At 32.7% G+C, this 72,089-nt stretch overlaps 1 protein-coding gene and 1 long non-coding RNA gene across 9 annotated transcripts; one reads left to right on the forward strand and one right to left on the reverse strand.

Annotated features, from left to right (window-relative positions):
• The first annotated feature begins 17,366 nt into the window (after positions 1-17,366).
• On the forward strand, positions 17,367-45,488 carry LOC127705984 (putative uncharacterized protein DDB_G0287265). Of its 8 annotated transcripts, XM_052210375.1 has the most exons (4): positions 17,367-17,458; positions 26,631-26,691; positions 28,395-28,542; positions 44,445-45,488. In XM_052210375.1, exon 4 carries the CDS (start codon positions 44,467-44,469, stop codon positions 45,412-45,414), a length of 948 nt encoding a protein of 315 aa, XP_052066335.1. In that variant the 5' UTR covers positions 17,367-17,458; positions 26,631-26,691; positions 28,395-28,542; positions 44,445-44,466; the 3' UTR covers positions 45,415-45,488. The 8 variants fall into 8 exon arrangements, with proteins under 8 accessions (XP_052066335.1, XP_052066333.1, XP_052066332.1 ...); XM_052210373.1 differs by lacking the exons at positions 17,367-17,458; positions 26,631-26,691; positions 28,395-28,542 and adding an exon at positions 37,018-37,118; XM_052210372.1 differs by lacking the exons at positions 17,367-17,458; positions 26,631-26,691; positions 28,395-28,542 and adding an exon at positions 37,591-38,044.
• Positions 45,489-46,122: 634 nt separating this feature from the next.
• On the reverse strand, positions 46,123-48,747 carry LOC127705989 (uncharacterized). Its single transcript, XR_007984140.1, has 2 exons — positions 48,702-48,747; positions 46,123-47,009 (listed from the first exon to the last, which is right to left on the reverse strand). It is a non-coding gene; the product is annotated as an uncharacterized LOC127705989 (long non-coding RNA).
• Between the last annotated feature and the right edge of the window lie 23,342 nt (positions 48,748-72,089).

Raw genomic sequence — 72,089 nt, forward strand, 5'->3', positions numbered from 1 at the left:
TCTCTGTTTTCCTATTTCTGGTGAGCTAATCTCTGGTTTTCTAATTTCTGGTGAACTAATCTCTGTTTTCCAATTTCTGGTGAGCTAATCTCTGGTTTTCCCATTTCTGGTGAGCTAATCTCTGTTTTCCAATTTCTGGGGAGCTAATCTCTGGTTTTCCAATTTCTGGTGAGCTAATAACATATGACAGTATTTTGAGGAACGTTTATGTTCAATTTTAAAAAGCTATCGTGACATAGCCTTTTTGTGCTGACGCGACTTAAGCAATCGTCAATCAACCAAAGCCTCAATGTAGACAATCTCATTGGCACTCATACCACATCTTCCTATATCTATAAAACCAGACTTTGTTGCATACAGTTACAAATTTTATTATTTAGACTGAAATATCAGCTTTTTCGTTTTTAAATATCACTAATTGTTTCGCGAGACTGTCATCAAATAATTAAACATAAAATCATTTACTTGAATTACGAGGCTGTTTTTTTTCTGCTTAGAACAGACATCTATACTGATTTTTTTTTCTGTCTCGCATCTGTATTTCTATAACATTGGCTTGCTTTTAATTCATAAAAGTTTAAATATTCATGAAAAAATATTAAGTTTTTAGAAACTTACCTTTTGCATAACTTGCAGATAGTAACATGCACAACAAAACCGGTGAGATAGACACTTTCTCCATTTAAAGTAACGTAAAAATAAACCAAATAGTTACGAAAGTTTTAAATAATTAGTCTTATTTTATTACCCCAATAAGCTGATGACTAAATAAAGAGCAAATTCTATAATTATGTTTGTTCAAATACGTTTGTGCAAATTCGTTATGACATTATTCCTGATTATGATTTATTATTAATCAATTCATATCATTTATTGTTCAAATACAGTTTAACATTCAATATCATTCCAAGAAGCCGGGGAAGGTGATACAGTTTGCCTTCGATTGCCAAAGCACTCCCACCTCGCCAATTTTAACGTCATGTGGACCTGTAATTTTTTTCTAATCGTTGGTTTTTTAATCCGTTTTCCTATAAACTTCACCTCTATATTCCATGGAAATTTAATCCCAAGGTTGAAGGTTGAAATTTAAAAAAAAATATACGAGAATCATTAAACAAGGCACCCCCATAGTGACCCTTATGACATGTGTAACATGATGATATGAGAGTTTAACTTATTGTATTTTTCGAAATATGTATTTGATTAAAGTTCTCTTATTTCTGTAATGGGTCATAATTGGACAAGATAATCACAGGATGGACATGACAATTATAGCGTAAAAAAACTTAGCTACCTGCATAGATAGATAAAGGTAGATAATACTGTTTGACATGAACATTGAACTGATATTATACTAGTATTTAAACTGAAGGGTGACATTGTAACTGTAAAAGCTCTGACTGCGTAATTCAAAATATAAATATTATTTACGGTATCAGTACCATGCGAATGCTGAAAAGACCAGAATGTAATCAACGACATTTAAATATTTCGGTAATATTCGGATATGTTCTAGAATGCACATACTTACAAGTACTAAGTACTGCCAAGTACATTCAAATATTAAGTCTCAACTGAAACCTGCTTTAAGTGATGTATCAGAATTTAATTCGTATATTCAGTATTCATAGAACAGATATGGCTACCTTACCTATATCTTCCTTTAGAAGCGTGCTCATGTTAACCCTGCCTTCCAAATTATTTCCTTGATAAATTTTATGAGCATTCTTTCAGTATCTGGACTATAAAGTTTATAAGGATCACTCTACTCTGGTTCAAAGTAACAAGCCTTTTAAAAGACTGTTATAAATTGATAGTATATAAATAATGGGACTAAAAAGCATAAAAAAATTAAGCGTCCGTGTCCTTGTTTTCGAGATATAAGCCATTGAAAATTTGCCGGGAAATGATTCTCTCTAGATTTTTCTTATATTTAACATTAGTACCTTTTTTTTTCTTTCAAAGACTATGAAAAAATAACAAGGAATTTATAAGATTTAAAAAAAATGGCTTTTTTAAGTAGGGGTTAGAGGGTAAAATATTTATAAGCATTACATGGATAAAACTAGAGGTTTCCGAATATCTGACAAAAAGTCAAAAACAAGAGTAGCGAAAATCCTTAAGAGTAGTGTATTTTACTTTTACTTTTACGACATATGGTCTAGATAGGCAAAGGTAGAGGTTTGTAACCACATAAAACTTGTTAAAGGCCATCACATCATCTGCCAATACCAAGTCAAGCTATCTAGACCATCTATAGTTAGTTATTATTCGTCTTTATTTGTAATATTTTCTTTCGTAGTAGTCGAATGTTGGTGCTTGCTATAGTCTGCTATACTGTCCAATGTTGATGCTTGCTATAGTCTGCTATACTGTCCAATGTTGATGCTTGCTATAGTCTGCTATATTGTCCAATGTTGATGCTTGCTATAGTCTGCTATACTGTCCAATGTTGATGCTTGCTATAGTCTGCTATACTGTCCAATGTTGATGCTTGCTATAGTCTGCTATACTGGTCAATGTTGATGATTGCTATAGTCAGCTATACTGTCCAATGTTGATGCTTGCTACAGTCTGCTATACTGTTCAATGTTGATGCTTGCTACAGTCTGATATACTGTCCAATGTTGATGCTTGCTATATTCTGCTATACTGTCCAATGTTGATGGTTGCTATAGTCTGCTATACTGTCCAATGTTGATGGTTGCTATAGTCTGCTATACTGTCCAATGTTGATGGTTGCTATAGTCTGCTATACTGTCCAATGTTGTTGGTTGCTATAGTCTGCTATACTGTCCAATGTTGTTGGTTGCTATAGTCTGCTATACTGTCCAATGTTGTTGGTTGCTATAGTCTGCTATACTGTCCAATGTTGTTGGTTGCTATAGTCTGCTATACTGTCCAATGTTGATGGTTGCTACAGTCTGCTATACTGTCCAATGTTGTTGGTTGCTACAGTCTGCTATACTGTCCAATGTTGTTGGTTGCTACAGTCTGTTATACTGTCCAATGTTGTTGGTTGCTATAGTCTGCTATACTGTCCAATGTTGTTGGTTGCTACAGTCTGCTATACTGTCCAATGTTGTTGATGGTTGCTACAGTCTGCTATACTGTCCAATGTTGATGGTTGCTACAGTCTGCTATACTGTCCAATGTTGATGGTTGCTACAGTCTGCTATACTGTCCAATGTTGATGGTTGCTACAGACTGCTATACTGTCCAATGTTGATGGTTGCTATAGTCTGCTATACTGTCCAATGTTGTTGGTTGCTATAGTCTGCTATACTGTCCAATGTTGTTGGTTGCTATAGTCTGCTATACTGTCCAATGTTGATGGTTGCTATAGTCTGCTATACTGTCCAATGTTGATGGTTGCTATAGTCTGCTATACTGTCCAATGTTGATGCTTGCTATAGTCTGCTATACTGTCCAATGTTGTTGGTTGATACAGTCTGCTATACTGTCCAATGTTGATGGTTGCTATAGTCTGCTATACTGTCCAATGTTGATAGTTGCTATAGTCTGCTATACTGTCCAATGTTGTTGGTTGCTATAGTCTGCTATACTGTCCAATGTTGTTGGTTGCTATAGTCTGCTATACTGTCCAATGTTGTTGGTTGCTATAGTCTGCTATACTGTCCAATGTTGATGGTTGCTACAGTCTGCTATACTGTCCAATGTTGTTGGTTGCTACAGTCTGCTATACTGTCCAATGTTGTTGGTTGCTACAGTCTGCTATACTGTCCAATGTTGTTGGTTGCTACAGTCTGCTATACTGTCCAATGTTGTTGGTTGCTACAGTCTGCTATACTGTCCAATGTTGATGGTTGCTATAGTCTGCTATACTGTCCAATGTTGATGGTTGCTACAGTCTGCTATACTGTCCAATGTTGATGGTTGCTACAGTCTGCTATACTGTCCAATGTTGTTGGTTGCTATAGTCTGCTATACTATCCAATGTTGTTGGTTGCTACAGTCTGCTATACTGTCCAATGTTGATGGTTGCTACGGTCTGCTATACTGTCCAATGTTGTTGGTTGCTACAGTCTGCTATACTGTCCAATGTTGTTGGTTGCTACAGTCTGCTTTACTGTCCAATGTTGTTGGTTGCTACAGTCTGCTATACTGTCCAATGTTGATGGTTGCTACAGTCTGCTATACTGTCCAATGTTGATGGTTGCTACAGTCTGCTATACTGTCCAATGTTGATGGTTGCTACAGACTGCTATACTGTCCAATGTTGATGCTTGCTATAGTTTGCTATACTGTCCAATGTTGATGCTTGCTACAGACTGCTATACTGTCAAATGTTGATGGTTGATACAGACTGCTATACTGTCCAATGTTGATGGTTGCTATAGTCTGCTATACTGTCCAATGATGATGGTTGCTATAGTCTGCTATACTGTCCAATGTTGATGCTTGCTATAGTCTGCTATACTGTCCAATGTTGATGGTTGCTATAGTCTGCTATACTGTCCAATGTTGATGGTTGCTACAGACTGCTATACTGTCCAATGTTGTTGGTTGCTATAGTCTGCTATACTGTCCAATGTTGATGGTTGCTATAGTCTGCTATACTGTCCAATGTTGTTGGTTGATATAGTCTGCTATACTGTCCAATGTTGATGGTTGCTACAGACGTTGTTGGTTGCTATAGTCTGCTATACTGTCCAATGTTGTTGGTTGCTACAGACTGCTATACTGTCCAATGTTGTTGATTGCTAAAGACTGCTATACTGTCCAATGTTGTTGGTTGCTACAGACTGCTATACTGTCAAATGTTGATGGTTGATACAGACTGCTATACTGTCCAATGTTGATGGTTGCTATAGTCTGCTATACTGTCCAATGATGATGGTTGCTATAGTCTGCTATACTGTCCAATGTTGTTGGTTGCTATAGTCTGCTATACTGTCCAATGTTGTTGGTTGCTATAGTCTGCTATTCTGTCCAATGTTGTTGGTTGCTATAGTCTGCTATACTGTCCAATGTTGATGGTTGCTATAGTCTGCTATACTGTCCAATGTTGATGGTTGCTATAGTCTGCTATACTGTCCAATGTTGATGGGATTTCTGTTATCCCTTTTATGCATTACATTTATAACAAATTAGTATATTTTATTCACAAATTAAATTTGACCCCCAAAGATTGCCGTAGATTCTGATAGTAGGTACATGTTTAAGTTTTTTATTTGGCTTTTCTGTACAAACCAAACGTTTTATTTTTGTTGAAAATATTTTGCTTTATAAACGCGTCAGATATCATATGCATCTGAAAAGTTTGTCCGGACAAATAAACCTACAAAAAAAGTACAACTATAATAAATCTATATGGACGTTAAAAGAGGGGATTCCCAGAAGCATAAGTCGACACATTGTGTTGACAAATGGTCTTATATCAAATATTTGATCACTGTTTAAAAAAACAATAGTCCTATTCGTGTTGATCAAGATTATTTAATCCAAATGCATGTTATATGGGTTATCTTGTTAACAGTATTAATTATGAATTAAAATTTAAATTATGGTATTGTTTATTACTGGTGTTAGTGAGCCAAAATATTTTGCATTGTGAAGTATGAATAATTTTATGACATTGCTAGTCTATAATTTTTGCCAAAATATTGTATGTTAAAATGCTTTTGATATCTTGTTGGTATTTAGGAGGTTTTATGCAATAGTAAGTATAAATCTTAATACACAATTATATAAATTATATGCTTTACTTAACAGGCTTCGTTAAATCTGAAATGAAAGTTCTCTTCTACATAAAATATGAAATTGACACCGTTTTAATATGGTGCGTTATAAGATTTTTTTCTGGAATTGCCTTCATCAGGAACGTCCAAACTCACACTTAAGTTTTATGTGTTTTTCTACAACATCAATAACCATTATAATTCAACCTAAAATTTTAAATATCAGAATGTTCTTATCAGGTTGAGAAACACATCTGCTACTTCAAAATATAAGATGTTAATCTTATTAAATGTATAGCTTGAAAACATATATTTTTATCTTAACTGGTACCTCAAAACATGAGATGTCTTATTAGCTTGTGAATATGAGATGTTTAAATCAAATAAATAACGCAAATAATGTTTCAAATATACTTGCAAAGATTAAATGAAGGATGCGACATACATACATTATTGTTACTGTGTGAGTTTTAATTGTTCGTTGTTTTATTGAATCATGTGCTTAATTACAAATATTGTTTTCTTATAGACATAATCTATAATTTAAGACGAGTTATTCCTCTTCCTTCCGAACTCGATCATAATGTTAAAAATATTGTAAATTACACAAAATGTAAAGAACACTATAAATAAATAAATTTTCCCCTTCTACAGGAGTGCTTAACTATCTTGACTAACCATAGGGGTCGGGCACGGTCGTCACTATTGACATGCTTATATTTTTTGTTCCTACTTATTTATATATGATGTTTTTTTTATTCTTACAAATCTCGATCATAAAGTTAGATGACGACGGATATGTTCGGATACAACAGATACAGTTAGGTCTGCCTCATATCTTGACTTACATCTAAATTGACAATGAGGGTCGGTGGAAAACAATACTTTACGAAAACAGAGATGAATTCAGCTTTCAAATTGTGAACTTTCCATTTCTATGTTGCAACATTTCAGCAGAGCCTTCATACGGAGTACTAAGTATATATCTCCCAGCTGATACGATATTACAGGGCTTGTATTTCCTATCATGATTTCCTTGATAGAGGATTTCTGCTCACAAGGAAGTTATTTAACCAAGAGATCCAAGTGAAGTTGAAATCATCCCTTCGTAAATTTTACGAACGCCATCACGAGTTGGTTGACCGTTATGGAATATCCGTTTCACAGATGATTGCGGACATGTTCCAAATGTCGTAACTACAATCCCGTCCCTTTTCCCCTGAATTTGACCTACCGAATTAGACTTATTACCGGATTTGTACTAACATGAGCAACACGACGGATGCCACATGTGGAGCAGGATCTGCTTACCTTTCCGGAGCACCTGAGATCACCCCCAGTTTTTGGTGGGGCTTATGTTGCTCAGTCTTTAGTTTTTTATGTTGTGTTTTGTGTACTGTTGTTTGTTTGTTGTTGTTGATCTTTTTCTTTTTAGTTAATTTTCTACTTGTGAGTTTGAATGTTCCTTTGGTATCTTTCGCCTCTCTTTTTCCAATTGTCGTAACCACAATTATGTCCTCTTTCCTCGAATGTACCCTACCGAATAAGAATTATCACTGGATTTGAATTTCCATGAGCAACACAACGGGTGCCACGTGTTGAAATGGATCTTTTTACCCTTCCGGAGCACCTGAGATCACCACACTTTTGGGTGGGGGGTTCGTGTTGCTCAGTCTTGAGTTTTCTTTGTTGTATTTTGTGTACTGTTTGTCTTTTCGTCGTTTTCGTTTGTTGCCATGGTATTGTCCGTTTGTTTTCTACTTTTGGTATCCCTTTGGTATCTTTCCCCCCCCCCCCCCCCCCCCCCCTTTTAGAAAGTGTGTTATTACATCTCTTTAAGAAAATTTGATATAACATAGACAGTTTTAAGTATAGGATATACAATGTATTGCAAGTTTCTCGCCATTCAAACTTTGAGATGACCTATGAGAAACTTCTAAATCATTGTTTTCCGATGATTCTGCTCTCTCATTAGAAAGTAGGAAAATAAAAAATGATCTGTTACTTGAATGAAGACATTTTACGCTTTTCCAAATTTCAAATACAACTAATTTTGTCCTGTAGATTCAGCCCCGTAAATAAAGAGATTGAATGTTCATTTTTTATGCATACCTAGTTTAGCTAGATTTTGAGTTATTGTTTATTGCTGGTGTTAGTGTTCCAAAAGATTTTTCATTGTAAAATATAAATTAAAGTCAAATCAAGCAACAAAATGACGATTACCAAATATTTTTTTTATGTTTAATACGCTTTTTAATATTCTTTAAATGATGATGAAGATGAATAGCTGCTTAACGTCCAGTGGGAAATTAATATGCATATTCAGGACGAGAACATGTTAATGTAATACGAATATTAACCCTGCTTTGTACTAGACCGACACGCTGAGCTGGATTTTTAACGTGCTAGTTCACAAGGTAAAATTCTTGTTAATTTCATGTCTCCATATTAATATTGTTTATGATGTTATTATTGTGTAATTTATTTTGTTCGATTATTTATTATTTGTATGTAATGGAGAAGACGTTCTAAGTTGCAAAACTTGTGTCTAATCTATTGTCAATGTTTTGGACAATAAAATGTGTTTAAACAAGGTAACAGTCCGCAGGACGACATGTCACCTTACCCGGACACATTATTATGACTCCGAGCCGACCAGTCTTTGCTCTTACTCCTTAATGCCGCGTTCTTAATGGAGAAGCAGCAAATACCAATGTTGATTAAAGTCTTTGGTTTGACCCGGTCGGGGTTCGAACCCACGACCTCCATCACTCGAGGCGAACACGCTACCACGAGGCCACCGAGGCGGTTACATTAAATGACATGTCAAGTACATGAAGGTGAACTTTTTAAGATGGGAAACACATTTCACATGACTTCCATACAGAATTTATTTCCTCGAAACAAATAATGAACTGCTTGGAGTTTGTAAGTTAGCTTAGTGTGGAAAATCAAACTCAATCACATTTTATGTAAAATTTTCATGTTACCTTTTATAGTTGCTTCTACAGTGATTACTGATTTGTTGCATACTTAAAATATTTCTTGCTTATCCTGAACATGCATGAAATATTTGCCACTGGAATTTAAGCAACAAACAAACAGAAAAAAACTATTTTTGACATATAGCTGCGAGTGCTTAATATTTTTATAATATATTTTTTTTTTCTCTTTTAGGTTTTCTTTCTTTCATATTTTTTATCAGATTTGCAAATCTGCATTAAGCAAGAGAAAAATAAAAACGTCCAATGGAAACCAAACAACCAAATGGAAGTGCTCCGAACGCCGAAAATGATATCATACCAGCCTCTGCTTTATTGACAGCTTCAAGAAGTGGAAATTTGAAAAATATTGAATATTTTTTACACCATAACTACGATGTTAATATTTGCGATAAAAACAACGAAACACCATTGTATATAGCGTGTAAATCAGGACACATCGAGATTGTCAAACTGCTTTTGAAGAGCAAGTGTAAAACAAACATCCTTAATAAGAACGATCAAACAGCTTTGCATGAAGCTGCGAGAAAGGGATTTACTGAAATAGTTCATCTATTATTGAAATATAAAATACATAAGTGTGACCTTGACATTCTGAACAAAAAAAGTGAAACGCCATTGTTTATGGCCTCTATCGAGGGCCATAGTGAAATTGTAAAATTACTGCTACAATACAAATGTGATCCTAATTTAGCTAACTGGAACAATGACACTCCTTTGCATGTAGCTGTAACGGAGGGTTACACGGAGGTCGTTGGACATTTATTGAAATACAAATGTAACCCAGATATCATTAACAACCAAAACGAAACACCTTTATACATAGCCTCATTTTTAGGATTTTCTGAAATAGTGAAGCTATTTCTAGAATTCAATGGTAATCCGACAGTACCTCATGCCAAATCTGCATTGAAGGCAGCGTCCACCGAGTGCCACCATGAAGTTGTTGAATTATTGAAAAACTATCGTCCCCCTTCTTGTAAATCGTTTGTCTGTAATATTCTATGAATGTATCGCAGAACTGAAATAAAATGTCTTATCATCACGTGTCCTTTTCGAAAACATAGAAGCAGTACACGTATGACCAATTTACCCGGATTTTGTTTCAATCAAAGGAGTAAAATTTTAAAGTTTGTTAATCCGGCCTAGATCAATTTGAATATTTAAGAAATCAGTATATTAACATACATAAAAAGTTGTTCTCTTTAATTTTGAATAAATCCATAAAACCAGTATTGATATTTGATTCAAGGCATTGCTATTGAATACAATTTGTATGCGATATTGCAAAATTAACATGCGTTATTGGCAAAATTTAGCATAGAAGGACGCCAATAACCAAAATGAATTCATGATTTGTGTCTGAAAAACAATGTATATAGTTTTGTTAAAATATTCTTATTCACTTTTTTGGTCTTTTGGAAAATGTTGTTTGTGCTGTATTTACACCCCTCTACCAAGAAATTTGTTTTCTATGCACATGTATAAAAATTGCGGTTTTTATCCAACTCAATCATAGGTTTGAACGTTGTTTTCAATTTAGACTTGTTTATATATATATATATAATTTAACAAAACGCATTTGACTAACAGGTCGAACAACAAATGTTCTTAAACCCTGCTGACTGCCATTGGCGATTGCCAAATAAACGGATCACCGATGTAATAAATGGATCTTATTTATAATTTTTATACTAAACAGAAAACAATAAACTTGCGGAAAAGATGGTATACCGCAAAAAGAAGGTGCAAAAGTTTTTGTACACCATATCCGGATTTCGACAATTAATGTCTCTTCAGTGATGTTAGGAATCGAAACGGTATTTGGAAAGCCATACAATTTACCTCAATTTGGGATAGACTCTTGAATTTTGAGGAGTCAAAATAGGATGAACGGATCATATAAACCCGAAGGCAAATATAATACAAGTCCAAACGAAAAATTATAAACAAGTCTAAATTGAAAACAACGTTCAAACCTATGATTGCGTTGGATAAAAACCGCAATTTTTATACGTGTGCATGCAAAACAAATTTCTTGTTAGAGGGGTCTAAATACAGCACAAACAACATTTTCAATTTAGACTTGTTTATAATTTTTCGTTTGGACTTGTATTATATTTGCCTTCGGGTTTATATGATCCGTTCATCCTATTTTGACTCCTCAAAATTCAAGAGTCTATCCCAAATTGAGGTAAATTGTATGGCTTTCCAAATACCGTTTCGATTCCTAACATCACTGAAGAGACATTAATTGTCGAAATCCGGATATGGTGTACAAAAACTTTTGCACCTTCTTTTTGCGGTATACCATCTTTTCCGCAAGTTTATTGTTTTCTGTTTAGTATAAAAATTATAAATAAGATCCATTTATTACATCGGTGATCCGTTTATTTGGCAATCGCCAATGGCAGTCAGCAGGGTTTAAGAACATTTGTTGTTCGACCTGTTAGTCAAATGCGTTTTGTTAAAATATACTTTTTCACTTTTTTGGTCTTTTGGAAAATGTTGTTTGTGCTGTATTTAGACCCCTCTAACAAGAAATTTGTTTTGCATGCACACGTATAAAAATTGCGGTTTTTATCCAACGCAATCATAGGTTTGAACGTTGTTTTCAATTTAGACTTGTTTATATATATATATATATATATATATAGAATTACTCTAAATATCAGCACAACAATGTTAAATCTGCAAATTTGCCGAAGCAAATTTTTGTTCTTCCCTCTAGTAGAATCTAGAGTTGTAACACAGTACATGATATATTAGGCATGAGGATGGAATTGATTGCAGATTAGCTAAATTATCTATCGCAAAGGATCGTAAGATAAAGTCACCGAAATAATTATGTCTAAACAAGTGACAACTCTACAACAGATCCATCCATTGGATCACCAGTGAAGGTGATACACGGCTGAAAACACATATTATATTCATAATTACTCTAAATATCAGCACAACAATGTTAAATCTGCAAATTTGCGTGAGCAAATTTTTTGTTCTTCCCTCGCCGGGATTCGAACTCATGCTACTGAGATATCGAGACAACACCGCCTGCACTGTATCCAGCGCTATATATATATAGATATATATGTATATCAGACGTCTAGATATTAGTCAACGATCTTTCTTACGAGGGCGCTGGATCGTTACGAGTAACCAGTTCATATCGCACATTTCTATTTTTATTTGAAGCATATCTATGCAGTCTCTGTTGTAAATAGCTATTTAACCTACGTCATTTTACAAGCGTTTTTGTATTCGGTTTTGATTGTTTTAATTTGTATAAATTTCAAGATTGTTATAGTTAAATCAGAATAGATTGATATGATTCATTTTACATCATAATCATACTGATGAAGGAAATCTGTTATCCGAAATATTTATAGGTAATTACATTTAATGTTTTCATTTTTTAATATTGGTGTTGTTTTGTACACTTTTTAGGCGTTTATATATATGATATATATACATATATATATATATATATATATATATATATATATATATATATATATATATAATGTACATGATATAAGGACCTGTTATATATGACAAAGTATAGATAATCCTGTCCTTTGGGTCTTTATGGATAGTTGTCTCATTGGTAATCATTCTGCATGTAAATGTAAAAAGATATGTGGTATGATTGCCAATGAGAAAAGTGAAACTCTCCACCAGAGACCAAATGAAGTAGAAGTTAACAAATATGGGTCACCGTACGGCCTTCGACAATGAGCAAAACCTATACCACATAGTTGGGTATTAAAGGCCCCGAAATGACAAATATTAAACAATTCAAATGAGAAACCGAACTGTATGTACATTTATGATTTATGTTTTGTCTGTGTGCTATAGAAACAGAATAGACTATTTTCATATTACCGACTTTTGACTCCGGATTATATAATTTTTCGACAGGTTACCTTTTCTGTGGTAAAACATCCTGGTACTCGGTCAAGTAAGAGCAACCAAAATAGATAAAATCAAGCATATAATCGATGTAATTTGAGGGGAAAGTTTACTGTTTTCCGATGATTTTGTTGTGTAAAGAAAATATGAAGCAGTTAATTTTCCTTAAAAATTGTACCGATTGAAAGCTTGATTTTACTTCTTTACGTTTCTATTACTTGACTTGCTACCAGGATGTCCTACCACAGTAGGTAACCTGTCGAAAAAAAAATAAACTTGAGAGTCAAAAGTCGGTAATATGAAAATAGTCTATTGAAACTACAGGTTTAATGCTGTTGTTGTTTATTTACTATCTATATAATTTTAAATAAGATTACAAATATTTTATGGACCTAGGTGTGAAAGAATTCTTTCATACGAGAATATTGTAGAAATAAATAAAACTTATAGTGATCGAAACATATGGTCTAACCTTAAACTTGAAGAAGACGTTTATGTTTAACATTGTTTGGCTGGTGTCAAACAAGTATGCCTTTCAAAAATATTTATAACAAATCGTGTTTTATCTTTACGAAAATTAAATTTACATAAGGATTTGACGATAAAATAAATTGATTACCTATCAGAATATGTATCTGATTTCAGTACTGATTAATCTTAAAGACACAATTTGTAATATATATTTCGATTACATATAATGATTATGGACGTCTTTTAAATACTTAAAGGTAATTTATTGTTTTAAACTATTTTATAGGGTGGTGTGGGATTTATTCATTTCAGTAAATGGTTTAGCTATACTTTTGAATTAAAATGATTCCAGAGAGAACAAAAATGGCAAGTCCAGTAAACGTAATGACTTGATGTTCTATGTGGATATTTTGAGTGCCGATGTCAGCCATTTTTGCATGGTCTTACTATAATATTATAAAATAACATATCTTAATAATAAACGACCAAACTTAGTACTGCAATCAAAGTACTGAAGTACTGAACATCGGATGACCACAAGTTCTTGAGGATGGTCAAAAGCACTTGTCTCAGAAAAAAACAACATATCTCTTTACCTGAAACTGAGGTTAATGTACAGAGATATATTTTTTTCTGAGACAAGTTCGTGCGTGGATGATGAATAAATGACAGGAAATTCAACTTCATCGTAATAACTATTATATTGTAGTGATACAAATCAGTATACACTGATTTGTTGTTATATATAATATTAAAATAACAGTTACATATATATATATATATGATTTGCATCCATTTGTATATAATTCTATTCTACTATTCTAATAATAGTGCAATGCAAGTGCATGGTGGACACTTTTCTATAAAAATTCGATTTTTCTAAGATTGGATACGAGTAGGCATTCATATTTTCCCGCAAAAACAATTACAAAGTTACCGGTCCTTGTCGGTATTGTCGCAAACCGTTCTTTGAGATATTCTTCCGCATGCTTTAACAAAATTTTTTCGGTACGTGTGCATAGATATTATCAATGATTTTTTACTTATATATATATGTATATCTAACTACAAAACATTTTCATATTATTAATTTATGTTGTAAACAAAAATATTTTTATCAGTATTCATTGAAGAGATGTATTTATATCAAACGATAAGGAATGTTTTTTTGCACTCGTTTATGTGCGCATATTTATCATGTTTATAGATCGGTTACAAACCCAAAACTAATTTACATAATGGAAATCTAGGCGATAGCAAAACATCGGAATGACCTCAAGGTCATCGCGATGTAAAAATGACAGTCCTTCTCGACTCTTCACTAGCGACAATCAATCGTTTGATAGCGGGTTAGATGACAGAGAAAGATATCATTCATTTAGCAAAGCTCGACTCGAAGACATCTCAGATTCTTGTACTTTTTTTTCGCTAATTGAAGGTGTGCAGCTAATTTTTGCCAGCACTTTATTGTCATCAGATGATGTTTTTAAAAGTAAACAATAACTTTCAGTCTATTTATAATCAATTGCATATTAGTAATAGTGTTTCAATGTAATTCTTTTATATTTATTTTGCAACATACATTTGGTTAGAATCACAAACATACAACAAAAAAGAGTTAGTGGACTTTGGTCAATTAGGTAGATTAAAAAAAAAACTGCTATCACTATATAAATCTGGTTTTGCTACTATCAAACCATACAGATTGATTGCATGATTGATGAACGCCAGATTCAGCTCACTTGGTTATATCGTGGCGACCAGTTTTTATTGAGGAAGCCGGAGTTTCTGCATGAAAGAAATTAAATAAAAGTCTTACGAGCGGCTTTTGGACTCAGCAGCCAAGTACCATACAGACATAAACGTAAAATCAACAAATAGATTACATGAATTAAACATAGTTTCTTTTTTTCGATCTGTTATTTAGAGAAAGGGGCACATACTGCATTTACGATAGGCTTTACATATAAGTGCTTATAATGATTGCTTATTTCGATACGATTTCCCAGTTGCTTTGGAATTGACTTCTCGATTTCTACCGAAAATCTCTGAGTATTATAAAAATCTACATGGGAACATCAAACACCCTCAGCATGGTTACAATAAGATCATTCCAAGTTTCCCACTTTTCCTTGAAAACCGGGAAAGCCTTGAATTGTATTTTACGTCAGTGAAACTTCTGGAAAACCTTTGAATTTCTAACGTTTGGTACCGTGTTTAAAGTTCGAGATATTTCCCTTCTGCAATTCCTATATTCCTAACAATGTCTTAAAACTTAATAGTTACTTGCGTGCATGATTTATTTATCTAATAAAAATAAATGAAAGTCCTTGAAAACAATCCTGCCCAAACCCTGGAATTTTTTGTTAGAACAAAACGAGATTCCTGTTATTCTGGAGTAAACCAGGATCATTTGCAACATCGGAAGAATGGAATGTGCACGTAAAATAACTGAAGAAAAAATGTAAAATCCTGAACTTTAGGGAGCTACCATTTGATTTTTAAGGGGGGGGGGGGGGCTAGGATGAAATTTGAAAAAATAGGCAGGACAGGAGTTTTGAGTAAAAAGAAAGCAGGATGAGACACTTGCAAAAAAATAAGTCAGGATGAAAATTTAGGTAAAAAAAGTCAGGATAAACTTTAAAAAAAAAGTCAAGACCGAATAGAGTGAAAAATAAAAAGGCAGGACAGACCTAGCCCCCATAAAAATCAAATGGTAGCCCCCTTATTCCAATAAACAGTCACATTCAGAGGCTTAAACTCGTAATATGATTAATCATGTGATCAATACACAGAACAAGATATTGGTAAAACTTTACATATATATTATCAAAGCCATTACAGCGTGGGCATGACTATCCATTGGCATTTAAAGCACAACTTTGGTAAAACTTAAATTTACTCAACACACTTCTATAATTATATAAGACGTATATAAGTGTTATAGCTTGCTTGAAAGGATGTCTATATATGCACCAGGGGTGGTGTTCTCGAAAATATCCTAAGATTCGTCCTAAGTCATAGATAAGACCAATTTTAGGATGGACTTAGGATCATCTTAGGACACTCTAAAGTTGTGTCTCGAAGCTATCTCAGACGCATCTTATGTTAGGACGTCCTAAACATATCATATGTGCGAAATTTTAAATAGTTAAAGTAATTGTTTGATAAAACATTTATTAAAGACGAAACCAATAATTAATAAAATTGTTTACGAAATTTTAAAATTATATGTATTTAATTAAATGCATGATTTCAAATGTAATTATAAAATAATATCAAAAAGGATTGTGATTTAAACTGGAAAACAATTGGTTTTGAAATGAAAATATTGAATTCGTAGTGTCATCGTATCGTAAAACACGAACTTCAAAGTTTAAAATCATGCACAAATTCTTTAAACAAGTTAATAACCGATGGTGCGTTTCATTTCATGTTCATCTTCACATAAAAAAATTGAGAAAAAGCATGCACAAAGTTAGGATGAAGATATGATGATCTTAAGACACCTAATTAGGTGTCCTAAAGTTAGGACGAAAAATGTGATATATCCTAAGTTAAGAGAGCTTCGAGAACACGACTTAGGACAAAGACTTGTCATAAGATGGTCTTTGGACACGCCCTAATCCTAAGATAGCTTCGAGAACACTACCCCAGCTCGCAAACCATACTGATGTAAAATATTTAAATGGATACGCTCTAATACTTCCATTTTTCAATCTATTCAAGATGTCTACCTTTATCCAATAAGGGCACACGGTATGCTAGAAAAAAGTAAAAAATCGTTATCTAGTCTCTTTTTTTTTCATCAGTTCACGACAGTAAACTTCGAGCATTAGTTCACACACACACAAAGAAAAAGAGAGAGAGAGATGAAAAATATATATGCAGAGATTGACAGGCTATTTGCGTTGTACAGACGAAATGTTATAAAAGATTGTACTGATAAAAAAAGTTACTTGATATAGGCCAAAGGGTTTGTCGATTGTCATTTTAATTCCAACGAATCTTCTGTTAGATTGAATTTTATCTCTTTTTGGGCTATATATTTGATCCCAAACGGGTTATTATAACCCATTTGAGTAACTAGTCCCAACCTGTTTAACTTGCGTTATTCTATCATCTATACCTATTAGTGCATTTTGTTAATCTTTTATTATGCAAGAGTTCGATGCAGGAGACATACTTGTTTTTGCTTGTGTCATCAATATGTTCGATATACGCAATCTAAGAAGATTATTATCTAAAGTCATGATTTATACGGTATTAAGAATCAATATACATCAAAAGATGAAACTAACAAAAAGGCAACATTTCCTTAAAGACAAACGATACTGGAAGCCATTGATTTTCATGATGTAAAATTCGAAGGTAAATTGCTGTTCATAGATTAAATCGATACGTACCAGAAACTTTCACAGTTTTCTTAAGATGTCTGTAATTTATAGAACATTCAACTGAATTCATTGTATTTGTCTGATAATTTGCATTTGAATTTCATTGAAATTGAATGAAATAAGAAATAAAATGTTGATGTTATACTACTATATATGTAGAAAAACGATTGTAGACTCCAGAATTCAATCTGCAATTTATTCATAAACTTTAAACTGACACAGCATGAACACATGTGTAGGAAAAACTATTTGAACTCTTAACATTTAATTTACATTTAGATTTTTTTGAGTTTTCACTACACATTAACATATCAAACTGTTGATTGTGAAAATTTGCATATCCGTTTAATATTACCGATACATTCATTGTTAAAACATTTGTAATATTTGAAATAGTTTTTAATAGATGATAACTGTTCAGCTGATGTCTATTTGGCATCTTATTTACAATTTCTATTGGGGTGACCATTTCATTTGGTGGTGAGAGGATTTAAGAAATGAATACTAGTATCCTGGCCTCGTAAGACCTTAAACTCAATAATTTTGCCTAATGTAGTAACGTTTAAATTTCAGATAACATGATCTATGTGAAATTGGTAAATTATTAAGTCAGAAAATTCACTACCACAAATAACTTAACTAGAATTCCGTCATAGATACAAATATTTGGTTTTGAAGTTTGGTTGCACCTGTAAAATTCTTATCAAAAGCGTGATAAAACATCCTCATTTTTACGGGAATCTTGTTTATAATGCTCGCGAATTTAGATACGATCCATGTAAACTTTTTATTCACGAATAAACTTAATATTCTTAAAGGCTATCAATTCAACACCGTAGTAAGATCTTTGAATACTGTTTATTTTTCTGTATTTTCATCGATTTTGTTTGTGATAAATTAGAAAATGAATAAATGTGGATAGCTAGACATTTATGAAAACTTAAAGTTCTACGTCCTGTCGATATAATGTTTTATATTTTAGCAATGCACAAGGTCCCTCCTTTTTCTAGACTGTTTATGGCATCTCTGCACTAAATCCGTTAGATGTAAACGGATTGATACTATAATTTGGGAGAACAAGATTGATTTGATAGTATAATTAGTTGTTATTGGCTTTCGGTAACTGCGAGTACTCTTAATAAATACTTCGTGTCTTTTGTATTTTTATGTTTGTTAATTTATGTGTATCGTACATCTGATGAGTCAAGCAATTTCCGACTGTTTTTACAGTTTGTTCTTATCGTGTGCTGTTGCACGACTATCTCGGTTTGGGGAGAGTTGAGCGCTGCAAACATGTCTAAACCTGTCATATTGTGTGTGTGCCTATCGCGAGTCATGAGACTGTTATTCAGTGGTTGTCGTTGGTTGTTATCTGTCGAATTTGTTATAAATAAGGCCGTTTGTTTTTTTGTTTGAATTGTTTCACCTTTTGTCATTCGGGGCCTTTTGTTGGTGACTGTACGGTTTGGGTGTTGCTCATTGTTGAAGGCCATACTGTGACCTATAGATGGTAAAATCCACATCATTTGGACTCTGTCATATAACAGTATCATTGGCAATCATACAAATCCCTTTTTACAGCGGATGACCTTGAGTCATTCCGGTGTTATGTTGCCGCAGACATTGCCTGACGTGACTTGCGTTTTTGACTGATAACCGAACGTATTTCGTGTAATTACGCGGATATTATCGAGTGCAAAATAACATTCCTTATCGCTTGTTATATATTAATTTCATCAATAAATAATCATGAAAATAATTTTTAAGAACAAAGATAAATGATATGAAAATGTTTTGTCGTGAGAAATATATATATCAATAACAAATCATGAATACCGAAAATTTGTGTTAACGCATGCGGAAGAATATCTCGAGAACGTTTTGCAACAAAAGCGGGAAAATATGAGTGAGTACTCAAATCCAATCTATTAGAAAAACGAATTATTCCAGAAGAGTGTCCACCATGCACTTGCACTGCACTATCATTAGAATAGTAGAATAGAATGATATACAAATGGATTACAATTTGTCTGTAGAGTTATTAAGATTATCTGCTATATATATAACTGCTATAAAAATATTAATATAATATATAACAACAAACCAGAGTATACTGATAACAAATGATTATATCACTACAATATAATAGTTATTACGGTGAGTTTGAATTCCCTGTCATTTATTCATCATCCACACAGGAACTTGTCTCAGAAAAAAATATATCTATGTACCTTAACTCAACTTCAGGTATAGAGATATGATTTTTTTCTGAGGCAAGTGCTTGTGATCCACCAGAACTTGCGGTCATCCGATGTTCAGTACTTCAGTACTTTGATTTTTTATAATGCCCACAAACATTGACAAAATGAAAGACATAATTGTGTACAAAATTGAAAGTAGATTTACGCGCCCGCAACAGGTAAAAATGAGTATAGCGTCAGCAAAATATACCCCCTCCCCCAAAAATCATATGGTTATTTTGGAAAAGCAAATTTTTATTTGATGTTTGTACATATTTAAGGGAGCTGCAATTTGATTTTTATGGGGAGGGGGTCTAGGATGAAAAATGTTGTCCTGCATTTTTTGTAATCTCTGTCCTGTCTTTTTATTTTTCACTCTATTCGGTCCTGCCGTTTTTTTATTAGTTTATCCTGACTTTTTTTACATAAATTGTCATTCTGCCTTTTTTTTTTGCAATGTTGCTCATCCTGCCTTTTTTTTTACTCAAAACTCCTGTCCTGCCTTGTTTTTTCAAATTTCATCCTAGCCACCCCCCACCATAAAAATCAAATGGTAGCTCCCTAAGTTTACTAACTAAAGGTAATTTTGTGTTTCAGTTTCATATCGTGTTCGTATTTGAGGTACTATTTATATAAATGTTCTTATAAACTCTTTCAGAAATTTTCAAAGCAAAAATGTTAAAAACAAATTCTATCAGCCTTTGTTGTCATGTCATTTTGATAACTGTCCCATACTGAGCAAATTTTATGCATCAAAGCTTGCTCGAGGTGTATGCGTTGTTCCGGATGTAAGCTGTTTTTCAGGAGTCATTAAGCGCAAACATTAACAAGAAAAATACAATGTTTCAATTGAAAAATAACAAAATCGATGCACGGATTAAGTGTGTTAGAAAGAATGATGATGTTCGTCGGTTATGGATTGACTTCATTAGGACGACATAAAATGCAAATTTCGATTTAAGTTACAAGACACGCAGAATGTATAAAAGACATAAGTTGCAGGAAAAACTTTTGATTGATCTTTCTAATATAATGACTGTGAAACCATTCCAACTTCTATTGTATATATCAACAGGAAAAGTGTAAAATAAATCCCATTGAATTCCATTACTTTCTGTTTTCAATTGATACAATATACATGCACTATATAACTGTTTTATATCCATCAGCGACGTCAAATCCTTTCAATATATTAAAGGATTTTTTTGTCTCCAAAGCTTTTAATTTAAAGCTATTCGAACTTTCACTTTATGCTGATCAGGGTTTGTGTGTAAAGCAAAATAATGTCCTATGAAATATTGTCCCCAAAGACAATATTTCATGACTTTAAAATAAAATTGAGAATGGAAATGGAGAATGTGTCAAAGAGACAACAACCCGACCATAGAGCAGACAACAGCCGAAGGCCACTAATGGGTCTTCAATGCAGCGAGAAACTCCCGCACCCGGAGGCGTCCTTCAGCTGTATCCTGAAATTTTGTCCCTATCTATGAAAAAAGGGAATCGATGTTATAATTAAATTGTTTTCTTTGATTGATAATAACAAACAATCCTGCTTAATCAATTTATGCAGCAATTTATGGTTATATACACATACTTTTCATGAAAAACTTTTTTAAAAAATCCAGAAACTTTCACAATTTCTTGGCAGAAGAATCCTCAGGGAAGACATAATTAAATTAAGATATTCTTGGACAGTATTTCACAGTGAAATATTGCCATGGACAGAATTTCACAGTGAAATATTGTCATGGACAGAATTTCACAGAGAAATATTGTCATGGACAGTATTTTATAGTGAAATATTGTCCAGAAGGAGGAGACAAAATTTCATGCACAAGGACACTTTTCCATAATGAATAATTGTCCTGGACAGTATTTCATTATGAAATAGTGTACACGTACTCTATTTTATATGAAATTTTTTCTGAAGGACAATATTTCATGGGGGACTTTATTTTATGTTATATGTGTACCTTCTGGTATTGTGAATTTATAGAGAAAACAATTCTCTCTGGATATTTAATGAAATATGCATATTTTGAGATATGAATGTAATTCATTTATAAGACTTGAAATCTAAATGAAGAAACCTAGGTAATTATTACGACTGTATTTATAGTTACAGAATATATTTTATTTGATATCTCACTTAGCCAAGTACGGATTTACAGTAAAATTACCAAGTTTGTTTTGTTCAAAATGATTACGATGGCACCACATTTTCCTTGTATTACAGTCTGAAAGTGCATTATAAGAGCTACCATCTCATATTTTATTTTGAAATTTTATCGTTTAGTTCTCTTTCTATTAACACATATGTGATTCATCTATACAAAATCTTAAACCTAAAAGCTCCGTGACCCAAACTTTTTATTTTTATATTTTGACAAGAGCATGATGTACACTACAATTTGGCAAATCATTACAATATCCTATACTTATTTGTATTAAGAACCCCCTTCCCCACATTATCGGTGCTTCAAACTAAAATCTTTTATTATTTTACCGGTTTTGTAAAGTCATGTTTTAACTTAACTTTATTGCATTTCTTTTCATTCTTAAAGTGATGCTGATGCCACAGTTCTCGGTCAAAAAACTTAACTCAATACTCGGAGTACAAATTTTGAGCTCAAAACACCAAATTCCGTATTTTAATTGGTCGATTTCTTAGTTTGAGTTCGATAATCGTGCTCGAAATCATTATAACCACAAGGCCTAAGGTAGACTAAGTCCCTGTTAGATTTCAGATTTTCAACTTTACGAGACAGAGGCATGTTTTTCTATTATTGACCTCCGTTTGCTGATGTTCTTCTTTCCTGGCTTATTGCTTTGTTGAGTTGTAACAGTTGTCTCATTGGTGTATAATACACATATTTCACTATTATGTTCTCCGGGTCTGTGTCCCGACAATCTTTTTTCTTCTTTTCACTTTTTCTTTTGTCGATGCTTCATTTATTTTACAAAATTACTTTCTTATTTTTCCATTGCCTCTCATATACACTATACCTTCACCTAAAATGTTGTATTTTGCATTTCGCTGAACCTAGGTATATAAGCAGCAGTTACTAGGATTTTATTTTTTTATTGAAGTGTTCTCATAATTATGACGGGTGCTCCTAATAACAGGAAGCTGATACGAAGAAAAGATTATTATTTCTTTAGATCTGTTGTAGTTATTTTCGATGATCATTAACATCACTAAGGAAACCATTAACAACAATTAGATGTTGAGTAAAGAGTCTAATTACAGACAATTACAATTTATTTTTCTCATCAGGTTACAAAATAAATTTTCATTTCCCGTCAAAACTGTAATTAATGACAATTTTTTTCATATTTTCTGACTTCAAAAAAAGATAATCGATGAACAACAAATAATTGAAGTACCTTGATGTATGAAATGATTGTTATATTATGTAGAAATGACAATTTCTAGGGTGTCTTATTTTATCGAGATGCGCGTTTTTGTTAATGTACTTTACGTCTTTTGTTGTTTTTTTGGGTTTATTTTTTGTTTGTTATTTGTTTGTTTTATTTGTCATCATTTCTTACATATCTGTCCCTTTTTCGAAATGGTAAATTACTGTTTTAGAAATTTATTATGATATCATTAAAAGCCGTCATGATGTCTAAATATTTCAACTGACAATGAAAATAAATTGCCAGATTAGCTGTGGCGTTCCATAAGAACACATCTCCGTTTTTGAGGTGATATTCGCCATTTATGATCATGATGCGTTTGTATCGTTATCGTTTTAGTTGTTCATGAGCTAATTATCATGGTTGCGTTGAACCACAGGCTTTAAATTTTTGAACTCATTCCTTCGAAAGTTTTTTTTTTTATTATTTTGTTAACCGTTATAGAATATTTGTGTCACAGATGACCACGTATATGTTTCCCTTGTCCTAGCTACAATCCCATGCGTCCTCTTTTACTCCATAATGACATTATGGAATCCAACTTATCAATGCATTGTAACTTGCCATGAGTAACACGACAAGTTCGTTTAGTTGAGTACAAAATCTAGGAACTGCTTACCCTTTTGAAACACATCAGTGCTTTAGGTTTTTGTGGGGATCTTGTTGTTTAAACTTAAGTTTTCTGTATAAATAAGAAGATGTGATATGAGTGCCAATGAGACAACTCTCCATCCAAGTCACAATGTATAAAAAGTTAACAATTATAGGTCAAAGTACGGCCTTCAATACGGAGCCTTGGCTCATACCGAACAGCAAGCTAGAAAGGGCCCTAAAATGACTAGTGTAAAACAATTCAAACAGGAAAACCAACGGTCTAATCCATATAAAAAAGAGAAACATCTATGAACCACACCAACAAACGACAACCACTGAACAACAGGCTCCTGACTTAGGACAGGTGCAAACAAATGTAGCGGGTTTAAACGTGTCTTGTTTTGTTGACTTGTTTGTCTTTATGTAGTTTTCCTTTTAGGTCATACTATTGTATGTTATTTTCTTCATTTTTTTATGCTGCTTTTCCCCTTATTCTATTTAGGGAAAGTTTGCGATTTGAAATGGTTATTCTGGCGGTGATTGGTAGTGTTACTAGTAATTGTAAGATTTTATCGTTTTTGTCGGTGATTAGTTATTTCTACGCGTGTGTTATCACGGGACAATATAGTGGTTATCGTTGGATATCGAAGGACACCCCCTTGCACCGTTGCATGGGGAGGGGTAGGGTGTCGTGGGTTGTTAGCTTTTCTGGTAATATGTTACAACTTTCCAGCGACTTTCGAGATGAGACTGCCTTAGACACGCTGATTCTTGATGGTTTGGCTATTTATTAATGTTTGATGTACGTTCAAACCATATCTTTCCTTTTCATACGGTTATTCTTTATTTCTTCAAATTCTTCAAATAGAAATGTTGTAGTATTAAAGGCAACACAATATAAATATTTCACAAAAAAATTAATTATTTCATCGTGAATATAAAGAAACATAGTGTGCATATATGTTTTGTACGTCGTTCACTTTAATATTAATAGAGAATATTATATGGCTTTTTCAATATCACAATATCGAGCAGAGCTCTTGGGATTATATTGATGTCTCGGATTGATACCGTGTGTGTGATATTGAAAAAGCCATATCATATACACTTTATTATATAACTCAAGTAGATTTTTTTTTCACGTGACATGACGTAATATAGATTAGGGGTTTGATAAAGCCTTTGCAACTGTGACTGATATCGATGACGTGACGTCATATAGATAAGGAGTGTGGTAAAGGCTATGCAACCGAGACTGATATCGATATCATCACGGATGGCTGATACAGTACGATTGCCATTGGTTGTATTACACATACAACTTTCATGCATTTACTACTAACTATACAATAAATTAGATTATTATACCTCAGTATGTTTTTTCTATATAAAAAAGAATGAAATAGTTCTGCTATTTCATTCCACAGACTATTTGCCAGTCAATAGTTTCAAAGACTATTACCCTGGTCAATAGTTTTATGAACATATTTCCAGTACTTTTTCATACTAATTTTTCATTGGACAACAATGACGTCATTGACTATTCTGCATGAATTTGTCCGCTTGGCAACGTTTAACTCTGAAATATCGTAATTTCAAATTAATAAATTACTTACCAGAAGCAGTAAAAAAACAAGAAGAAAATCTACGTGACATATTTTAGGAACTAAAACATAACAAATGTATGGTACGGGTCTGTCGTCGTCTTCATAATCTGGGATAGCTTTGGTGTACGGTAATATATTTTAGCTAGCGATTATTCTATGCACGGGATTTTTACACAAGGATTCCTGGTCTTGATTACAGTAAATCAAATATTTACAAATACCACACGGGCAAAAAAAAAAAAAACCCTGATAGTTCATCTTGTGCATGTTTATGTGACTATTTGTTTTTTTTTCCAAGTAATGTATGCAGTCTTTTTAGAAATTTGTTTTGTTCGGTATAATAAAACACTTATTGACTGGTTATAAGTGTAATAGCAAGTTTGTTGTCCCTTTGATACTAACTATTGCCCTCGGCTTCGCATCGAGCAATAGTTTGTATCTCAGGGACAACAAACTTGCTATTACCCTCATAACCATGCAGTCAATAGGCGTATACTATTATCGTGTGTTTTATTTTTGTATAACCAAAATATATTCATACATTCGTATGTAACCCGAGCCCTGCTGCAGATGATAACGTTTTTAATCGGAGGATTACACAAAACAACTGGTATCCGAGAACACTGTTCCGTTATACTTATTATTTAAAGAAAGAACAGCGCTATCAATCGAAAGCAGGCTTTCTAAAAGAAAAACCTCACCAGAGGCACCAGGCTTATAATTGTGCACGCCAGACAAGCGTTTCGTCTACAAAAGACTCATCAGTGACACTTGCATCAAAATAATTAAAGAACATACAAAGTACGAAGTTGGAGAGCATTGAGCGTTGAGCATTTAACAGTACTTTATACATACACAACGTACATGTATATCAGTTCCGCAGTAGTCTTTTGAAACTAATACTTTCGAAATCATTTATAAAACAGTTAAACTATAATAATTATATGATTTAATTCTATAGGAAAGTATCTGAAATATGTCACACGAGTCATCAAAATGTCTTATTAAAACAATATCCTTGAACCACTCCTGTTTCAATAATTTATGATATCGATAAAACTTATACTATGATGTATGAACAATTATGCATTGTGTACCGTAATGTATTTTTTTATTCTTTTGTCGTCTTGCAGTTGTCATAATTTTGTTTTTAACAACATCTACAGAAGTTATTGATTTTGATTTTCTAATTGTAGTATACTGTAGAACAACTCGGTTCTATATAATGAAATATAGTTCTCAGTTGGCTAAAATATTAAAAGTAAACTATTCTCATTTTCAGTGAAAAAAATAAATGCATATAAGGTGTCAATTTGGAATTGTTTTCTGTATATCCCAACCAGGTAAGAGACTTGTATTGCTAGATTTATTTAGACATTGTTTTCCATAAAGATGAAACTTTTCTTCCATGAATTAATCAAACATCTATTTCAGAACAGAAGATCTCAAAGGGGCATTAGCTACGAGGTATAAAAAAATAAAATATGATTTTTTTTGTTCAATCATGGATGAAAGTGAAATAGTGAAATAATAATTCGCTTTTAGCAGCCAATTTGGTTCAATTTTATCAAAATATTAAGCTAAGCAACATCGCTGATGAATTATTCACTTGCAAGTGAATAATTCGACCTCAATGAATCCGTAATCATATGACCTTCAATTTAACCCCTTAGCTGGACATGGGTTACGCATGTATTCTGCTATTAAAAAGGAAAACAGTGTCAACATGAAAAGTGAAACAAGGATGAACCATTTGGTTGACTGATTCGATCCACAAAAAAATCATTCTTATACAGGTAAAAAAGATGATAAACATACTTTGAAACCTACAATATGAAATCAAACAGACCTGGAAAAATCCAATAGCACGTGGTCGCTATCTATTTATATTTATATTTATGTTTATATCGGGATATATGACCGCCGGCAGTCTTATTTTATTCTTTTGTAATTTGGGTATACGTTTTAGTATGCTATAAATCAAATATGAGAATTTGAGTTAAATCGGTGAACTTGAATTTGACAGTTAATGCCCCTCTAACCACTAAGTCAGAGAAAAACAAACAACATTACTACATAGCCAAATGAAAAAAAACGATGAACGTTAAAGACAAGCAACAGTTCACGAAACACTAAACATTAAACTTTTTTTTTCATGTTGTTCGCATAAAAGTTGCTATTTCTCCAGGATTATCAATGTGTAATCCAAATTGTGCTCACGACACGTATTACTAAATAAAATTTTAATCAGGTCAACTGGAGACCAAATACTTTAATGTTTGAGGCATAAAACCAAAATGACATTTTTCTTATTCAAATCAGGCGATGAGTTGCCTCTTAAGAATTGATACACATATAATTCAGAAAGTCGTGTCATGTGCATTGAAATCTGCAGTCCAAAATAAATATAGATCTGTTTCGTGCTTCCGTACCTTCCTTATATGTCCATGCTTACATTGAATTTAACACATTTTTTGTTAACAATCGCTAAAGTCCAGACAGTTTAGATTTAGCACGGTTGAAGTCAGAATATTTTCAAATAGAAATATAAAATATTTCCAAAACATGAAGTGATTTACTATTCTCTAACCCAGGAACAGATTACCTTAGCAGTATTTGGTAAACCTTTCGGAATTTTTGGTCCTTAAAGTTTTTAATTTTCATACTTTATTAGGCCCTTTTTAACTTTTTGATTCGAGCGTCACTGATGAGACTGACGAAACGCGCGACTGGTGTACACAATTCTAATCCTGGTATCGATAATAGCAGAAAACAGCTATACTATTTGTTTTGGTCCCATTAATAGCGAGATCTAAATAAAAATAATGTAGCCATATAGCTTTTGCACCAATTCCCGTGCGCAGTACTTTTTTCTAAAATATCATTCATTTATACCAAAAGCTGACTATTTCATGATCGAATGTATCTTATTTTTAAAATCGATATAAGATTTTATGACAGGTGCGACATGTTCTATTTATTGATTCAACATTCAAACGGAAATCATTTCACAAACATTACTAATGACCGCCTTTAATTCCAACAGGTCACCAGATCGCAGGAAACAATATTGTCATTACACAAATAATACATCTTAATTGAATCTATGATCGGATAAAGTTACACCAATCAATAGGCGATGAAGAGGATAATTATTTCTATATAAATCTGGATACATGGAGATTTAGAATCAGGTATTGAATTTGTATTTATTATTTGACTTTTAAATTAATTGCTACTTAACCAGTAAATTGAAGCGTTTAATTTACAACGACATTTAACATTTCAAAGATTGAAGTATAATGACACATATTTAAGGTATTTCATTTGTGTTTGTACTTTAATTGTATGCTTTTGTAGTTCACAGTTATGCAGTTTTATTCTCTTGTATGTTCTCAGTCTTAATTTTATCGCTTTCGGTCAGTTTATTAATTGAAATTGGAATGAATTCACTTCATTATAATATGCCATATATTCACAACTTCAATAATTAATCATAGGCGGATCCAGGATTTTTCGAAAAGGGGGACGTAATTCCTAATAATTGAAGATATATAGCGTCAAGCAAAGCGAGGCGACAAATGTGTTGGATGATTTTCTATTAATTATTTGTATATATATATATTGTGAAAAACATGATATTGTTAAAAATTTTTGGCGATTAAATGGGGGCGTAGAGGGCCTGGATCCGCCATTGGTAATGTCTTGTCAAGTTTTATATCTTAAATGTATCTTGATGTGACCATGTGTGACCCGTGGTTGTCGATTTGTTTGCAAAAACTGCTTCTATATTTTACAGTGAAGTCGGAGGGCAGTTTATGATAGTTATTGTTAAATTTCATTGTTAGATATGCTTCATAATTTGCAAGTATTATCCCACATTTGTGTTCTTTAATGTACAGATGAAGCGTGGTCGACATTTAGCAAAGAATTCCACTCAAATATGCGCAAGGGGTGCGTCATGTTCTTCTACTGTTCTACACCAAGTATGTCTACTGTTCTACGTGTACACCAAGTACATTGTATGTCTACTGTTCTACATGTTCACCAAGTAAGTCTACTGTTGTACATGTACACCAAGTATGTCTACTGTTGTACATGTACACCAAGTATGTCTACTGTTTTACATGTACACAAAGTATGTCTATTGTTCTACATGTACACTAAGTATGTCTACTGTTTTACATGTACATCAAGTATGTCTACTGCTATAGATGTACACCAAGTATGTCTACTGTTCTACATGTACACCAATTATTCTACTGTCTTACACCAAGTATGTTACATGCTCAGATGGATCGATATTGTTAAACGGAGCATCCAACAGATCTGACACATCTGATTAGTCCTTGTCATAGTATGATTTCAGTTGTAAATATTAAGACAGCTTTTAAAACTTAAGACATTCACTTGGACATAGGATGATTATAGAATATGTGTTTTCTTGAAACACAAAAAATAAACTAAATTAATTTGTAATCAGACCTGTTGAATAATATATTTCAAAATGCATATCACATCTTTCATCTATTTTTTCTTCATGCACCAAATATTTATACTAGTATTCCGTTTATCAGTTTAAATATTTTTTTCAAGAAATGTTCAGTTGCAAGAATAACCAATCTTTCAGTCGCAAATTGCAAAAAACAAACCTGTAGATGTTGAATCAATGTCTCCTTGGCGTTTAGCAGCAATGTCCTTTTATTCGCCTTAAAAGACGAGAACTTAAGTTCAAGGGGGACATTAAGTGCGGGTATTTTTTGCTTCGTGGTGGTGCAGGTATTTTATTTTTATTTGCTTCTTCTTGTTTTAAGAACATGTAATATTTAGTAATGCTTAATCAATATTCAATCAAATTTAAATGAAATAAACTAGTATGTACAACTAGAGACAGAAGATACCATATATCTAAAAGAAACTGACAATGCCATGGCAAAACAATAAAAATTCGACGAAAAGACAAATACTTCCACAAAATAAACAGAAAACTAAAGACTGAGTACCTGTAACCCCACCACAAACCGGGCGTGACCTCAGGTGAGCAAATCCTGCTCCACATGTGGCACCCGTCATGTTGAATTGACTTTCCTTTACCACATATCGTGTGAATGATACCTTACTGTTGTTGCTAATGAATATACGACAGAAATATGTACTCGTGTGTAAATATTATTCAGACAGGGAGTTTCTAGTTTTTCTTCCAAAACACTCAGTTCTGATAGTGTGTCCGCTGCATTGCGTTCCTATGAAAATTCTTAAGAGATTTCGAGCTTACTGTGTATAAAGCGATATAATGTGTGAGCAACTCTAAGACGGAAAACATTAAAAGACACAGATACTGAAAAACTTTGGAGCGTGTATACCAACTCACTGACATTAAATATATATATATATACAATGGTTTGCATAATAACCGTATAAGAACCATGTCAGCGCCCATGACACGACCCACTTCTTGCGTTTTAAGAAAGGTGGAGGGGGGTATAAAATCGAAACGGAAACGCTATAACAACTATTAAGTTATAACTTAATATTGTTGGGATTTTTTGTCTTGACTTTGATGACAGAATAGTCTCTGTTATACTTATTCACACTTGTTCTGGGGTAGGGGCGAATTAGATTTAGCTTAGCACTTTAATTCTAGACATTTTTCCTTTGTTGAAGACCGATTTTGACCATTATAAATTATATCCTTTGATTTTTTTTCTGTCGTTGAGCTGCTGTCACATTGGTATATTGTCCACGTCTCCATTAAATCATATGCTTTGTCTGGAATAGTATTAACCAGGTCCTGTGTGCTATAGACCAATTTGAAAAACGTTTGGATAGATTCAAAATACTGTTTTTATCATCAATATCGTACAGAAAATCATCATGATAATGTCATTTAATCTATAGTGTTAACTAACACCGTCGGGAAATACATTTTATCTAGTTCAAACGATGACATTAATTATTCTTTTATTATTGAAATGAAAAATCAAACTACTTTAGTCAGAATATAAACTACTAGTATTATTCTTAATAACATCAATACATGTCACTTTGATTGTCCTCGCCTACGATGTTTACTATGCTCGTGTACACATTTAATATCTTTGTTATTTTAGGTTAACGATGTTATTCTTATATTGCACCACAGTTTCATCATCGTCCAAGGAAAGATAAAGGTTTAGCTTTCCAAAACATGTTTAACCCCACCATATTCTTTGCTGTCCTGTCCCAAGCAAGGACCATTTAGTCAAGCGGTTGTCTTTGGTTACCGTCCGTCATATGCTTAAATCGGATTGTTAGTTTTCTATTTGGATTAGTTCACACTTTGTTTTCCCATGCAGGACACTTTAAAGCTTACAATACGGTAGGGATTTTGCAAATTGCTTAAAGGATGCCTGAATCTCATCATAACGATCCATGTCTTTTGGTCTTTTAAATTAGTCGACATGTGTGTCGTTGGCAACCATTATACCACATCTCCTTATTTTTGAATATGTTATTCGCATATGTACACAAACAGTAAACCTGAAGTAAAACACCCGTGCACAAAACATTTTTTTAATTATGGAATACTTTTTGAGAAACTGGTGTAACGCCACATTTCATTCATGGACAATTTGAAATATTAAAGTTAACAATCAGGATTACTGCTTAACATTAAAAAATAACTCTAATGTTATATTTATAGGCTTGGTTCATTTGTCAACGTCATGAAAATAAGTTGGTAGATCTATAGATTCAATGTCTTGACGTTGCAAGTATGAATTTGTACGTCCTTGCAGCATACTCTTTTAATTCAACATATTGATACTTGTCATACTAGTAACATCTCATTTCTTTCTTCACTCACATGAAACACGTGACAAATTTTATGAAAAAAAATCGATTGGTCTTTAGATTGGTCTTTAAAAAGACCAAACAATGTATCGTCGCATGTGTGCAAGGGAGGTCAATATCTTTTATTATACTAGTAATTAGAATATAACAGATTTTAGAGAAATAAGTTTCTAAAACTATGCTACAATGCTGAGAACTTATTTGATATGAGCAAGGATAATTGAATAGAAATCTGGAAATAAATAACGCAGGGACAATCCATTTAAAAACTAGTACAGAAAGTTATCTGAAAGAACAGGATAAATGGCTTTCCTGTTTATCGTATTTTTACATGTATTATATTTATTCAAAATTATACTGCTGATGTGAAATGCCAGTTAGAATGTTGACACTCTGTGTACAGGGAGTACCACGCTCTTTGTGCGTAAAAGAACCCCTGCAACAACTCTTTGAGGGGTTCGTATGTGTTCTTTTTGCAAGACCAAATGTCTGCACCTATCCAACATTCCCAAATTTGTTATGCTATATCTGGTTCTATGGTGGTCTGCTGAGCATAGCACAACTTTAAGCGGATGTTGATATTTCATGCCTTGATATAATCAACGTTATTTCTTTCTTTAATCCAAATTGATGCAAAGGAATAAGATACGTTTGCTATGTTACAGACTAATCCCTCGTACTCCGAAACCCGAATCCATATAAATAACTTAAAGTAAACAGCATGTGACAAAACAAAAGTCATATTATCTTTAATTGTGTTGCACGTAATGAACAAGAAAAAACAATGGAGAATTTCAGATTCCACATTAAAAAGATGAATAAGTTTAACAAAAATACAGAACACGATAAAGGCAATTTCAAAAAGGGGAAGTCCATGAAAATTGACCAAATCACACGCTATCAAGCAACGGAACAAATGAAAAACAACTGCCATATTCCTGACTTGGTACAGGCATTTTCCGAAGAAAATGCTAGGTTAAACCTGGTTTTATAGCTAGTTAAACCTCCGACTTGTATGACAGTTGTTTATAGCTCCGTTTTATGGAAAAAATTGGGTGAGCAACCCAAACAGACATAATAGGTTAACGTGACAATAACTGAGATCCAGCAGTCAATTCTTATCATTAAAATTGTCATTTATCTTTTTTTAAATTAGGAGTACTCGTTTCAAATAATGATAACGCGCAGGACAGATGAATAAGTTTTAAATAAAATTTCAATAGGGTTTACAAGGGGATCACATGCATTTGTAGTTAAAAACTATTTATTCATTCCTGGGCGGACGACGATTTTTTTTTCAGTTTTCTAAGAAGTAAACCTCCGTGTCTGGTTTATTTTTTCAACTTAAACTTTGACAGATGCGACATTGTAGAGCAGTAAATTTCAAATATTTGTTTTAAATATGAAAACTCATTGAAAATTCTGTCAAGTTCTTCCCTAATCAAACCTAGCCGCCCCCTCCCCCATAAAAATCAAATGGTAGCTCCCTAATAAAAAAAAGAGACTCGGGAACACCGGACAATCTAGGACAAACATAAGCAGTTAACTGGGGTCGTGACAAAAAAAGCTAAGGCATATTTTGTGAACTTTAATTTATAAATTACAATCTTCTTAGAAGTTAATCATAGAATAACAGATTACAGTACACACCAATGGAACAGCAACCTAACGGCACAAAAGTAAAAGACATATATCTGGTTTTATTCATATTAACAAGGACTGTATCGACAGCCTTTAATGATACATGTATAAATAAAATCGTCAATACCATTTAGAAAATGATTACTAATTCAATAGTTCTTTTATGTTAACGTATGCCTTCGGGATGTGCATTTTAATCTAGTGCAAGCCATGACGTTTATTTAAATATTATGGTTTGATGAACTGAGAAATAAAATATCTTTAGGTGGAATATTAATAATTTACTCAATAACATCAATATCAATCAGAGTGTATTCTACCAACATGCAGATATGGTTTAGTACATGTACATCGAAACGTAAAAACGTAATTGCTACGGATTCTTAAACCAATAACGTAATCAAAACTAGAGGCTCTAAAGAGCCTGTGTCGCTCACCTTGATATATGTGCATATCAAACAAAGGACACTCTCCAACATTGTAGACGAGAATAGACTTCATGACAAAAAACTCTATTTTGTTGATCTTGTATTACTGATCTTTTAGTCTGTTTAGTTTCTCTCTATCTTCTTTAGTTTTTGCTCAAAACACAAAAGAGGGTAAAAAAAATCCTCATTTAAGGGCAATCACTCCTATGAAGAGTGACAGTCAACTAACTATATCGGCAAAATTTGACTTTTTAATAGATCTTGCCTTGCTGATAATTTTTGTAAATTAAAGTGTTTATTTATCTATTATAATTTAATTCATATAAGGCATAAAGGAAAAAAAAAATGTTTCTCTGTAAATATCATAGTTTTCATGATAATAAGCAAAAATGAAAAAAATGGTAAAATTTGTCATTTATGGGCAATAACTCCTATAAGAATTTGTCTAACAGTTTTGACGTATATGGACAATTGGTAGAGCTCATTAATCTGAAAATTTTTGCTCCTTTCAGATTTTCTCTATTTATAACGGGTCAAAAAATAATAGAAAAAAATTTGCATTTTACCCCTATGTTCTATTTTTAGCCATGTCGGCCATGTTGGTTGGTAGGCGGGGACATCGGACACATTTTTTAAACTAGATACCCTAATGATGATTATGGCCAAGTTTGGTTAAATTTGTATCAGTAGTTTTAGAGAAGATTTTTGTAAAAGATTACAAAAATTTACAATAAATTGTTAAAAAATGACTTTAAGGGCAATGACTCCTTAAGGGGTCAATTGACAATTTTGGTCATGTTGACTTATTTGTAGATCTTACTTTGCTGTACATTATTGCTGTTACAGTTTATCTCTATCTATAATAATATTGAAGATAATAACCAAAACCTGCAAAATTTTCTTAAAATTACCAATTCATGGGCATGGCGGCCATCTTGGTTGGCGGGCTGGGTCATCGGACACATATTTTAAACAAGATACCCCACTGATGATTGTGGCCAAGTTTGGTTAAATTTGGTACAGTAGTTTCAGAGGAGAAGATTTTTGTAAAAGTTAACGACAACGGACGACGACGGATGACGGACGACGACGGACGACGGACGACGTACGCCGGACGCCAATTGATGAGAAAAGCTCACTTGGCCTTTTAGGCCAGGTGAGCTAAAAAGAGGCACAGAATGCTTATGTCCCCCTTTTTAATCGGGAAAGATAACACTTTGGCAAAAAATAGTCAAAATAATTTCCTACGCGCAGGCTACGTTCGGTGCTATTTTTAACACTACGTACAACTTTCCTCGAAACCTTGATCCGCCCTTGTCAACCATTATCGCTTAATATTGAAACTCTTCAACCTTCCAGCATTTTCATGCTGGTTTTTTGCAATATGATCTGGAAAACCAAGCATTATTCAACAAAACAAAACTGCTATAAAGTGCAGATATTTTCCTACTCAATTGTTGTTTAGAGTTTTTAAAATACGTAAAATCAAAAGAGAACTGGACGGGTGTTTTCACTCTTTCTTACTATAGATTTAACATTTGTAAAAATTTGTTGAAGAATTTTGCTTCCGTGTAGTCCTGCTTCCGTGTAATGTTCAAGTGTTTTTCAAGTATGGAGAGAAGACGGAACAAGGAAAACACATATTAATTTATTTCCACCAAACAAATTCTACAGGTTAAAAAAAAACAATCAAAATTGTTTAGTTTCTATTGTCTTAAAGCAATTGAATATTGTAGGCGACACGTTTCCTTGTCTTCCTGTATCCAGGATACTAGGAATTCAAAGTTAGTTTAAATTCTGCTTATAAAAAAGCAAACAATAATATCTGCGTGACATAGTTCTACCGCCAATATAATATATAAACATGACCTTTCTACTGAAAATTTATTTATTCATGTTTAAGCTTATGAAACAAAAACCGTTTTTGCTGCTATGCAATCTCTCAGTGAGTTTTTCAATTATATCTGACAAAATCAGTTTTTGTTAAGGTCAATGACCTATATCTTGCAGACATTTCCACAAAGAAAAATGCTATCAAATCCTTCAAAAACATGGATTATATAATACCTTTGCTTATTTTTTTTTATATTGTAGGTTATTGTTTCATGACAAATAAACCATGTATTACACGTTAGGATTTCCTTACTTACTATCCTAAACAAACATCATGTCGATACCAATGGCCAGCTTCTACTTACTCTACGGAATATCGTCGAAAAATATACAGCGAATTTCAATATGGTAAAAGCAATATTTAAATCCATTTCGTGTTAATTATTGCCATTTTATTTTATTTGAAGTGGTCTCATGTACGTGTATGCCATATACTGTATTTTAATAAAACAAATTGCCAATGACTTTTCATACATATCTAGCATGTGTCTAGATATCTAGTAAGCACAACTTGAAACCATGTTCTCTCTCTTTCCGTGCAGGTTTACTTTTATAAATTTTGACTTGGATGGAGAGTTGTCTCATTGGCACTCATACCACATCTTCTTATATCTAGAAACTATTTTGTGCAATGTATACTATTACATGCATAATTAGACATTTAAAACTAGAAGTTATGTTTAATTAATTTGAAATATTAACTTTCTATACTAAGACTATAATTTCACTGTTGTTTATGTGTCCAATACCTGACATACGAGTATTAAAAATAGAACAAATGCTCTGTTAAATAACAATGTTAATAAGGATATCTAAAACGAACTCGAGTTCGTTCGATTGCAATTGGTTTCAATTACAATTCGTTTTATAAAGCTAGATTATAATGCTGCAAACATGCACAAGCATTTTGAACCCGAATTATAGATTTGACTTTCAATACACTTGTTGTAATTGGAGTATTGTGAATTTCAATTCATGTAAGTTGACCTATCATAAATAACTTGAAAGGAAATATGCCAAAACAGTAGGCCAGGGATCATAGTTGATCAACGTTTATGATAGAGAATTAAATGATTTAAGAGTTTAACATAACTGTTCTTGAACTAATAAAGCCATGCTCCTCCCCGGCAAAAAATACTGCACCATTTTGTGTATTTATGCATATTGGATGGCGCCTTTTATTTGCAAGTAGTGGGAAGTTCTGGGTTATATCTAAATCGAACGGTCATATTTGTAAATCTTTGCAGTTACTATACTTTTGATCTATCTGTTGACGTTTATCCTTTTTGCATTTGGGTTACTAAGGAAATTCACTAACATTAATTTTGTTATTTAGTGTTTTTGAACTCAATAAGACATGTTAAAAATAGAAAAAATAATTTCTTAGGTTTTATTAGAATTATACCATCAGCTATTTTCATACTTGCATATGAATAACACCCCCGGGAAATACTTAGATAAAACGTAGTAAGCTGCTTTTGAGTCGCCACGCTGCGTCTAAGTGGAGACTTAATTTATTTTCCTTAAAAGTTAATATCTTGTCAACGAGATCAATTTGTTCATTTTAACATGACAATATAAAAACACTAACTATTTTCCATTTTGTAATTCAAATCTATCGAAGCAAGTTAAATACCTACTTTTTTACATTATCATTTAAAATTAGTATATAAGAATTAAGGTCATTTTACCGAGTCATTCATTGTGTATTGCAAGGAGGATTATCGACAGACTTCAATTATTTATATTTATAAAGACACGAGCGCAGTTGACAACGGTATATTTAACCGTGTCATATTGTTATACGACTGTGTAAAAGTGAAAGGACTTACATTCATGGTTAAAAGGTTTAAAATGTAATTCTTTATGGACAGGTTTAAAATTACAGCTTGAAATTATACTAGTTGGTAAGAATGTTATTTACATAATTATTTTCTACAAACTGATTATATAAGTGGTTTAATCTTTGGAACAAAATGGATTTAGATTTTTTTGTCTGCTTTTATAAATTTCCTTTCATCAATAAAACATTTACGAATGACATTGCATGCAATAACCATCATTGTAAGATTGTGTGTCATTCAAAGTAGTGTTATTCGCCAAATTTCATTTTTGATATAGCTTTTGCCGTTCATTTTATTTAAATGTCAAATTGATTTTCGTGTTTTGATGAAAGATACCAGAGGAAGATACCTTTTTTTAATTAAGTATACAAATATAATTTCTGATTTGGTATGTTTGTTTGTTTGCTTAGTTTTATTTTCTTTCAAATATCATGCATCTTCTCCGTGTATCTTTGATTACAACACGAATAACTATTTTGAAATTTTTGATAGCAAACACGGAATTAAAGTGTATGTTAAAAATTGAATAAAAAAAAAAAGAAAAAAGAAAAGGCGAAAAGAATCCCTAATGTTGAATTTTAAAACTTTTGTTTTCAATTTTATTATGTCTAGGTCATTTCTGTTATTAAAAGTCTTGCGTCAATCAAAATTGTCAAAACTTTCCAACTAGTTAGGAAGAAGGTCATACATACAAATAAAAGCACAACTGAATGTGGCATTGGGCTTGATGCTATTTTCATCTGTTACATTAGAATCGTTCTTTTTCAATTGTTTTATCTTGAAATCGACAGTGCCGGATTCGGGTGGGGCCGAAGAGCTGGCATCCCTTCTTCTTTTTTTATTGATTTTTTTTGACATAAAATCGTCAAACAGAAATCTCCTTTCTACGATCTGAGATATTTTTACCATTACAGACAATTCCGCACTCTCTTTCCTAAAGTTCAATTCACCTTAATGATCTTATTACCAATCTTTTGATTTTCAAAAGATTTCCTTTAATGTATTAGTTTTTATCCAACACCATCAAAGACTTATTAGGAAGCGGACGCAAATAACACCACAAGTTTGGCCTTACAAAAATCTAAATAATCAAAAGGCATATTGTTTTGGAAGTACATGTATACGTAATAAATGAAGCAAATTAGGCAAAAATTAAAAGTGTTATCAGATAGTTTTTCAACGAAACAAAAACGTCAGATATAGCTATACAAAAAATACAAAAGATTAGCAGACTTACATATTAACACCATAGAACAACAGATGTGTACTGTTGCGCAAGTTGAACTTAAACAATCCCTAGTGAATATATTCACATTTCGCTTTTAAAAATAATTATTTTCTTTCAAATTATTTCCATTCATATTTTAGTCTGGCTCCAAACGTGACTCGTTGGCCTTTAAGGTGTGCATAATCAAGAATCAGCTGGCACTCGCTTGTTAATAACCTTTAAAATGAAAATATGTGGTATGTTAAAAGTTATGATTTTAGTTAGACAACTATCTACTTAAACAAATGGAAAATAATGTGAATATCTACATTATGCACACGCACACATATACAGGCACCCTATTGTCTTTAGCAATGAGCAAAAACCTCTGCAAGCAGGGGGCGGATCCAGCCATTTTTAAAAGGGGGGTTCCTAACCCAGGATAAAAGGGGGGGAGGTTCCAACTATATGTCCCCATTCAAATGCATTGATCGTCCAAAAAAAGGGGGCTCAAACTCCCGGATATATTGTATAGTTGTGCAAATAAATGGTTACTTTTTAGGCGACTTTTGGTATATGCAATCTAGAAAATGTGTTTGCTCAAACGTATAAACATTGGTGCACATGAATTATGTCGCAAATGAACGTTTAATTTGCGCAAACGGAGAATGCTAGCCTTAGCACACATGGACATATCGCAATGGGCCTTTCAAATTAGAAAATTTGAATTTTTACATATGTATACACCATATAATAAATGTTATATTTATTTATAGTGTTTACATTTTTCATTAAATTTTTATAACACATATTAAAGTATACACTTAAATGTTTACTCAATTCTTGATGAAGTTTTGCAAATATTCCAAATATAAGTAGATTTATATCACTATATTAAAGTATATTTAATAGCAAGAATTCAATGACAACAATAATACCTATACAATTTGATTGATGACCGTCGAATACACATAATTGGTTTTTATTCAAATGCACTATTCAATGCCTTCTTTTTACGTTGTAAGAAAAGAGGTTTTAGATTTCACATGACAAAGAAGAACGGATTTAATTATTTTTAAGATGAAATTAAATGCAGTGCGTAGTCCGGGAGAGAGAATGGAAATAAAGGAAAATTTTTATTCTACATTAAGTAAGATCCATTATTGACAACTGTTAATGTATTTTTCAATCAAAAAAGGAAAAGGAAAAGATTTAATGAAAGTAAGCGAAAAATAAAGTCTTAGATATGCTAGCTACAATTTAATCAATGATTTTGTAATTCTAGTAATATTTTAATATAAATGACCTTTAAAATGAAAGAATTGTCTTGAAATTATATAAGTTGAATAAAGGAATACATGGTTTCGTAATCGTTGTCAAAAATAAAATAATAAATAATAAATAATAAATTGGAAAAAAGCAACGAAATATCTATATACGTTACTACTATGAAAATAATCCATCAAGCAGAAGGGGGATGGGGTATTTCTTTGTACGTTTGGTAAATGTACTAAGTGACTGTATACTTTCATCTTTACACTGGTCAAAAATATATATAGGAGTTTGAACAAAAAAAGGTATGACATTTGTTAAAATTTTATTCCAGTGTAGTAAAAAAGTTATATTACATTTTGATAAACTTGCATATTGACCTAAAGTAATATTTGTTAACATCAACTATTATTATAGACTTACATGTAGTGCATTACGAAATCAATTTAAAATCAGTACTTTTAGTATATTATAACATTTTGCATATTGACTTAAAGTAATATTTGTTAACATTAACTATTCATCGACTTTGTGCATTACGAAATCAATTTAAAATCGGTACTTTAGTATATTAAAACATGTGTTACGGAGAGGACTTAAAAAGAAATAAACACTTGTTTATGATTTAAAAAGGAGATTGATGTATTCTTAGGGTACAAGATAAAGTATGGAAATGCATTAACCTTTACGTGGTAAGATCTCTTGTGAAAGTCTGTATAAGGCTCGCTTTGTTAGATGATGATCATTTCTGAATTAAATAAAGGCAACAGTAGTAAACCGGTGTTCAAAAGTCATAAATCGATTTAGAGAAAACAAATCCGGGTTACAAACCAAAATCGAGGGAAACACATTAACTATAAGAGGAAAACAAATGAACAACAGGAACACCGAAGTGCAACAAAAACAAACGCCAACACACATAGAAACACACTTATTGATAACAACTGCCATATTCCTGACTTGGTACCGGAAATTTTAAGAAAAAATGGTGGGTTGAACCTGGTTTCATGGCATGCCAAACCTCCCGCTTCATGACAATGTTTAAAAATATCGCTAAAACACTACGTGACAGTTCAATGCAAAGCACCGAGTAGTAATATGTTTTGATTTCAACAACATTCAGAACAAAGTTTAGCATTAAGAGGTCCGTAAATGAACTATTTAAGGTAAAACAATCTATATCTACTTTTTTATCTTTTTCTTTATTGCTAATAGAAATTGTCTTCTGGTTCTCTTTTCAAACACTTTCAATTACTAGTACTAGATACCATATATGTATTGGCCGTTACAGAATATGATGGTCTGAATGTGGTTTCAAGATAGAGAATATGGACAAAAAAATACAATAGAGAAAAGTGACAAAAATAAAGAATAGAGAAAATCACTAAAAAAAATAGAGATTATACATAAATGAAGACCTTCATCAAGACGCTCTGATATATGAGGTATAAATTACCTTTCGAATGGTCAATTGTTTTATCGATATAACCGTCCCCCTCAAATCGATCATTACTCATCACCGATTTTTATTACTGTTTATGAGTGAATTGCAAAATCCTTTGGTTGAGCAGGAATAACTTACAATCCGGAGCACGCTATTCCAACCGAGGAGTTGATAGGGGATCGTATTGCTTAATTTTTAGTTTCTCTGTAAGTTTTTTTTTGTACTATTATAAGTCTTTTGTGTTTTTTCGCTATCGTCCTGAATAAAAATAGAAACGAAATATTTGTTACTGGACGTTAAACAAAAAATCAATAAATCAACAAAAATGTAAAACTCGGGGTGATTTAGAGCTAGACACATTGAATGCATATATATATATATATATATATATATATCAAACGTGATTTACGTTCTTGAGTGTCCTATATGTGGTCTCCAATATGTTGGTGAATCTATGCAGCCATTTCACAAACGCCTTAATGGCCACAGGAGTGACCTCACAAAACAACCATATATTCCTGTCAGCCAACACTTCAGGTTACCAGATCACAATCTGAAAGATTTTGATCACATGAAGATCCTTGTGATCGAACAGGATTGTACATGGCAATATAGGCAAAGAGAGAATCGGGAGAAGTTTTGGATAAAAACACTGGGTGTCCTCCATCCAGATGGAATCAATAGAAAGAAATAATTAAATATACAGTCTAATGTTTATATTATGATATTCATGACTTTGGATTAAAATCAATCGACCAAAACTTACCTGTATTATTATTGATCTATGTTTACACCTTATACATTATATATCATATAGATATAAGAAGATGTGGTATGAGTGCCAATGAGACAACTCTCCATCCAAGTAAAAATTTATAAAAGTAAACCATTATAGGTCACAGTACGGTCTTCAACACGGATCCTTGGCTCACACCGAACAGTAAGCTATAAAGGGCCCCAAAAAATTACTAGTGTAAAACCATTCAAACGGGAAAACCAACGGTCTAATCTATATAAAAAACGAGAAACGAGAAACACTTATGAACCACATCAACAAACGACAACTACTGAACATCAGATTCCTGACTTAGGACAGGTGCAAACAAATGCAGCGGGTTTAAACGTTTTAATGGTACCAAACCTTCACCCTTTTTCTGAAACAATAGTGTAACATCACAACATAGAAAGACACACATTATTGTTAAAACTTTTAACACTGAGGAAGGCCATTTGTTGAGCCGAAATATTTGCAATTATTGTATAATTTATATCATCTGTTCAGTTTTTCCATCTTTGTGCGATGATATTCAACACTTTTTAGTGTTTTGTTTTCCATCTATTTATCGGTATTGTTACACAATCTTTTAGACTCATATAATTTTCCCTGTTTGTGTAGTATTGTCAATTTTGATGATCCAATACCTATTAGTTTACTGGTTGGTAGATTCTTATAGACTCTATATATATATATAGATAGATTTTTGTCTATTGTGGAAGATAGTATGTTGCTTAGTAGTTTTATAGTTATTTTTTTCGTTTGGTTGCTGCCTCATTGATTAATATCTCCTTTAATTCGTTGCAATTATGTTTACCAAAAACAACTACCGGTATGTATACTCCAAAGCAATCACCGTACAAAAACTATGAAATTGAAAGTCATTGCATTTGACTATTTTTGTACTTGCAACTTCACAGTATATTTGAATTCTTTCAAATTCAAGGAAGTCACCTAACCTAAGAAATATTTTATTGTTTTACTATATGTATACTGTTTGTATATTAAAGAAGTGATTTGAATAGGACCTTATCTATAGAAATTAAACACATAAAACAAATATTTGCTGCAAAGCTAATAAAATCGGATTTAAAATGTGTTATAGATGTTTCAGTAGATCAAATCACTTCAAATTGTTTGCTTTTGGCTTGAGATTTAATTTAATTTTCAGCCCTATTTTTCGTTGTTATGAGACAGGTATTCAAGTGTATACCTTAGAAGTGGTAAGAAAGTATATGGTGTATCAATTCATGACACAAAATCCCTTGTTATATAAATAAGCATACATACAAAAAAACTAAAAGCAAAGGAACAATGCAGCGGAGGATATAATGTTTCGAACCGTCCGTTCGTCCGTTTGTCTGTCTGCCATTACTTTGTCGCAATGAGAGCGCTTTCATTTTTGTCGGATTCTTTTCAAGATCAAATGAAGAAATCCACTCATCAAAACAACGAATGTGTTCGATAACCACATAACGTGATAAGGGAACCATTCTTTCCGAGAGGGGGGTTTGTAAAAATATTCAATATTGATTCTTTTCGCTGGGATGCTCTCTTGATTTCTTATCAGAACCTCTTCAAATTTGTATGATGGGTTCTCTTTCTAAAAACCTCGGCTATGTCCAATAACCAGAAACAAACTCTGAAATGAGAGACTATTTTGTTCATTGAAGGCTTTTGTCATTTAAGTATCACTGGCAAATTATGCTCGTATGTTTTGTTATGAAATCAATTTCACTTATTTGTATACTTCTTTTTCAGACGGTTACTAAAGAAAAAAAACATGGCGTCAACAAAAGAAATCGGTGATAACGCCCAATTAACCAATAGTGAGAATAAAGACAGCAAATCGGAAAAACAACAAAAAACCAATGAGTCAGACGGAATTGTGCAGAATCAAAATACAAACGAAAATTTGAAAGTAGATGAAATAGAAAAATATTCAAATACACCCTCGGATGGAAAAACAATTCAAAAAGAGCCATCCATTATTATAGAAGTAAGGGTTCCGCAAAGTGCAAATGCTGAGTCAGAAAATAACAAAGAAACGTCAGGTTTGGTTCAAATAACTAATGGGACCGAAACCGAGGAAGAAAAATCTGAACGAATACCGAAGACTGAAAAGCTTACAGACGAAAATGACATGGACGAATATGATCCAGATTTATATATAACAGACGAAGAGAGAAAAGCATTCGAGTACATGTTAGATCAGCGGCGGGAGGAGATCGCGAAACAACGTGAAACTTTCAAGAACTGGGCTGAGTCCATAACGAGGCGACGAATGTTTGCTTTAAGTCGACTTCGTAAAATAAAACAATGTCATAAGGAAAGAATGGTATTTTATGAACAAATGGAAAGTTATATAAAATCAGCTGATGATGTAATAAATTCAAATGATAGTACAGAACATAGTGAACAGACTTCTTGCGATTTTGTAAAAGAATCAAATAATCAAACGTTTGAAGATTTAGTGAGAGAAAATACCGGATTTGTTCTGAAAAGTGACACAAAAGGAAACGAATTCAATCAAAGTAAAAACAGTGACAATTCCGACAACGAAAATATAGAAACGAATTCAAAACGTAAACAAAAAAATTCTGCAAGTGAGGATAATGTAGAAGACGTTATTTTGAAAACAAACGGTAACGCTGATGACGATTGTAAGCGTAATATATCAAACAATAATGAGAGTACTCCCACCATAGTACCTGTTACTGTCCAGTCCTAATTATCATATCTCGCTCATCCTAATGTATGAAAGGTGCTTGTGTTTTAAAACATTAAATAAATATATTTTTTTTTGTTATCAGTTCTGTTGTTTCTGTAGATGACATGATCTTTCTGGTTAAACAGACCTTTTTTTCATGTCATATTTGTCATAAAATTATGTCAACCTTATCTAAGGTCATTTGTAAAACTGAAAAAAGAGAATATGGTGAGTTCATGACATAAAAATTCTCTGGAAAAAATGGAAAACAATAGAGCAACGCTATTTTTTGCTTTCATTTAAGATTCAGGGAATAGATTAAGATTTGAACGAATAAGTTGTTTGTAGTGATTCTCTTATATGAGGGAAGGATTGGATTTCAGAATCAAGACTTAGTGCAGATATTTGACTGATCTGATTCAATCTGGCGTTTGAATGCATCTGGTTTGTCTTGGAATTACAAAATTCCCTTCCCCATTGGGCCACCTTTATTTTGATTTTAAAGTGCCCGTCGTTTCCTCTTGATATTCCTTTCACTTTACGGGCCCTGGATTTGGGATATTCCATTCCCCTAGCGGTATTTAGATTTTTTTAGATGCTATTACCATATTCGTTTCAGTTATATTCTAGTTGAAACTATAGACAAGGCAGTATACTTATCTATAAAGATGCGAAAACGTCAATCAGACAGCTACAAAACAACGTAGTTGAAGATTAACCTACAGGTCATCCTAAAATTGTCTTTATTTTAACAGTGAGCAAGGTGTATTACTATACTAGTAGTGCAAAACATTGCCCTCCATAACGTAATTGAAAAACAACATTTCATCTATGATGTGAACACTAAATCATAATCTCACTTGAAACCCTCATATAGATTTGGTTAACATCGCTAGAACGATTCGAAAGACAAGGATGAAACTGAACAGAACACTCATGCACATATATTAAGAGAAGGAAAAATATCACATTACCGTATATATTTTTCGCAAGTTTTGGACTTTATACATGTGGAATAATTTTTCAAGTCGAAAAATATATGTTCTAGTCATCAACGTAGTTATTCTTACAATGTATGTTATCTACATATTATTGTAACTTGTTACAATACAGTAAACTTTCCTTCCTAAAGTGAGAAAAAAAAATGTATCATAGGACTGACACCTTAGCTTCATTCATAGAAAAGTTCAGGGTTCTTGAATAAAAAAAACACATGAATGAACTTCTTACACCGCCGTGGACATTATGTAAATAATTATCTCCATAATTATTACTTTTTTTGTATCCAAACATGATCACCCTTGTTGACAGTACAAAGTACATTTTTGTTGTCCCAAAATTACCAGCTCCAGATCATAAAACCATTAACTGCTTTCCTTTAACAATGTTATCGACTCTCAATTCGGTTTCTACATTTTTCGAACTGTATGTCTGAATGATCCAGGAAACCAAATAAACTCCTGAGATTTGAGCAATGAAAATGCCGTCCCCTGTGTTAAAGTTATTTCCTTCGTCAATAAATTGTGTGTCGAATTTCTCAATAGAGTTGATTTGAAGTTGTCGGATTCCACTTAGCTCAACATAAAAGACAGGACGTTTCTTCTCTGTTTGAATTTCTGAAAAATACATACATTTAAAATATAGCTAAAAGATTCTTACATTGAAAATAAATCGGTTATTAAACATAATAATACGAATTGACTATGTACATTATGATGATATTGCTCCAAATCAAATAGCCAGGACTGGCTTCTTGTTTTAATGATTTAAAGTCCGTAGATTCCTTGGAAGTTTGAAAATTCTGCACAACAAAATTATTGAAAGCAATATGATAGCACCCCTTCGAATACAACTATCCATTGGCGACCAAAGGACGTGGGTGTAAGGATAACGTACAGCCTTCAACAATGAAAAATGTCGTATATAATAAGTAAAAAAGGTCCCTGCATAGAAAAAAAAATGAGGACCAATTCAAACGATAAAACCAACGGCCTGATTTATGCTAAACATCTCATTTTCTTTTTTTAATTCTAATCGTCAAAAGTTAAAATCTTGAGATGCAGTAGTTCATGTATACTCAGGACTAATAAAAATTAAAACATTGCAAAATTTTAGTCGAGGGGGCAATAAAAAACGGAAAGTTAGGTATTTATGTCCCTAAGCAACTCTCTTTATTATTTTTTTTTTTAATTTTTGTATGTCAACGAAAAGAATTTCTGTGTAGTCAAGAAATGCATGGATTCAACAAGATATTAATATGGTATTGAAAGTGGTTGTAGAAAAGGCGGACTGAAACTGGAAAATAAAGTGTACGCAGGACTGTCAATGAAATTGAAATACTTAAGATACCAGTAGAAAACAGCGAATTCGAATCAGTGAACTGCCAATAGACAACAAAGGGCTATATTGCGTTAAGGGAACTGTCAATAAAATACATGATGAGCGGACTTTCAATGGTAGACAGCGGATAGGCAACTATGAGTTAAAGCAAAATAGGCGGAGTGTCAATGCAAAACAGAGAGGCGACAGATAGACAATTCATACAACGACTCATAAGACTGAAGAAGAGTATCAATAGGATGTCAAAGATAGGCGGAAGATACTAAAGGACATTCAAAAAAAAAAAATTTCGGAAAAGAAAAACCATAGCAAAATATATAAAACGTACGAAAAGACAGACAACAGTCTATAAAACACTACATGGTTAAAGAAAACTAAAGACTTAGAAACACGAACCGTACATAAAACTCGGGGTTGATTTTCGATGCTTCGGAATGATCACCAGATACCGCTCCACATATGTAAAAAAATAAGACTGTCGGCAAAAAACGTAGAGTTAAAGGACTGTCAAACAATATTATATAATAAGCTAACCGTAAAAAAATTTATTTTAAATTGAAAACAAAAAGAGTACAAACAGTAAACCAAAACCAATAAAAAAAAGCTTTGTCCCGTAAGCGAACAACAGGTCTCCTCAAAACCTGTTATCGCCTCTCTTAAATGATTTCAAATTTAGGGCCAAAGACGAATATTAACACTTCGCATTTCAAATGTCGGATCCTACAGCTAAGCAGGAAAATGTAGGTAACTCGTAAGCATTTGTACATAGGGAAAGAAAAAATACAAACATATATAGGATTCCATTACAGCAAGCAAAAAGTATAATATTATAATAAACTTTGAGGGGAAGAAAATAATTGCAAAACACAAAAAAATAATAATGTTCAAGTGTGTCTTTTAGTGATTAAATGTTGTTAGGTTGCTGCTTCATTGAAGTATATCCCTTTATTCATAAAACCTTTACTTACTAGTTTGAAGATTATTCAGTACGTCGCTCATATTATTTATCCATGCATAAAACCAATAATTCGAAGGACCTTTTTAATGAATCTGTTCTATTTTCAATTGTTCCATTGCTAATTGATTTAGTTCTAACTTAGTTAGAATAAAATAACTCCAATATAAAGTAAAATCTAAAAACTCATTTTCCTATTTCGCTGAATGATTCTACTTATTTGTCAAGGATACCTTGTAGTTATTTGGGTGTGTTTTGTATAACAATTTACTTATATGTAATATAAGTATTGTTTATAGAAACAGCCATCCTGCTTACACTTAGTAATTAATATTATGATACAGATGCTTTCTGAATACATTTAATTAAAATATACACCCCACTTGTTACAACTTGAGGTTAATTTCTCTGCAGCTGGTATTTGACAGTTTGAAGTTACAACTGCAATTTCTCACAGGAGGCACGCAATTAGTTTCTTTATCAGATACATGTCTATACGATCACTGTTGATGAGGAAAAGCAGGATATGATACCAGATCTTATAAAAATTCATTTCACAACAATTAGTTTTATTATCTGAAGGCCAGGGACATTAGTCTTCACACCACTCACGTACACTAACTGTGAATAAAGCCATATGTATGTTTCTTGTTTCATATCAGTCAGACTAGTTAATTTAGTTTTTCAGTGTTATTATTTAACTTGATTAATTAACTTGACATAAACAACTTCTTTTTTTTTACTTTTATTATTGTCACAATGTGGCTTCATTAGTTGGACTCTTACATGTACCAACATTATATAAATAACACATAGCTGAGAGGGTGATTGAGCAGATTGTTACCCCGAGAAAACATTGTCAACTGAGGCGAAGCCAAGGTTGACAATGTCTTTTCGAGGGGTAACAAACTGCTCTATCACCCTCTCAGATATGTGTTTTTAATTTATTATACTGAATGTTCTGTTATTACAAATTTTAAATTCAAAGTAATAAACTATGACGTCTTGTACATAACAACCATCCGTATTTAATAAAGCGCACACTTGATCAAGCGTCTCCGTGAAGGGTAATAGAGTATTTGCCATAGGATAGAGTCGTATTTAATAAAGCGCACATCTGATCAAGCGTCTCCGTGAAGGGTAATAGAGTATTTACCATAGAATAGAGTAAATTGTCTCCCTCGTATTAACCAATCAAAATCTGGCATTTTGACATGAAGTATAATAAATTTTTAATGTTTAACTCTTTGAATATTAATTTGTTTTATTTTCACATTTGGATGTTTAATTAACCCAGTTTTAAATGTTTGCAAACTTAATTGTGTAGTACATGTTAACACTAAATGGATAAATTAAAAGGGAAACTAACAATATAGACTCTTTTTCACTTGTCAAGCCAGATTGAAGATTTATGAAAGCTAATTGTTAACAGATGTAGAGGGGAGGAGTAGATAACATTGTGGCCAAATAGTAAAAATGTGAGAGACAAAACTACAGGTGAATAAATATACAAAATCTAGCATGTATATTATGCCATAGAACATACAATTACCGCAATGTAAGAAATAACCATAACGCAATTCACACTACAATATAAGGAGAATGGAATTGGATGAAATTGAATAAGTCGAATCAAGTATTTCTTCATATTTATCCAACGACGATAATGAGTCCTGATCAAATCAATATCTCCGTGTAAAGCAAATCAGTGAACTCCCAATAAATAGTAGCGAAAAGCTCTGTTCTGAAAATTGTCTATTGACTGACATGCTCTGTATGGCGATACATTAGACGAATAATCAAGTAAAGGAACAATACAAGAGTTAAACATTTTTCCATATCAGTTATATCCGAAGTTTTTGGTATTGTAAATTTTTGCATTTCTATTTCCCAATACGCGTTCCCAACTTTTCAGAAGGATATATGAGTTAAACAAAAACTGCCGTTGTAGCTAAATCCAACACTCATGTAGTACTTGTACTGGTTAACTACTGTGGATTGCTTTTTTTTGGCAGGGTTTACATTTCGCGATTTCAAGTGACAAGATGGTTAGTTTTATTTTTGCGATTTTCTTGTCACTGATTGTGACTTTCGTTTTCATAGTGATTAAGATTATAACAGAATGTTGACTGCTGTACCCCAATTTGTGATATTTTGACCTATTATCTCTGTTACTTTTCTCACACATTGTTGTCTATATAATTGAATGCGACTGTCATACAAGTGAGAGGTTTAGCTAGCTATGAAGTCAGGTTTAAACCACCATTTTCTACATACGGAAATGCCTGTACCAAGTGCGGAACATGACAGTTGTTTTCCATTCGTTTGATATGTTTGAGCTTTTGATTTTACTATTTGTTAAGGGACTTTCCGTTTTGAACATTCCTTGGAGTTTGGTTTTTTTGTTATTTTACTTTTTCCCATGGCGATTTTTTATCGCACGGCAGCATGTTCGAGTTGAATTGTTACTCTCAAAGTATGCAAACAACCATAATAAAAGGATTTTCAGGCCGAGCTTGTCAGTTTTCACGACAATGATATATTTTTCTGTTCCCATAACCCGCTTATTTGGTCCTCATTGCTCTTCATCTTCGTACTTTATTTGGCCATTTAAACTTTTTTTATTGGAGTGCATCTGGTGAGTTTTTAAGAAGAAACTCGCGTCTTGCGTTACTTTTAAGCCTAGGAAGTATGATGAGCTATAGTTAATAGGCCAAATGCTTTATAGTTAATGCGTGTGAACTATTATGGATAAAGTTACGTATTTTCTTATTTTTAATTCGTTCATCGACTTTTTTCTGTATGTTTTCAAACAATTTTGCGATTTTTATAAATGCTTCAAGGCAGTGCTGTTCTAAAGAAGACTTCTGTGAAATTCTTTGTCAGAAATGATCATTTTGGAAATGGGCGATAATATATGGATTTTTTCATCGGATGAATCTTATGGAGTATATCAGCGTCTCGAGTTTTAATCAAAACCGACATGATCGTAATACTACGGTACAGTTATTTAATTTTACGAACAAAATAATAATAATAAATAGTTTTACAGGTCATTATAGCTTTAAGAAAGGCATACACATATACATACATAAACAGCCAGCAAATTTATAAGGCGTCTGAAAATCTAAAGACTTAGCAACACGAACTCCACCAAAAACTTGGGATGATCTCAGGTGCTCCGGAAGGGTAAGCAGATCCTGCTACACATTTGGATGTTTTGGTAGAACAACTCATTCCAACTTGTTTGCATTTGGTTTGAGACTTTAAATTAATCTTATTTTCAATTCTTTTTTGTACTGTTATGAAACAGTTATTAAAGTGTATACACATATATACACAAGTGTTCCTTGTTGTTCATCATCTCAGCGTCACAGTAAAGTTCACATGATGGAGTGGACCAACAACGACAAAGGAAATTCTGAAGCAATATCGAAGAGTAAATATTTTAAAGGAAAAAAAAAGCCATCGATGAGGGTGATCCACATTCATATATGTAATATCATTGTTTTTTAAAGTATATCTTAGATCAACGTCGAAAGAAGATAACGAAAAAATGAGGACACTGATACTGTAAAGAGGCGGTGATTTTTGCTTTGAGTCGACAATGTTATATGAATAAACCTCATTAGAAAAAAATGGTATTTTATGAAAATTTTATAAAATCAGCTGACGATGTTTATAAACTTCTTTTTTTTCATTTACTGATACAATTTCTGTCTTTATACAAGGCAAATTGCATGACCGTTTTCACCTTTAAAAGTCCTGTGTATTTAATTCTAAGATATTTGATAAACTATAGCATCATATAGAAACAAAATATGTACGTGTGTGTAAAAAAAAAGTAGTTTTTTGTATCAACAGGTGTTTTTTAGACGGATAACCTGTTGCCGTTGTGATAGTAGATTTTCTGGTTGTTATATCTTTTTAAAAAGTAAACAGAACTAGATTCTCTGAAAATATGAAATCTTAAGTGGAAAAATCGGCCATATAACTCAGCTTACTAAAACAAATTCACAAAAAGTGTGTGTTTTGCAGAATGTTCGTCATTTCTTTTTTGCAATGGTTTTCTTCACGTGTGTTTCCGTCCCACTTCTTTTGTATTTTCTGTCTAGTTCTGTTTTTTAATGCAAGTATTGTTAGAAGAAAACAACACAAAAAGCGATTACATCACAGGACATCGGTTATATGAATACAACGAGTACAGGAAACGTCATAAGAGAACGAAAAGAAAATATGAAAAGCATACGGACTAACAGATACCAAAGGATGACAAAATAGAACTTTGGCTTTTATTTCTTGTATTTTTTTGGAAAACGTCTTAAAATATGTGTAATTATTGTAAATTTAAATTAAAGATGTATAAACTACATTGTTGCACACGCTGGTGTAACCTTATACAGTAAATTATACAGTTTTTATAAACCCTCCTTACGGAAGTAAAAACAAATGTAAAATATAACAGACATTTTTTTCAAATACATTAATTCAAACGTTCATACTTCTTGGATAAAAAGTCCCATGAATGAACTTCTTACGCCGCCGTGGAGGTCATTAAAATAATTGTCTGTATAATGGTTGTCTGTTTGAATCCAAACATGACCGCCTTTCTTGACAGCGCAAAATATATTTTTTGTTGTCGCAAAATAACCTGCTGCAGATCCTAAATTTATTAGCTGCTTCCCTTTAACAATATTATCGACTCTTAGTTCGCTTTGAACCTTTTGCGACGAATGTGTCTGAATAGACCAAGAAAATAAATAAACTCCCGATATTGGTGCAATAAATATTCCGTCTCCAGTGTTAAAGTTATTTCCTTCGTCTATAAATTGTGTGTCGAATTTCACAATAGAGTTGATTTGAAGTTTTCTGTTTCCACTAAGCTCAACATAAAACAGCGAACGTTTCTTCTCCGTCGGAACTTCTGAAATATACATACATTTCATGTATTGTTTAAATATACTCATGTTGAAAATAAATCGTTTACTAGAATATTTCATTACAAATTGGCTGTGTTTTTCAACGACACATCATACATTATGCTAATATCGCCCCAAATCAAAAAACCTGGGTTGGCTATTTGTCCAAAGGATTTAAAATTCGTAGATTCTGTAGTAGTTTGAAACTATACATTGGCGACAAAAGGATGGCCTTCAACAATGAAAAACCCATCCTATATAATAAGTTTTAAAAACGGCATGAAAAATGTGAAAAAAATTTAAACGATAAAACCAACCAACTGGCCTGATTTGTGCTAAAACATCTTTTTCTTATTTTATGTCATTTTAAATCGTCCAAATATTACAATCTGGACATGTAGTTCATGAATATTCAGGTTTAGAAAAACAATTAACACTTCACAATAATTGCAGTCGAGGGGCGAACCAAACACCAAACGTCAGGTATTTGTGTCCCTTAGTAACTCTCCTTTTTTTCTATTTTGTTTGTATGTAAATGAATTCGAAGAGAATAAGATGTTGGGATACTGTGTTTTTAATTTCCTGTGTAGCCAACAAATGCTTCGATTCATCAAAATATTATTATGGTACAGAAAGTGTTTGGAGAAAACGCGAACTGTAACTGCAAAATAAAGTGTACACATCAATCAAGTTAGAATATGTAGAATCTAAACAAAGAACAAGGAACAAGCGGACTGTCAATGGTGAACATATTGTGAAAATTACACAAAACCTCTCCACACTTTGAATATCCACATGCTTAAAACTGCATTTCAAATATTAATTTAGCTGCTGCTAATCGAAACTCACCTACAAAATTTAGCACTTTTCACAATTGTTCATGTGTTAAAGGAGGCCATGCCTCTGTAACTAGATTGTTCAACAAAAACGCACGTGCATATCCACAAATATTCCCGTGCAATGCCAGAAAATGACAAACCTGCTCCAGATTATCTTCAGATAATACTGTTCGGTCATCAGTGAACGAAAAGAACTTTTCGCTTTCCTTTTCATATGACATTACTTAAAAACACAAAGCCAAATATATCTTAAATATATCATTCACAAAACCGAAATGTGGTATTTCAAACGTACGCAAGAACATCTATACCGCTTCCGCTTCCGCAGATCTAAGAAATGTTTGATTTACCAACATTAACAAAAACACAAACACAATATTAAATTTATAAAACATTTCAACACATCCAGAAACAACCAGGATAATCACATAAACACTTTGAAGATTTTCCTAACATTTGCGAACTGTCTTAGATTAAACGCTTTACATGCATCGTATCACCTAGGTCTGAATGACAATATCATGGGACAAGGGAACATATCGAACACTTTCTTATTGATATTATAATTATTGTTGATATAATACAACATAATCATAGGTCTCATGGCAATCGCAGTAACCGCAATGATGCAATGAAATAAGCATCGTTCTAATTTTAAACTTGATGATGTTTTATCTATATTTAAAACAATGGTTGACATCAATTAATAAGAAAACTGGGTCAACTTTCAATTAAAAATTACATCATATTTACAACGAGTGTGATACAATAGAGTTTTGTTGTCCATGCATCATTACAGCTTTTTTGTCACAATAGACAGTTCCTTCGAATTGACAAACCTGAAGATCATTAAAGGTATTTTCTAAAAGTAAAATACATTAACAGAAACTGTATACCTTCATAGTTTGATAACATAGAGCCACCATTAATTTCTCTTACGTATACAAAACCCAGTAGAAGTTTAATGTTTAATAGTATGTCAGTTACATCAGACATCAGTATAGAAAATACTGCTCCTTCAACATGAGACTGTGAAGTTTAGATATGATCCCTATGGCCATGTAATTACAGGGACCCTCAAAATTGTTCAGGACCGAGAGGTTATAAACTTTCCGAAAAAAGGAACAAAATATCGTTCACCGTCGATAATAAATTGGAAAGAGTGTCGTCAGTTCATTGAATATGCTCTTTCATCATATTGTTTAACTGGTGTGAAAGTGAGACATGTGACAATAAGTCACTTCATTCCTATTTAAATAAATATCTGAATGATGTTGATATTCGCATTTCACATTCCGAAAATAATTTAGAAATTAATAAAAAAGAGTAAATAATACATGTATGCGCATTTTTCTTGGATTAAAAACAAAATTCAAGTTCTCACAAAGCGTTTTGTGTTCGTATCAACAGACAGCCAATACTGTGGTGTTGAAATGACGTATATTCTACACGGAAGTTCTTAAGAATGAAATCATACATTAAACAAATTGTAGGCCGTGCGCTCCACAGAGAGCCAAATAGTAAATAATCATGTCACTACCCAAGCTTAGCTAAAGGTCTCCTCTGAAAATTTGATAGTCCCTACTATGTATTGGCTGCCTAAATTACAAAATAACCCGTTCGGTTTTAGTTTCATCTCAGCTTCTTGTAAGGGTTATATTGCTAATCTTATTGTGCTGTTAACTAGTTCCCTTACTTCTATTAATGAACTTGTCATAAATTTTTGTAATAAAGCATAATAAAAATTATGTAAATAATAGAACTAAATGATTTTGGAGTGTAAAAAATCTTTGAATGTTTAGGAAAAATTACGTGCTTTTTATGGTTCTTTCAATTCCGTTGAAATAAATTTTTCGACGTACACTACACTACCACACAATCTTATAAAACAAAATGTATCTTTTTTAATTAAGTGGTCCTTTGGTTGCAGATTTGTTTGCAACTCATATACAGCCTACTTTTGTAATGAAAAAGGAAAATATGCTAGATATACTTACTGGAACTGTGACGAAATGATTAAAGCTTTAAATTTTCATCTTGACAACATTGATGTACGTTTGCTTTAAAAAATCAAGAATTTTGTATTTTGCTGCGGAAATTTACCCAAAAGAACTTACTTTTAATCCTCTAATACAGACAGCAATACTTTTTCTAGATTTGGATATTTCAGTTTCAAACGGAAAATCCATACTAAAATTTACGCCAAAAAAGGCAATTGTTCGTTCATGATTGAAATTTTCCTTTTTTTGACGGTGATGTTCCTTGAGCCCCTCTTTACGGTGTGTATTTCACTAATTGTTCACTATGTCCGTATCTGTAATCGCGTTTAAGATTTCAATGAACGTAATTTATGTTTTTGTGCTTGAAAAATTAAAACATAACTAAATGAATATTGATATATATGATCCTTCATCCAGTCGATACCGTTCACCTATATTTTGGCATTGAACAATGTTGTGCGTCTCTCAGACTGTTTATGAAATTGGATTTGTAAATGCTGTAATACCACTTTCACGGGTAAGGGGGGGGATTGAGCGCTCACAAATATGTTTAACCCTGCCACATTCTTAATGTGACAGTCCCAAGTTATGAGACTGTATTTCAATGGTTGTCGTTGGTTCATATCTGTCATATTTGTTTTTCGTAAATTGTTTTGTTATAAATTATTCTGTTAGTTTTCTCAATTGAATTGTTTCACATTTTTCATGTCAGGGTCTTTTATAGCCGACTATATGATAGGGGATTTTTTCATTGTTGAAGACAGTACTGTTTCCTATGATTCCACTTTATTCGGACTTTGGTGGAAAGTTGTCACATAGGCAATCATACCACATCTCCTTATTTTGTATAGAACTGGACTGCGATTAGGCAACTGTTAATGCAAAACAAAGAATTGGCGAACTGTCAATGGTATACAGAGGATAGGAAACCATCGATGAAAACAATGAAATGGCGGACTGGTAATGGTAGACAGGGGATAGGCAACTATCAATAAAAAAGAAAGGCGGACTGTCAATGATAAACAGAGGATAGGCAACTATCGATATAAAAAAGATTTAGGGGACTTTCAATGATAGACGGAGGATAGGAAATTATCAATGAAAACAAACATGACAAAGAACTGGCGGACTGTCAATGGTAGACAGTGAATAGGTACCTGACGAGGAAAATAAAAGAATTGACGGACTGTCAGTGCAAAACAGAGAAGCGACAGAACATTAATTGAAAACAAAACGATTAGAAAGACTGTGAATTAAAGTAAAGAATCGTCGGAGTGTCAAATTGGGCGGACGATACCAATAGGACATTCAAAATCTTTTGTCATAGAAAGAGAAACACCATTGCAAATAAAAAACAAAAAAACGATTTAATGACAAACAACAGCTTGCAAACACTTCATGGAAAACAAAAGAATGAGAAACACGAACCTTACCCACCCCCCCCCCCCCCCCCACCAAAAAAAAAACGGGGTGATCTCCGGTGATCCGGAAGGATCAGCAGGTCCTACTCCACATGGCAAAAGAATGCAAAGAAAATGCGTGTCGCAATGAAATACAATTTAAAGAACTGGATTAAATGATAAGCAAACCATCAATAAAAATAAAACCAATCACAAAAAAAGGACTTTCAATGGAAAACTAAAGTAAAACACAATAAACAAAAACTCAAAGGAGCCTGTGTCGCTCACCTGCATAGTCAATAATGGACAATTTTTGGTAAAAATCACCAATAAAGGGCAGCAAATCCATTAAAAGTTAACTGACAATTTCAGTCATGTTGTCGTATTGAAGAGATTGTCTAGCTGTTTATTTTTACTTTTAAAGTTTCTATCTATCAACTATAGTTTTTAAACATGGTAAAGATTAACATTTAGGGCAATAACTCTTACAAGGAGTTGATTGGCCAATTTGGCCATGTTGACTATTTGTAGATAACTGCCATAAAGATGTCTACTGACCATTTCAGCATTATCGACGTATTTGAAGATCTTGACTTTCTGATCGTTTTTACTATTAAAGCTTTATTTATATTTACCATAGTTTTCAACATACACTTTGTGATAGATATAAACACATACAATTGGTAAAAAATCGTCATTAAAGGCCAATAATTCAAATAAGATGTTGACTGACTATTTCGGCCAAGTTGACTTATTGGTAGATCTTGTCTTGTTGATCATTTTTTCTCTTCAAATTTCTTTCTATCTATTATAGTTTTCAAAATACAATGCAAACATGAAAAAAATTGGTAAAATTCATTATTGAAGGTCGATAAATCCTTAAAATGTCGTCTGACAGTTTTGATATTAGAAGACAAAAGGTAGATCTCAACATTTCAAACATTTCTGTTTTGTCATATTTTCCATTCTATAGTGATTTTCAAGATAAAAGACAAAACTTTGATTTTACCCCTATGTTCTTATTTTAGCCGTGCCGACCGTACTAGTTGGAAGACGGGATCGTCGGACACAAGTTTTAAGCACAATACCAAAAGGATAATTGTGGCCAGGTTTCGTTCCAATTGTCACCGGAGTTTCAGAGGAGAAGATTTTTGTATAAGTTAACAGACGACAACAGACGCATATTGATGTGAACAGCTCACTTGATCCTTCAGGTCAGGTAAGCTTACACAAAAATATATTTTCTCGTACAGACGGTCCCCTGAAAGCCTTGTATTTCCTCTTTTTAATCTAGTTTTGATCACCAAAAAAATAAGTATGCCTTTTGGTGATTTGTGTTGTGAAGTTGCTGCCTCATAACCGTATATCCCACAGATATTTCACTTTATCAAAAATTCTTTACTTACTAGTTTGAAGATTATTCAGAATGTCACTCATATTGTTTATCCGTAAAACCAATGAGTCAAATGACTTTTCCAAAGCATCTGTTTTATTTTCAATCGTTCCATTGCTTATGGATTTAGTAAGCGCTATGTGGAATAGAATTACTCCAATGTAAAGAAAAATATGCCAACTCATTTTCCTATTTCGTTGAGTGCTTTAACTGATTTGACAAAGATACATTTTAGTAATTTGGCATCTGACGTTCATGGGTTTTTATAATTTTTGGTTTATTTTTTTTCCTGTAGATCCATAGGTTGTACAACTTCAATTATATCATGATGAATATAACATTGAAGTTATGTTTCAAGTTTATCTTACCTTGACCTCAGTTTGATACTAGTTTAATTAAACTTCAGTTAAGGTAGATAATTTTGCTTTTAATGTATATCAGATAACACAACCAGCTTTTCTACCATTCAATAGAACTGCAGCTTCCAAAATAGATATAGATAAAAAGTAACTTCAGTCAAAAATTGGTATCAGCTTTAACAAAATCAAACAGATGTATTTTTCATGAACAGTTAGCGTATAGGCGGTTATGTTACATGACTGCCAATAAATATTGCAATTTGAGTGAATGGTTCAATCCAAATGGTGTAAACAATATTGTTAAAGTGTGTTCTTCTTCCTCTATCAATCCAAATGATCTGATTATTAAAGCTAATTTCAATCAGCTGTAGTTAGAGGAATAAATGATATTTTGGTCAAATAGTTAAAACGTTAGAGACAATACTACATGTTCGAGCCCCTGTATGGTAAGGTGAGAAAATAAAAGAAAATCTTTTCTAGCATATATTATATCAAGAAACAATACAGTAGCTCATGTATTATATATCAATAAAACGACGATATAATCTCCATGTATAGCAATGTTGAGTGCAAATCTGCGAACTCCTAAATAGCAGCGAGCGAATTGCACGGTTCTTGATATTGTCTATTGACTGATATTTTCATCATCAGACGAATAATCAAATATAGGAACAATAGAAAAGTGAACAGATTCATTTGATTTAAATCTGAGGATTTTTGGTATTGTGAATTTTAGCAATTTAACTTTCCAGACTGAGTGCTCGTCCACCTCTTTCTTCGCAAAGATATTCACATGCGACATAAAAAAAACAACAGCCATTGAAGCTACATATAACATCAATTAAGTACTTGTACTGATTAACTCGTACAAAGGGGTTTATTTTCGCGGCGTTTATATTTCGCGATTTTAAGTGACAATCTGATTTGGCGTTTTCGTGTTCTTGATTATGACCTTCCATATCAAGATTATTTTTATTGAGGGGAAATTTTTGCGTTTTAGTTTTGTTAGCATTATAGGGTCGTTTTTCCCAACTGTTATTGAAATATTGAAAGCATTTCAGAATACTGTAAATGTAATGTTTAGCAGTCAATCATTCCAACATTCAAGATTATATAAAGTATCCAATCCCGCCTGTGTCTCCAGTCCACATTGTACTGTATGCCTATTTGTCAATGAAAGTTTACAATTTCTGCTTCAAATGGTCAGCTCAGAATTTATGTCACAACAGTATTATCTCTAGCCATATATCTGACATAATCTAGCTAATATATGAGCTAGAAGTGTTAAAACAAAGCCATATTTGCAATAGTTTTCAGTATGCAGATACCAGTCTGATGTATACATTCACTTAAAATTTTATCGAAATAACTGCTAACATCTGATTTTTGCATAACTTCTAAGCACAGTTTTTGTTTTCTATATAAAGACCTTAAAAATCATAAAATCATAGCATTTACAAGTTAAATTATTTGTTTTATGACCCAGGGGGTAGGCAACTTTTTCTGTTTTTTACCCCTGGGGCCTCAAAGTTCCTAAATTATTCTGCTGTTTCTAGCAATATGCAATATTTAGTACATATTCAGGATAGAACACACTATTGTTAGTTTTGTTGTATTTCTTGTTTGTATTTTGTATGCCGCAGTGACAAAAAAGCAGATTTAGGCGTTACGGCTTACTTTTGGGTTGTCGACAGGACAAAAACACCCCACCAAAAATATTCAGGAAGGATCTATGAGTTTCAATGACTGCGAAGAGTAAATATAAGCACTTCTAAACAATTAAACTTACAAATATGCATATATTATGAATTTATTTTGCTTTCAGGGCTTTAAGTAAACTATGCATACTTAAACTGTGAATTTATACTGAGTCATCATAGTTAAGGCCCAGGATTTTCTCAATCTTCATGAAATATTTATAAAACTTCATATTTGAGTTAATTTCTTTAAAATCTGTGAGATAAACCAAATTTGGTTAAATTCTGTATATTCTCTTTTTTCACCCAATATAGGTTGCATTTCTGTATATTGACAATGCAATTTCCCATAGGAACTCCTTTTACGGCTAAAACTGTACCAATTTTTTATTATGAAGTTTTAAAAAAAAATCATATCCTAGAATGGAAAGTTCATATGCACTACAATTTTTTTCAAAGGTCAAAATATAGGACTGTGCGGCATATTTTCAACGTTTATATGCCCCGAACTTCTAAGAGTTAAAACTAACACTAAATTTCTTAACTACCCCTACCTTGACTGTAGGATTACCACAGATTTCAATATAAACAATATGCATATGTATATTTACTGGTAACATTCCCAAGTTATGTCTCTATGAGGTGAAACATAGAGATCATAACTGGGAACCAGTATGTTAACTAAATTAATTATCTATGAATATTCTATATCTCCCAAAAGAGGCGTGGTTTGAGAAACAGCTGTATTTACAAAGTGCAACCTATAGAAGTTTCAGTAGATCAAATCAATTCAAAACTGCTTGCTTTTGGTGCAACAAATATTCCGTCTCCTGTGTTAAAGTTATTTCCCTCGTCAATAAATTGTGTGTCGAATTTCACAAAAGAGTTGATTTGAAGTTTACTGTTTCCATTAAGCTCAACATAAAACGGCGGACGATTCTTCTCCGTCGGAACTTCTGAAATATACATACATTTCATGTATTGTTTAAATATACTCATGTTGAAAATAAATCGTTTACTAGAATATTTCATAACGAATTGGCTGTGTTTTTCAACGACACATCATACATTATGCTAAAATCGCTACAAATCAAACAGCCTGGGTTGGTTTCTTGTTTAAAGTTCGTAGATTCTTTAGTAGTTTGAAACTATCCATTGGCGACCAAAGGACGAGGGTGTAGGGATATCGCACGGCCGTCAACAATGAAAACCCCATCCTATATAATAAGTTTTAAAAACGGCATGAACAATGTGAAAAAAATTTAAACGATAAAACCGACGGCCTGATTTGTGCTAAAAAAAATCGTTTCCTCATTTTATGTAGTTTTAAATCGTCAAAATATTACAATCTGGACATGTAGTTCATGAATATTCAGGTTTAGAAAACAATTAACACTTTAAAATAATTGCAGTCGAGGTGGAACCAAACACCAAACATCAGGTATTTGTGTCCCTTCGTAACTCTCCTTTTTTTCTATTTTTTGTATGTAAATAAATTCGAAGAGAATGTTGAGATACCGTGTTTTTAATTGCAAAAATAAAGTGTACACATCAATCAAGTTAGAAAATGTAGAATCTAAATAAAGAACAAGGAACAAGCGGACTGTCAATGGTGAACATATTGTGAAAATTACAAAAAACCTCTCCACACTTTGAATATCCACATGCTTAAAACTACATTTCAAAAATTAATTTGGCTGCCGCTAATCGAAATTCACCAACAAATTTATTAGTCTTTGGTGGGTTTTTATTTTCACTTTCATCCTGAATAAAAATAGAAACGAAATATTTGTCACTGGACGTTAAACAAATAATTAATAAATCCAAAAAACGTAAGACTCAGAATTTGATACATTGAATACATTGAATATAGCAGAAAAAGATAAATATATATATAGATTGCCTAACAATGTAATTTTAACACACTATTAAGTATGTAAATATAAGAATGTTTTAAAATATTTACAAAATGATGAAAATAAACGCAATATTTCGCTAGACTAACTAGCTTTATCAAGCGTGCATCTATCCAGGTGAAATCGGATGTAGATGATAAGAAACTTTTGCAGCTCAATGTATATGTTGCACTTGAATTTAGCTGCCTTGAAAATAATACATTATTTGGATGAAGTTCAAGATTTTTACAAAATTGGTAGTAGAAGTTAGCAACGTCCATTGGCCAATATTACAGGATAAAAAGGACGATGCTGTGTACTAAATTATTCTTTATCTTTCCTGTATCTTTTCTCATCTTTTTCGTTAAGACCATCAGGTTCTAAAGTGTGGAGTTGGTGGATCCAAAAATTTTCTCTTCTCCTTCTCGCCGTGGTGTCCCACTCGGTGTTGACTTCTATGATTTGGAAAGTAACATTATCAAAAGAATGTTTTCGTTGAACGAAGGTGTCTTGTGAGAGGACAGTTTTTGTTGGTTTTGTACCATGAACCAGAGACATATATACACATGTGTATATATGTCTCTGCATGAACGATGATTATTGAGCCGAATATTAAATTTGTCCATTGTTTCTCCCACATACTGAATGCCACAAGTGTCATATGTTAAGATATAAATTGAGTTCTCCGTTTTACAGTTGGAATTTGAATAGATGGTATAATTTTGTTTAGTAACGGAGCTGATGAAAGAACTGCTTGTATATATATATATCCATGGACGTGTCTTCTTTATATACCAACATTCCACAAGACGAAGGAATAGCAGCGTGTGAAGAGGTATGGAACACTCGTAGTGAAAAAAATCCTCAAACTGAGTGCCTTGTTACACTTCTGAAACTAGTGCTAGAGAACAACAACTTCTCTTTCAATGAAAAACATTATCTCCAGATAGACGGTACTAGTATTGGCACAAAAATGGCCCCGTCATATGCCAACATATTTATGGGCCAACTTGAAAAACGCCTCTTGGCTAGTGCTCCATACCAGCCCTTATCATGGTTCCGATTCATTGACGATATTGATTTCAAATGGACAGATTCACAAGAACATCTTAATGAATTTCTAGGACACTGTAACTCTTTCCACCATTCAATAAAATTTACATATGAATCATCTATGGAGAAAATAAACTTCCTCGACACTACGAGTTACATCAAGAACGGTACCATTATAACGGACCTTCACACCAAACAAACGGACAAACATCAATTCCTTTCTCCTAAAAGTTGCCATCCTAAACACTGCTCCCGTGGCATCCCGTTCAGCCAGGCATTGCGAATCAAGAGAATATGCTCTACTGAAAATACGCAAAATGCTAGACTTGGACAACTACGTAAACATCTAGTTGTTCGAGGATACAATAACAACATCATTGATAGCGCTTTCGAAAGAGCAAACAAAACTAGTCGCCAAGAACTTCTAGAGTACAAAGATAAGAATAAAGCAGCTAACAGAACACCCCTTGTACTCACTTACCATCCTGATTTTAAAAATGTGTCTTCCATTGTTCAGAAGCATTGGAAAATTATAGAAAATGATTCAAATCTTAAAAAAGTATTTTCCTCACCACCAGTCATGGCCTTCAGAAGACCTAAAAACATCCGTGACAAATTAGTGACATCTGTATTAGCAAAGCAGCCTACTCCATCTCCCGGTTGCTACAAACAATGTGGTCGAAGGAACTGCTTGTGTTGTAAAGCTGCCAATACAAGCAGTTCTTTCATCAGCTCCGTTACTAAACAAAATTATACCATCTACTCAAATTCCAACTGTAAAACGGAGAACTCAATTTATATATTAACATGTGACACATGTGGCATTCAGTATGTGGGAGAAACAATGGACAAATTTAATATTCGGCTCAATAACCATCGTTCATGGTACAAAACCAACAAAAACTGTCCTCTCACAAGACATCTTCGTTCAACGAAACATTCTTTTGATAATGTTACCTTCCAAATCATAGAAGTCAACACCGAGTGGGACACCACGGCGAGAAGGAGAAGAGAAAATTTTTGGATCCACCAACTCCACACTTTAGAACCTGATGGTCTTAACGAAAAAGATGAGAAAAGATACAGGAAAGATAAAGAATAATTTAGTACACAGCATCGTCCTTTTTATCCTGTAATATTGGCCAATGGACGTTGCTAACTTCAACTACCAATTTTGTAAAAATCTTGAACTTCATCCAAATTATGTATTATTTTCAAGGCAGCTAAATTCAAGTGCAACATATACATTGAGCTGCAAAAGTTTCTTATCATCTACATCCGATTTCACCTGGATAGATGCACGCTTGATAAAGCTAGTTAGTCTAGCGAAATATTGCGTTTATTTTCATCATTTTGTAAATATTTTAAACATTCTTATATTTACATACTAAATAGTGTGTTAAAATTACATTGTTAGGCAATCTATGATTTTATTTGTGTAATTGAATTAATCTCTGTACTGATTAATCCACACTCCCATAGATTTGTATGTCATGTGCTGCTATTTATAGGCACTTATATATATATATATATATATATAGTGTCTAAAAATTGCAGCAATCAACATTCAATCTATCTAGGCGTGGATCAGTTTGTAAATAAACTGATGCAGCTACTACATTAAATTATATTATTCACGCAATATTTCGCTAAACAAATTAGCTTCATCGGGCGTGTGCATCTATCAAGGTGAAATCGGATGCATGACAAAAAATATTTTTGTAGCTTGAACTATACAAAATTTGAGTAAAAGTTTAACAAAATTTATTGATGTTCTATAAAAAATATATGTTTGTAAATTGTCTTGAAAAATACTTTTGCCGCTTATTGTTAGCTTGAACTACACAAAATTTGAGTAAAAGTTTAACAAAATTTATTGATGTTCTATAAAAAAATCTATGTTTGTAAATTGTCTAGAAAAATATTTTTGCCTCTTATTGTACAAAGCAATTCTTAAATCAAAACAAATAGTTGTTTTAGTAGAATGAAGTTCAGGATTTATTCCTTTGGTTTTGGGTAGAACTGTTTTTCATCTCTCTCATTAAGTCCATCAGGTTCAAGAGTACGTAGCTGATGCATCCAGAACCTTTCTCTCTGTTTTCTTCTTTGGGAGTCCCAATTTTGGTTTACCTCAATTATTTGAAAGGTGATATTTTCAAAAGTATGCCCTGTTCTTAAGAGATGTCTCGTAATTGGACAGTTTCTTCCTTTTGTATAAAAAGACCGGTGATTGTTAAGTCTGATGGTGAATTTCGTTTCTGTTTCACCAACATACTGCAGCTTGCAAGTTCAACAAGTAAGAATATAAATACCTTTTTTTCCGTTTTGCAGTTAGATGTAACATATATGTTGTATCGCTGCTTTGTTACTGTGCTGCTGAAAGAGTGGTCAGTGTTGGCGACTTTACAGCACTTACAATTGGTTCTTCCGCATTGTTTGTAACACCCAATTTTAGAAGTCTCTTGTTTCTTTACTTTAGATGTGACACGTATGTCTTTGAGATTTTTGGGTCTGCGATAGGCAATAAGAGGAGGTGATGGAAAAATATCTTTTAAGGAAGAGTCATTTTCGATTAGACGCCAGTGCTTGCGGATAGTAGATGAAATATTTGTCAAATCGGGATGGAAGGTGACAACAAGCGGAATTATATCTGCGCGGGTCTGATACAAAGATAAGACGACAAATTTTGTGTAGTTCAAGCTACAAAAATATTTTTTTGTCATGCATCCGATTTCACCTTGATAGATGCACACGCCCGATGAAGCTAATTTGTTTAGCGAAATATTGCGTGAATAATATAAAATATAACAACTAATTTTATAACACTCATTAGTGTTTTAAAGTTACATTCTTAGGCACTTATATATATATATATATATATATATAAAACAAGTCTAAATTGAAAACAACGTTCAAACCTATGATTGCGTTGGATAAAAACCGCAATTTTTATACGTGTGCATGTAACAAATTTCGTTGTAGAAGGGTTTAAATACAGCACAAACAACATTTTCCAAAAGACCAAAAGAGTGAAAAAATATACTTTAACAAAACGCATTTGACTAGAAGGTCGAACAACTGATGTTCTTAAACCCTGCAGACTGCCATTGGCGATTGCAAAATAAATTGATCACAAGGTGTAACAAAATGGATCTCTATATTAACTTAATACCAAGTAGAAAACAATAAACTTGCGGCAAAGATGGTAAACCACAACATGAGGTGCTAAATTTTTTACACCATATCCGGATTTCGACAATTAATGTCTCTTCAGTGATGTTAGGGATCGAAAAGTATTTGGAAGGCCATTTAATTTACCTCAATTTAGGATAGACTCTTGAATTATAAAGAGTCAAAATAGGTTGAACGGATTATATAAACCGGAGGGAATATATAATACAAGCCCAAACGAAATAAATATAAAACAAGTCTGAATTGAAAACAACGTTCAAATCTATGATTGCGTTGGATAAAAACCGCAATTTTTATACGTGTGCATGTAACAAATTTCGTTGTAGAAGGGTCTAAATACGGCACAAACAACATTTTCCAAAAGACCAAAAGAGTGAAAAAATATATTTTTTACAAAACTCATTTGACTAGAAGGTCGAACAACTGATGTTCTTAAACCCTGCAGACTGCCATTGGCGATTGCAAAATAAATTGATCACAAGGTGTAACAAAATGGATCTCTATATTAACTTAATACCAAGTAGAAAACAATAAACTTGCGGCAAAGATGGTAAACCACAACATGAGGTGCTAAATTTTTTACACCATATCCGGATTTCGACAATTAATGTCTCTTCAGTGATGTTAGGGATCGAAAAGTATTTGGAAGGCCTTTTAATTTACCTCAATTTAGGATAGACTTATATATGCTTCGTTTCATATTATGCTCTTCAACTTCGTACGTTATTTGACAATTTTACCCTTTTTTATTCGATCGTCACTGAGTGTTTTACAGATGAAACGCGCGTCTGGCGTACAAAATTTTAATCTTGGTATCTATCATGAGTTTATATAGCCCAACAATGTTAGATCTGCAAATACATATATATAGACACTTTTCTATTGTTGAAGATTGTATGTTGCTTTGTAGCTTTATAGTTATTTTTTCGTTTGGTTGCTGCTTCATTGAATTATATTTCAATTAATTCATTGCAATTATGTTTACAAAAACAAATACCAGGATGTTTACTTTCAAATCAGCAACCGTATACCAATCTATAAAATTGAAAGTCACTGCAGTTGATTATTTTTTGTACTTTCAACTTCACAGTATATTTGAATACTTCCAAAGTCAAGGAAGTCACATACGAAATATTTTAAAGCTTTACTATATGTATACTGTTTGTATATTAAAGAAGTGATATGATTAGGAACTTATCTGTTGAAATTAAACACATATAACAAATATTTGCTGCAAAGCTAATAAAATTGGATTTAAAATATGTTATAGTTGTTTCGGTAGATCAAATCACTTCAAATTGTTTGCTTTTGGCTTGAGATTTGATTTAATATTTAGTCCTATTTTGCGTTGTTATGAGACAGGTATTCTAGTGTATATACATGTGTATAGACCTTAAAAGGGGTATGAAAGGATGTGGTTTATCAATTCATTACACAAAATTCACAAGCATACAAGAAAAAACTACAGGCACAGAGTAGCGGAGCGTATAACTTTTTTTGTCCTGACCGTCCGTATGTCTGTCTGCCTGCCCTTACTTTCTTGTTTTAATGAGAGCGCTTTAAGTTTTGTCGGATACTTTTCAAATTTAAATGCAGAAATTCACTCACCAAAACAACGGATTTGTTCGATAAACACATAATGTGATAAGGGAACAATTTTTTTACGTGAGGGATTTGTAAAAATATTCCATATTAATTCTTGTCTTTTGGATGGCCCTCTTGATTTCTTAACAGAACCTCTTCATATTTGTAGGATGGGTTCTTTGTCTAAAAACCTAGGATATATTTAATAACCCGGAACAAACTCTGAAATGAGAGACTATTTTGTTCAATGAAGGCTTTTGTCATTTAAGTATCACCGGCAAATTATGCTTATATGTTTTTTTATAAAATCAATCTCATTTATATGTATCATCATGATCTTTTTCAGACGATTACTAAAGAAAACACATGACGTCAACAAAAGAAATCAGTGATAACGACCAATTAGCCAATAGTGAGAATAAAGACAGAAAATCGGTAAAACCACCATAAAAAACAACATTGAACAATGAATCAGACAAAATTGTGCAGAATCAAAATATAATTGAAAATGTGAAAGTAGATGAAAATGAAAAAAATTCAAATACACCCTTGGATGGAAATACAATTCAAAAAGAACCATCAATTATTATAGAAGAAAATGTTCCGCAAAGTGCAAATGCTGAGTCAGAAAAATAACAAAGAAACGTCAGAATTGGTTCAAATAGCTACTGGGACCGAAACCGACGCAGAAAAATCTGAACGATAACCAAAGACTAAAAAGCTTACAGACGATACTGACATTGACGAATATGATCCAGATTTATATATAACAGACGAAGAGAGAAAGGCATTCGAGTACATGTTAGATCAGCGGCGGGAGGAGATCGCGAAACAACGTGAAACTTTCAAAAACTGGGCTGAGTCCATAACGAGGCGACGAATGTTTGCTTTAAGTCGAGTTCGTAAAATAAAACAATAACATAAGGAAAGAATGATATTTTATGAACAAATGGAAAGTTATATAAAATCAGCTGATGATGTAATAAATTCAAAAGATAGTTCAGTACATAGTGAACAGACTTCTTGCGATTTTGTAAAAGAATCAAATAATCAAACATTTGAAGATTTAGTGAGAGAAAATACCGGATTTGTTCTGAAAAGTGACATGTTCTTTCTGGTGAAATAGACCTTTTACTTTATGTTCATGTCATATTTGTCATATGTCAATCGTATCTGAAATACATTCATGTCAAATGGAAAAAGTGAACATGGGGAATTCATGACACAAACATTCTTTGATCATATGAAAAAGGGAAAACAATAAGCAATGTTTTTTTTTGCTTTTATTCAAGATTCAGGGAATAAATTAAGATTTGAAAGAAAAAGTTTTTTTGTGATTTTGTATTTACTTCAAGTTTATTGTAGGAATTTTCTTAGAGAAGGGTTTTATTTCAACTTGTAAGGATTTTCTTAGGAAAGGATTGGATTTTAGCATCAACATGATCAAGTGCGAATATTTTATCTGATTTATTTTTGCGTTACAGTGCATCTTGTGCCCTATAATTATGAAATTCCATCCCCTATTGGACCATTTGATGTTTGATATTATAGTGCCTGCCGTGCCCCCTTGATGTTTCATAGAAATAAGAAGATGTGGTATGAGTGCCAATGGGACAATTCTCCATCCAAGTCACTATGTGTAAAAGGTAAACAACTATAGGTCAAAGTACGGCTTTCAACACGGAGCATTGGCTCACACCGAACAGCTATGCTCGTTTATCTTTAGTGGCGCTGTAATTCATCGTAGCTGTCCCTAGATTTGATTTCTGAGATGCCATAATCATATTCGATTATGGTATCTTCTAGAGGCAAATTTAGAAAACATTGCAGATTAACCTACAGGTCTTCCTTATATTACCTTTTACAATGATCAAGGTGTAATACTATAGTGCAAGGTATTGCCCTCCATAATCCAATAGAAATGAATTAAGCAATTTACCACAGTTCATCAATGATGTGAAATTTAAAAAAAAAACCAATCATAATCTCACTAGAAAACCTCATTAATTTGTTTTCAACAATTTGACCGGTTCAATAGACAAAGATGAAACTATGAAAAGTACACTAAAGGAAATATAATAATATGTTTTAGTCATCAACGTAATTATTTTTATAATTTTATTATATTTTATTTACACTTTAACTTGTTGCAGAACAGTAAACTTTCCTGACAAATACGAAAAAAATATATCATAGCACTGACATCTTTCATTCGTAAAAACATTCAAAGTTCTTGGAAAAAATGTCCCATGAATGAACTTCTAACACCGCCATGAAGGTCATGGAAATAATTGCCTGAATAATGACTGTCTGTTTGAATCCAAACATGATCGCCCTTGTTGACAGTGCAAAGTACATTTCTGGTTGTCCCAAAATAATTATTCCCAGATCCTATAACTATTAAATGCTTCCCTTTAACCATGTTGTCGACTCTCAGTTCGGTTTGAACATGTTGTGACTGGTATGTCTGAATCGTCCAAGAAAATGAATAAACTCCTGAGATTGGATCAACAAATATTCCGTCTCCTGTGTTAAAATTGTTTCCTTCGTCAACAAACTCCGTGTCGAATTTCACAATAGAGTTGATTTGAAGATTTCTGCTTCCACTCAGCTCAACATAAAAGACAGGACGTTTCTTCTTCGCTTGAACTTTTGAAAAATACATACATTTCAAATATAGTTAAATGATACTTATATCGAAAATAAATTGTTTATTAGAACATTTTAATACGAATTGACTGTGTACATTATGTTGATATTGCTCCAAATCAAATAGCCTGGACTGGCTTCTTGTTTTAAGGATTTAAAGTCCGTAGATTCTTTTGTAGTTTGAAACTGCAGCATAACAAAATTATGGAAAGCAATATGATAACACCTCTTCGAATACAACTATCCATTGGCGATAAAGGACGTTGGTGTAAGGATATCATACAGACTTCAACAATGAAAAATCTTCCTATTCAGTAAGTACAAAAGGCCCCTCCATAGAAAAATTGAGAAACAATTCAAACGATAAAAACAACGGCCTGATATATGCTCAAACATCTCATTTTCAATGTAATTTTGAAAC

Source organism: Mytilus californianus, unplaced genomic scaffold (genome assembly GCF_021869535.1).
Source record: "Mytilus californianus isolate M0D057914Y unplaced genomic scaffold, xbMytCali1.0.p SCAF_6, whole genome shotgun sequence".
Lineage (NCBI taxonomy): Eukaryota > Metazoa > Mollusca > Bivalvia > Mytilida > Mytilidae > Mytilus > Mytilus californianus.